At 46.4% G+C, this 72,089-nt stretch overlaps 1 protein-coding gene across 1 annotated transcript; it reads left to right on the plus strand.

Moving 5' to 3' along the window:
• Positions 1–8,835: 8,835 nt before the first annotated feature.
• LOC141172735 (nicotinamide N-methyltransferase-like) lies at positions 8,836–48,389 on the plus strand. Its single transcript, XM_073657206.1, has 3 exons — positions 8,836–9,055; positions 46,223–46,430; positions 47,174–48,389. Exons 1-3 carry the CDS (start codon positions 8,905–8,907, stop codon positions 47,595–47,597), a joined length of 783 nt encoding a protein of 260 aa, XP_073513307.1. The 5' UTR covers positions 8,836–8,904; the 3' UTR covers positions 47,598–48,389.
• Positions 48,390–72,089: the final 23,700 nt, after the last annotated feature.

The raw sequence follows: 72,089 nt of genomic DNA on the forward strand, positions 1-72,089 counted from the left end.
AAATTTGAGAAGTGCCTCTTCGAGCAGACCTCCCTTCCATTCCTGGGCTATAATATCTCTAAGACTGGTCTACGGATGGACCCCAAGAAGGTCTCTGCCGTCTTAAAGTGGCCCCGTCCGGAGGGGTTGAAGGCGAATTAGCGATTCCTGGGCTTCGCCAACTATTACCGACTCTTCATTCCACATTTCTCTTCCCGGACTGCTCCCATATCTGCGCTCCCAAGGGAGCAAATCCTAAGGAATGGCCGTCCGAAGTGGAGGAGGCCTTCCTTTCCTTAAAACAAGCCTTCTCTTCCACCCCTGTGCTGCACCGTCCAGATAGCAACAAACCGTTCTTTCTGGAGGTTGATGCTTCCTCTTCTGGAGCCGGAGTGGTGCTCACCCAGAAATCTCCTTCCAGGAGAATGGTAGCCTGCGGCTTCTTCTCCAAGCTCTTCTCCTCGTCTGAGCGCAACTACTCCAATTGAGACTGAGAACTGCTAGCCATCAAATTGGCGCTGGAGGAGTGGTGTTACCTGCTCGAGGGGACTCTGCACCCGGTGGTCATCTATACAGTAAGGTAGCGCTAGTCATCATATTGTGGGATACTCGCTGCATCAGGTCAATTAAAGCACACCAGCCACGTTTTTCCAGTTTTCACACTCCAGCAGTTTATTATGCATCATAACTGCAATAACCGAGTCCAACTCAGTGGCTCGCCGACATATTACATATAATGTCCAGGAGCCTTTCAAGTGGCAGACAGGCCCACTTGGCTCCAGTTGCAGCCCCCAGCAAAGTCACTTATAGAAATGTCCACATCAATCAGTGTTTTTACCTTCGCCGGGTTTTAGCTGCTTCAGACTTGTTCTGCCACCACTGTGGCTTTACGGCTTCCCAGATGGGGGTCTCCAGCCCTCATTCCTTCAAAGGCTACTGGTATGTGGTCTCACCTCACATCCAGCCTTTGCCTTCCAGGACTCTTGCCTTACAAGCCTCTGGCCCTCCAAGGCTACTGGGATCGCTTACACAGCTAAGGATCCAGCCTCTGCCTTTCAGGCTTCACCAGGCTTCAATAGGCCTCACTAGGCCTCACACTCTAGCGGTGTCACACACAGGAACAGGCCTCATGCCTTACACACCCTGTCTCAAGACTACCAGGGTTTATATATCCTGTAGTACACACACACAGGACCTGTGCTGATGTCACTGTCATGTGATCAGACATTCTGTGTGCATAGGATCTGTGCTATGTCACAGTCATGTGACCAGACCTGAGGGGGAGGTACATGGTCAGCCAAAACACATCCTGGACCATTACCGTAATGCCGCAAGTCGCTGCATTACAATACTGACCACAAAAATCTGGCCTATCTACACAATGCCCAAAGACTCAATCCGCATCAGGCCCGGTGGTCATTGTTCTTTGCCCACTTCAACTTTACCCTACATTACCGCCCGGCGGACAAGAACGTTAAAACCAATGCCTTGTCCCCATCCTTGCTGTTGTCCGATCAAGAGGAGGAGCCTATGCATATCATCGATCCCTCCAAAGTGATGAATGTGGCCCTCTTGGACCTTTCTCATCTCCCACCTGGTATGACGTTTGTACCGGTTCCGGATCGTAAGAAGGTTCTTCACTGGGGTCATTCATCCAAACTAGCCAGCCATGCTGGCCAGAAGAAGACCTTCCTGCTCATTACTCGTCATTACTGGTGGCCTACCCTGCGCCAGGATGTGGTAGACTTCATCACGGCCTGTTCGTCCTGTGCTCGCAATAAAGTTCCCAGACATCTTCCAGCCGGCCGTCTCCTGCCTCTTCCCGTACCTTCTGCCCCATGACAACACATTGCTATGGATTTTATTACTGATCTCCCTGTTTCTCCCGGTTGTACGGTCATTTGGGTGGTCGGTGACCGCTTTTCTAAAATGGCCCACTTCATCCCTCTGCCTGGTCTCCCGTCTGCATCAATGCTGGCTAAGGATTTCATCCATCACATCTTTCGTTTTCACGGCCTACCACTCCACATAGTATCTGATCGAGGGGTCCAGTTCATTTCGCGCTTCTGGAGAGCTACGTGTAAACTGCTGGATGTAACCCTGGATTTCTCCTCTGCTTACTATCCGCAGTCCAATGGCCAAGTGGAACGTATCAATCAGATCCTTACCAGCTACCTCCGACACTTCGTCACCGCTCACCATACCGATTGGGTGGAGCTCCTACCAAGGGCCGAGTTCTCCTACAACAACCATGAAAGCGAATCTTCTTCCAAGTCCCCGTTCTTTGTGGTCTACGGTCAACATCCCCGGATTCCGTTTCCCGTTTACGCTGCTGTGGACAACCCAGCCATTGAGTCTGTGGTCAGCAAATTTTCTACCATTTGGGAGGACACTAGTAGTGTTGAGCCACCCCCGTAGTGTTCGGGTTCGGTTTGGTTCGTCAAACACCGGGATGTTCGTGGAACTGTTCGTTGAACACCTTAGAACACCGTCGAACACCGTTAAAACCAATGGCAGGCAAACAAAAACACATAGAAAACACCTTCAAAGGTGTCCAAAAACTGACAAACTACTCAGAAGACACTCTCTTTAAAAAAGCCAGCTGGCAATTCAGCATCGGTACCCGACAATTTAGAACAGAAAGAATAGAGCATCACACATAGATTAGATGGATAGAAACATGTCAGTCACATATATAAGAAGTACAGTGACAGTGTTGGTTACTGTACTTGTCATTTAGTGTTAAAGGATTTATTAAAAAAAAATAATAGTGTTTTCATGCACCCGTCTCTTTAAAAAAGCCGGCCAGTAATTCAACATCGGTACCCGACAATTTAGAACAGAAAGAATAGAGTATCACACATAGATTAGATAGATAGAAACATGTCAGTCACATATACTAAGAAGTACAGTGATAGTGTTGATTACTGTACTTGTCATTTAGTGTTAAAATTAAAGATTTTTAAGAAAAAAAATTGGCGTGGGTTCCCCGTAATTTTAGTCTCTAGCGGAGGTTAAGCAGACGGCTGGGGAAGATGATTGAAGCCTGGGAAGGGGATAATACCCACGGAGCTTCCCAGGCTACTAATATCAGCCCCCAGATGAATACCTAGCCTTTACTAGCTATTAAAGTGGGGGACCCCCCCAAAAAATGAAGTGGGGCCCCCCCTATTTTAATAGCTAACAAAGGCTAGGCAGACAGCTGGGGCTGATATTAGTAGCCCAGGAAGTTTGCCATGAATATTGGCCCCCTCCCAGGCTAGAAACCCCAGCCGTCAGCCACCCCAGAAATGGTGCATCCACAGGATGCGCCAATTCTGGCACTTAGCCTCGCTCTTCCCACTGCCCTGTAGTGGTGGCAGTGGGGTAATAGGACTGGGGTTGATGTCAACTTATAATGCCAGCTGACATCAAGCCCAGGTTAGTAATGGAGAGGCGTCTATAAGACACCCCCATTACTAACCCCATAATCAAAGTTTAAAAAACACAAGCACCCAGAATAAAGTCATTTAATTGAAATAAAGACACATTCCTTTAATGTTCTAAATGAAACCCTACTTACCGTATTGCCCATTCCAGCTGAAGCCAATGTCTTCTGCAATAATAGTAAAATAATAAACCAACCTCATCCTTTCCCTTCCATGGTTCCCAGGACAGCTTCAGCTCTGCTACATTGACATGACAGGCTTTATCGTAGCAGAACCCTGCCATCCAGATTGCCATGCCGCAGACACTGAGAAGCTCCTCAGTGAAGCTCCTCAGTGTCTCGCTGTGACAGCATCCAGATGAGCCGAGTTCATGTCCAATAAACTCAGCTCACCTCATGCACATCACTGACAGCGTGGGAGAATTCTCCTGCGCTCAGCACTTGAGCAGGAGAATTCTCCCACGCTGCGATGGCATTGAGATGACAGGCTGGATCGCAGCTGAGCGCAGCCATCCAGCTTGTCATCCTTCATAGACACTTCAGAGCGCAGGCATGCTTGCGCTCTGCAGTGTCTCTGAAGCGCTACCTGCAGTGTCTCTGAAGCGCTACCTGCAGTGTCTCTGAAGCGCTGGATCGCAGCAGAGCGCTACCATCCAGCTTGTTATCCTTCAGAGACACTGCAGAACGCAGGCATGTTTGCGCTCTGCAGTGTCTATGAAGGATGACAAGCTGGATGGCAGCGCTAAGCTGCGATCCAGCCTGTCACCTCAATGCCATCCAGCTTGCCATGCCGCAGACACTGAGAAGCTCCTCAGTGAAGCTCCTCAGTGTCTCGCTGTGACGGCATCCAGATGACCCGAATTCATGTCCAATGAACTCAGCTCACCTCATGCACGTCACTGACAGCGTGGGAGAATTCTCCTGCGCATACGGTGAGTGTGAGAGAATTCTCCTGCGCTCACCGCATGCGCAGGAGAATTCTCACGTCACTGACAGCGTGGGAGAATTCTCCTGCGCTCACCGCATGCGCACGAGAATTCTCCCACGCTGTCAGTTACGTGCATAAGGTGAGCTGAGTTCATTGGACATGAACTCGGCTCATCTGGATGCTGTCACAGCGAGACACTGAGGAGCGCAAGCATGCCTGCGCTTCTTAGTGTCTGCGACATGGCAAGCTGGATGGCAGCTTTCTGCTGTGATCCAGCCTGTCATGTCAGTGTAGCAGAGCTGAAGCCAACCTGGGAACCATGGAAAGGTAAGGATGAGGTTGGTTTATTATTTTACTTTTATTGCAGAAGACATTGGCTTCAGCTGCAATGGGCGTGACGGTAAGTATGGTTTCGTTTAGAACATTAAAGGAATGTGTCTTTATTTCAAATAAAGGACTTTATTCTGGGTGTTTGTGTTTTTTTAACTTTGACTATGGGGTTAGTAATGGGGGTGTCTTATAGATGCCTCTCCATTACTAACCTGGGCTTGATGTCAGCTGGCATTATAAGCTGACATCAACCCCAGCCCTATTACCCCACTGCCACTGCTACAGGGCAGTGGGAAGAGCGAGTCTAAGTGCCAGAATTGGCGCATGCTATGGATGCACCATTTCTGGGGTGGCTGACGGCTGGTGTTTCTAGCCTGGGAGGGGGCCAATATTCATGGCACCCTTCCCGGGCTACTAATATCAGCCCCCAGCTATCTGCCCAGCCTTTGCTAGCTATTTAAATAGGGGGGACCCCACATCATTTTTTTTGGGGGTCCCCCATTTTAATAGCTAGTAAAGGCTAGGTATTAAGCTGGGGGCTGATATTAGTAGCATGGGAAGCTCCGTGGGTATTACCCCCTTCCCAGGCTTCAAACATCTGCCCCAGCCGTCTACTTAACATCCGCTAGAGACTAAAATTACGGGGAACCCCAGACCAATTTTTTTTTTTAATAAATCCTTTATTTTAACACTAAATGACAAGTACAGTAATCAACACTATCACTGTACTTATTATATATGTGACTGACATGTTTCTATCTATCTAATCTATGTGTGATGCTCTATTCTTTCTGTTCTAAATTGTCGGGTACCGCTGCTGAATTGCCGGCCGGCTTTTTTAAAGAGACGGTGCATGAAAACTCTATTATTTTTTTTTAATAAATCCTTTAACATTAAATGACAAGTACAGCAACCAACACTGTCACTGTACTTCTTATATATGTGACTAACATGTTTCTATCTATCTAATCTATGTGTGATGCTCTATTCTTCCTGTTCTAAATTGTCGGGTATGCCGCTGCTGAATTGCTGGCTTTTCATGTTTCACTGTGAGCACTGTTCCCATCGATTTGGGCAACCACTGTAATGCCACAACCACCATGGCTGAGGCATTACAGTGAGTGGCAGACAATCCCTGCATGATGTGAAAAAATCCAGTTACGCTTTTGGTGCATGAACAGTTATCGAACATAACCTCAAACAGTCAAATTTTTTGCAAATCGTTCGCGTTCATCGAACGACTCGAACACCGCCCAAAACAGCTCGAACTTGAGATTGGCGAACAGTTCTAGTCAAACACCGCTCATCTCGAGACAATAGGTCCGCACTTCTTCAATCCTCCGAGCGGATGAAGACACATGCTTATAAGAGACGTCTGGATTAACCCTCAATTTCGTCCGGGAGACAAGGTTTGGGTCTCCTCCAAACATGTTCGCCTCAAAATACCCTCCTATAAGTTGGGTCCACAGTTCATCATTTGAAGTCCTCCAGCGAATCAACCCAGTAGCTTACAAGGTAAAACTCCCGGCCACCTTACGGATTCCCAACTCCTTCCACTTATCTCTCCTCAAACCAGTTGTGCTTAATTATTTTTCCAACAATCCAGGTACCTACCCAGCTCCGGTCTCCGCTGAGGACGTGTATGAGGTAGAGAACATTCTGGCCACCAAGAGGGTAAGAGGAAAAACCATTTTTCTGGTGGATTGGAAGGGGTTTGGCCCAGAGGAGAGAACTTGGGAACCCAGGGAGAACATCCACGCCCCGCTTCTCCTTAAAAAAATTCTTTCAGGCCTAAAAAAAGAGGGGGCAAAGAGGGGGGGTACTGTAGTATGGGCATCTCTGCCCCCTGACAGGCAGAGACGGCGTCCCACTTACCGCCGCGCTCCCTGTCCGGCGTCCTCTGGCGCTCCTGCCTCTGATGCTGCCAGCACGTGCAGCTTCCCAGGCACTGTGCTTAGGGCGCGCGCGCTCCCTCCCTCTTAAAAGGGCCGCGCATGCCGTCCTAAGGAGTCCCCGGCCAATGGCCGGAGAACCTTTCATGTAAAAGGCACTTCCTCCAAAATGGAGGTGCCCATGCAAGGTTGTAGCTTCGTGTGTTATACTCTGCTTCAGCCCCCAGGTCCCGCTGCTAGCCTGACTACAAGTCCAGCCCGCCAGCCTGACTACCAGTCCGGCCCGCCAGCCTGACTACAAGTCCAGCCCGCCAGCCAGACTACAAGTCCAGTCCGCCAGCCTGACTACAAGTCCAGCCCACCAGCCTGTCTACAGTCCAGTCCGCCAGTCTGTCTATGGGCGCTACCTGCCTGCTTACCTGGAAGCACCTGCCCGTTACCTGCCGTGCCTGCCAGCCTGCTTACCTAGAAGCACCTGCTTGTTACCTGCCGTGCCTACCAGCCAGCCTACCTGGAGGCTCCTGCTTGTTACCTGCCGTGTCTGCCAGCCCGTCGGCCTGGATCACCCGTCAGCCTGGCTGCCGTGCTCATCTGCTGTACCTGTCAGTCCCTGCCTTCTGACCCGTGGGTGTCACCTGCTCTCATACAAGGTCTATCCCAGAGTAGCACCTGGTCCCTCTGCTCGGTCATTCCCTGGTCACGGAGTCGATTGAGCTGCCGTACGACCTTGGTCGGTTCGAGTTGATACCTAGTTACGCCCCTCTGGTCCCTCCTTACACCACAGCACAGAGGTTCCACCACCCGGATCCGTAACACCCTGCATGTTCATTGGCTCTCTAAAAAGAACCAAACATGCAGGGAGGGGACCCGAGCATCCGCCCGAGCAAGCTGGAAATACTCGCCGAGCTTGTCGAGCAGTGAGATGCTCGGGCGAGTACTGAGCAGTGATGAGCACGTTCGCTCATCACTAATGTTTACTGATTAGCACTGCCCTTGCAGCTCGTGCCCATAGGGCTATACAGTGAACACATAGGGGTATAGTATGCACATATAACCACGTGGTCTTAGTGAAGATCTAGAATAATGTCCACATAATTATAATGAGTCCCTAAAGTGCCATACTGAGGCCACCTATTGACTTTGGCATTATTGGTACCATTTTGTATTGTAGAGATTAGCGAATTAGTGAGGTTGCTCAAATTTGTCAGGGAAATTTGATTCACATTGAAGTTAATTATTGCGAATTGAATGCCCCTTATTATGGTCTGGAGTCTCTCCAGACTCCAAAGAATAATAAATGTAGAGTGTAAAAAACAAATGCAGTACTTACCTTGCCCCTGACCTGCCCAGCTGCCACAGCCCGCCGTCCATTCCTCTGCTCCACGTGTCCTCTTCTTTCCTCTTTCCATCATCTCCAGTCTTCCTCACTCTGCTCTTGTATCTTTCATTGTTTTTATTCCCATTTCCGGCCTTTTTTTAATTCAGCACAATGGTGACCATCAAGAAATGAATCACATTTAGATTTAGGAGAATCAGATGTTATTTTTTTTGCTAAATTCAATTCACCTTGAACAAAATACTTTTATGCCCAAAAATGAAAAAAAGTATTCTTGGAGTGATACCTATATTGGCTAACCAGAAAAAAAAAGTGTTTTTTTGTAAATTACCTGAAGAAGGAGCCCCTGTGCTCTGACGGTTGCAAATATATATGTGGCAATTAGCATCTGACTCATCGGGTTTTTGCCTTCCTCTGTATCAATGTGTTACGTCATAGGTTAAACACAATGGACTTGTGCCTGCTTTTATCCTTAATGTTATGAAATCAAATATATTTTGCTTTGTATATGTTTTGGTATGAGTTTACAAAAAGCGAAAAAAAGGAAAAAATAATAATTAGGGGTGAACTACACAAAATAAAAACATTACAGAATGATGTTTCTTATTGCTTGTCCCTTCAAACACGTTCCTAAAATGATATGTGTACAAACTAAACCCTGGAAAGCTATAAAGACCTCACAAAGCCGCAATGAGGCAAAATATAGTGTTTTGCAAATACTTCAATATCTAAAAGCAAACTCAAAAACGTTTGAGTTCTCCTGAAGACCCGTTCTGTAATGGGTTAAGCATTTTGTTTTTGTCTCAAGTGTTATATTTCTTTTTATATGTAAAGATCTTTCAATCACTAGGTCATTGTAGCATCCCATGACTCTCTATGAAAATAAGAACTCATGACCTGATCATTAATTCTTACTAACATGATTTGTAAATTGGTTCCTGGTGACAGCATAAAAAGAGTCAGCACCTCGTCTGTGATACCCCGTCTGTCATACACCGTCTGTGATTAGACAATGGATTCCAGCAACTATAAGCTCTACCATAAAGGTGGTTATGATTCCAGACAATGTCTGGAGCATTATTTTTCAGATAAACCTGACATGGTCTTTGCAGAGGATGCCTTGTCATTTCCAATTGAAAATCTTATAAAGACTTTTACAGAGGGTATGTATCTAAATTTTTCTTTGTCTTAATTAATTTTAAGTAGACACAAAATGGGCAAATTTGATTTTCATTGGTTTGGGTAATCAAAGGGGTTAATCAACCTGAGCAAAAGCACTGATTATTACATATGATAAAGAAGATAAAGCCTCTGAGATGATTAGTGTCAATGTTTTCCTTTGTTTACTCCAGAACCCAGGAAAACAAGTTAAAGATGATAAAATCATAATTTAAAATTTCAGTTGTTGGTACAATTACTTTTAGTTCTTTTGTGAAGGTACATTCATTTGTGTAAATTTACGGATGCAGGTTTTCATGAAGATTCTGTAAAAATCCACATTTAGATCTACAATAAAATTTGAAGAAGTAAGGGCTCATTCAGATTTCTGATTTTTTCATACAAGTGCTATTCATGGTTTTCAAGGATAGCACTTGTGCCTGAGATAGTCTATGGGGCTTTTCACTTGTCCGTGATTTTTCGCAGAACTTGAAGATATTGGAAAATTGCTGAGACATGTCCGATTTTGATGCAAGGGTCATATCAAAATCAACAATGCAAATCTTTGGTCCGTGAAATTCCAATTCCTTGTCAGAATGGAGAATGCAACCCAATTTTTTCTTCACATATGAGAAAAACTAATGCCACTAGGATCACACTCTGATCAAACTCTGATCAAAGTGTGATCCAAAATTTGGCCAGTTTTTCTCGTACATGGAAATATCGGACATCTGATTCAGCTGTTAGATTTGGATTTTGCTGTGGATTTTTTATACATATTTTCCATCAAATTTCCCCTACACTTTAAAATGGGTTAAATTCACTGTGAAAATCTACATGATGGGTTCATTTTCCCAATAGATTTTTTTATGCAGTATGTAAATGAGATTTCTTGAAAACTTACATTACACAAAATCCATATTGCTTGGAATGAGCATTTTGTGCATAAAGAAGTGCTCCAGTTGTTTTTTTCTTACATCCTAAAGCATAAGCTATTATTAAGGAATAATGCAGAGGCTCCTATGTATGCCCTGTGTATACCTGCTTTAATTGATGGCTATCGTCAATACCTCCCCTCATATATAGTCATTGCCTTCCCATCAGTCCCTCGCTTAAACTCTCTTCCAACATCCTAGCCATTGTTTCCCCAAGCACAGCTGCAGCCATCCTATTGAGGTTCACCCTATCCCCTGCCTAAAGGCAGTAGCCAATGGAGAAATTGACCTAGAGGCCCAGGAACCCCAACCCACATAATATTTCAGAGAAAACTACAGTTGAGATCCTTGCCTTAAACTTAAAACCTAAATCCCTGTAATCATTTTTAAGGACCTGCCACCTATGGCTAACTTGGTCACTGGTGCCAATGTGCACCATGACTGCTAGACTCTCACCAGCACCTGCCAGTAATTTTTAGATCAGATTTGCATATGTTTTAAATCTGAGCCAGGAAGACAACATACTGTCATTGGAGTAGCCCATCTGAACCAAGCTACACCACCTGTGTATCAAATAATAATTTTTACTGCATCTAGCCCAGTAAATCCTTTTGGGCCTGTAGCAGTGTCTGCTAGTCATTGGAGTAGCCCATCTGAACCAAGCTACACCACCTGTGTATCAAATAACATTTTTTTACTGCATTTAGCCCAGTAAATCCTTTTGGGCCTGTAGCAGTGTCTGTTAGGCACTGGAGTAGCCCATCTGAACCAAGCTACACCACCTGTGTATCTAATAAAACCGTTTTACTGCATCTAACCCAGCCAATCCTTTTGGGCTAGTACCACAGTTTGGTCACTCAGCTCTGCTCGGTTTCCATCCATCGCATTTTGTGCAGACAACTACAGAGTTGCCAATTAGTTAACCACCAAAATGAGTGGCAAAAGGTCTGCTGCTGGTGGAAAGGGGAATAGGCGTGTTGGAAAGGGAAAAAAAGGTTGTGTCCTTGGGGTAGGTGTTAAAGCAACAGTAACATCTGCAGAAGAAAGACCATCTTCCAGCCAAACTAAGATGTCTACTTCTTTTCGTGGACAATGTGATACGATCCCTTTCTTATGGACACGCCCATCACTTCAAATTCCAGATGAGACACAAAAACAGCAGGTGCTTCAACGGATATCAAGTGCTCCTTCAAGTGGGCTCTCCTCCACCTCAATTTCAGCATCACAAATACTCTGTTACGCACACGCCCGGACTGACTGGCGTGAGCGTGATTAGTGATCCCACTGGACCATGAACCGAGGAGTGCCTGGATGGTCGTAACTAAGTATCAACCCGGTCCGACCACAGTCACTCAATCGACTCCGTGAACCAGGGAGGAACCGAACAAAGTGACCACGTGCTACTACAGGCCAGACCCCGGACACGGCTGTTGACCCACACTGGGGAATGCAGGAACAGGCAGGTTAGGATGGCATACTGGCCAGCACGGCTGGTTTGCAGACAGGTGGGTACTGGCAAGCACGGCTGGAGTGCAGACAGGACAGACACGGATACTAGCAGGTTGGAGCGCAGGCTGGATAGGGACCAGTACTGACTGGGATACAGGAACAGAGTCACAGATGCAGTAGACAAGCAGAGCAGAGAGAAACCGCAGGTGCGGTGAGCAAGCAGAGAAGAGCGAAACCGTAGGTGCGGTGAGCAAGTGGAGCAGAGCGATACCGCTGGTGCTATGAGCAAGCAGGGCAGAGCAAAACCGCATGTGCGAAACCACAGAGCGAAACTGCTGGTGCGGTGAGCAAGCAGGGCAGAGTGAAACCGCAGGTGCGGTGAGCAAGCAGAGCAGAGTGAAACCACAGGTGCTGTGAGCAAGCAGAGCAGAGGGAAACCACTGGTGCGGTGAGCAAGCAGAGCAGAGCAATACAACTGTTGCGGTGAGAAAGCAGAGCAGAGCGATACAACTGTTGCGGTGAGAAAGCAGAGCAGAGCGAAACCGCTGGTGCAGTGAGCAAGCAGGGCAGAGCGAAACCGCAGGAGCGGTGGACAAGCTGAGCAGAAAGGAACTGCCGGAGTGGTAGACAAGCTGGGCAGAATGGAAGGTGAAGGAAGAGGGGACAGGGCTCTGTTCACATGGAACAGACTGGAAAATACAGGAAGATTGTTAGAACACAGGAGGTAGATACGGAGGAAGGGAAAAGAGACAAGCAGAACCAGATAAACACAAGGTACTTGCAATGAAGTAGCGAGTAGACACCAAACTTAGAAACAGAAGTATAGAGACATCGAGTTGGAGTTAGGCGCAGGTTCAGACTAGTGTTGAGCCACCCCCGTAGTGTTCGGGTTCGGTTCGGTTCGTCGAACACCGGGATGTTCGAGGAACTGTTCGTCGAACTGTTCGTCGAACACCTTAGAACACCGTCGAACACCGTTAAAACCAATGGCAGGCAAACAAAAACACATAGAAACACATAGAAAACACCTTCAAAGGTGTCCAAAAGCTGACAAATTACTCAGAAGACGCTCTCTTTAAAAAAGCCGGCCGGCAATTCAGCAGCGGCATACACCGGTACCCGACAATTTAGACAAGAAGGAATAGAGCATCACACATAGATTAGATAGATAGAAACATGTCAGTCACACATATAAGAAGTACAGTGACAGTGTTGCTTACTGTACTTGTCATTTAGTGTAAAGGATTTATTAAAAAAAATAATAGTGTTTTCATGCACCGTCTCTTTAAAAAAGCCGGCCAGCAATTCAGCAGCGGTACCCGACAATTTATAACAGAAAGAATAGAGCTTCACACATAGATAGATAGATATAAACATGCCAATCACATATATAATAAGTACTGTGACAGTGTTGGTTACTGTACTTGTCATTTAGTGTAAAGGATTTATTTAAAAAAATAATAGTGTTTTCATGCACCGTCTCTTTAAAAAAGCCGGCCAGCAATTCAGCATCTGTACCCGACAATTTAGAATAGAAGGAATAGAGAATCACACATAGATTGGATAGATATAAACATGTCAGTCACATATATATGAAGTACAGTGACAGTGTTGATTACTGTACTTGTCATTTAGTGTTAAAATAAAGGATTTATTAAAAAAAAAAATTGGCGTGGGAGCCCCCATAATTTTACTCTCTAGCGGAGGTTAAGCAGATGGCTGGGGAAGATGTTTGAAGCCTGGGAAGGGGGTAATACCCATGGAGCTTCCCAGGCTACTAATATCAGCCCCCAGCTGAATACCTAGCCTTTACTAGCTATTAAAATGGGGGACCCCCCCAAAAAAATGACGTGGGGTCCCCCCTATTTTAATAGCTAGCAAAGGCTAGGCAGACAGCTGGGGGCAGATATTAATAGCCCAGGAAGGGTACCATGAATATTGGCCCCCTCCCAGGCTAGAAACACCAGCCGTCAGCTGTACCAGAAATGGCGCATCCATAGGATGCGCCAATTCTGGCACTTAGCCTCGCTCTTCCCACTGCCCTGTAGCGGTGGCAGTGGGGTAATAGGGTTGGGGTTGATGTCAGCTTATAATGCCAGCTGACATCAAGCCCAGGTTAGTAATGGAGAGGCATCTATAAGACACCCCCATTACTAACCCCATAGTCAAAGTTAAAAAAAAACATAAACACCCAGAATAAAGTCCTTTAATTGAAATAAAGACACAATTCTTTATTGTTCTAAATTAAACCATACTTTCCGTCACGCCCATTCCAGCTGAAGCCAACGATCTCCTGTAATAAAAGAAAAATAATAAAGCAACATCATCCTTACCTTTCCATGGTTCCGACGACAGCTTCAGCTTTGCTACATCGAGATGACAGGCTGGACCGCAGCAGAAAGCTGCCATCCAGCCTGTCATCCCGCAGACACTGAGAAGCGCAGGCATGCTTGCGCTCCTCAGTGTCAGGCTGTGACGGCATCCAGATGAGCCGAGTTCATGTCCAATGAACTCGGCGCACCTCATGCACGTCACTGACAGCGTGGGAAAATTCTCCTGCACTCAGCGCTTCAGCGTGAGAATTTTCCCACGCTGTCAGTGACGTGCATGAGGTGAGCTCATGTCCAATGAACTCAGCTCACCTCATGTACGTCACTGACAGCGTGAGAGAATTCTCAGGCTGAAGCGCTGAGTGCAGGAGAATTTTCCCACGCTGTCAGTGACGTGCATGAGGCTGATATTTAAATTTGGCGCACAAATCGGTGATTGGTCGCGGGCAGCGTCCGTGACCAATCAGCACAGTAGTGTTTAACTTTGGTGGCAAGATCAGTGATTGGTCGCGGTCAAGACGGCGACCAATCACCGATTTGTGCGGCACATTTAAATAGCGGCCGCGACCAATTGGATGTCAGCGCCGCTCCCCGGTCCTCTCTTTACACCCTAGCCGCATGGATGTCAGCGGCGCTGCCTGTGCGGATACTTCCGCTGCGAGAACCCGGGACATGAGCGGGCGCTCGCAGCAGAAGTATCCCGACCCGCAGCGCCGCTCCCCGGTCCTCCCTTCACACCCTAGCCGCTGATGTCCCCACAGTATCCGCATGGTGTTACAAAGGTCCGGACATTTGTGTTAAAAATCGCTGATTGGTCGCTGGCGCTGCCTACGACCAATCACCGATTTGGGCGCCAAATTTAAATATCGGCCACGACCAATCACCTATCTTGGCTCCGCATTTAAACACCGCTGTACTGATTGGTCGCGGACGCTATTTAAATGTGGCGCCAAAATCGGTGATTGGTCGCGCCCTGCGTCGGCGACCAATCAGCACAGCGGTGTTTAAATGTGAAGCCAAGATCGGTGATTGGTTGCGGCCGATATTTAAATTTGGCGCCCAAATCAGTGATTGGTCGCGGGCAGCACCAGCGACCAATCAGCGATTTTTAACACAAATGTCCGGATCTTTGTAACACCATGCGGATACTGTGGGGACATCAGCGGCTAGGGTGTCAAGGGAGGACCGGGGAGCGGTGCTGCGGGTCGGGATACTTCTGCTGCGAGCAGTCGCTCATCTCCTGGCTTCTCGCAGTGGAAGTATCCGACCAGGCAGGCGCTCCCCGGCCCTCACCAATACGATTCGCTGATTGGTCGCGCTCTCCACACGCGACCAATCAGTGATCTTGGCGCTAAAGTTAAACACCGCTCTGCTGATTGGTCGCGGACGCTGCCCGCGACCAATCACCGATTTGGGCGCCACATTTAAATAGCGGCCGCGACCAATCAGCGAGCTTGGCGCCAAATTTAAACAACGCTCTGCTGATTGGTCGCGGACGCCAGACGTGTCCAATCAGTGAGATTGGAGCCAAATTTAAACAACGCTCTGCTGATTCGTCGCGGACTCCAGCCGCGAGCAATCAGCGAGATTGGCGCCAAATTTAAACCCCGCTCTGCTAATTGGTCACGGATGCCGGCCGCGACTAATCAGCATTATTGGCGCCAAATTTAAACACCGCTCTGCTGATTGATCGCGGTCGCCGTCCGCGACCAATCAGCAGTATTGGCGCCAAATTTAAACCCTGCTCGGCTGATTGGTAACGGTTGCCGGCCGAGACCAATCAGCGATTTTGGCGCCAAATTTAAACCCCGCTCTGCTGATTGGTCGCGACCGCCGGCCGCGACTAATCAAAATTGTTGCCGCCAAATTTAAACACCGCTCTGCTGAATGGTCGCGGTCGTGACCAATCACCATTATTGGCGCCAAATTTATACACCGCTTTGCTGATTGGTCGCGACCGCAACCAATCAGCATTATTGGCGCAAAATTTAAACACCGCTTTGCTGATTGGTCGTGACCGCGACCAATCAGCATTATTGGCGCAAAATTTAAACCCCGCTCTGCTGATTAGTCGCGACCGCCGGCCGTGACCAATCAGCGATATAGTCGCCAAATTTCAACACCGCTTTGCTGATTGGTCGCGGTTGCTGGCCACGACCAGTCAGCGATTTTGGCGCCAAATTTAAACACCGCTCTGCTGATTGCGCCGGGTCTGCCACATACATATTCTAGAATACCCGATGCGTTAGAATCGGGCCACCATCTAGTTTCATTAAATAATTTTAAAAAAAATTGACGTGGGGCTTCGCACTATATTTGTGTCTAGCCAGGTACAGCAGGCAGGAACGGGCTGCCCCCAACCACCAGCTGCCTATTTGTACCTGGCCGGACACAACAATATAGGAAAGCCCTTTTTTTCTTAATTATTTCATGAATTTCATGAAATAATTAAAAAAAAAAATACGTGGGGCTTTGCCCTATTTTTGTGTCCAGCCAGGTACAACTAGGCAGCTGGGGGCTGGAATCTGCAGCGCAGGGAGGCCCAAGCTTTCTGGGTCCCCCCTTCTGCAAATTGCAGTCCGCAGCCACCCCGGAAAATGGCGCGTTCATAGAAGCGCCATATTCTGACGCTGTACCCAACTCATCCAGGGCCCTGGTGCGGTGGCTCACTGGGTAATAAAGGGGTTAGGGCCAGCTTGGCATTATCAGCTGGCCCTAAGCCCGAAATTCATGGGGTCACGCCAATATTAGACATGACCGCCATGAATTTCTAGTAAAGTATTTAAAAAAAACACAACACCCAGAAAAAAGTCCTTTAATTGAAATTAACACACAATTCTTTATTGTTCTAAATTAAACCATACTTACCATCACGCCCATTCCAGCTGAAGCCAATGTCTTCTGCAATAAAAGTAAAATAATAAAGCAACCTCATCCTTAACTTTCCATGGTTCCCACAACAGCTTCAGCTCTGCTACATCGAGATGACAGGCTGGACCGCAGCAGAAAGCTGCCATCCAGCCTGTCATCCCGCAGACACTGAGAAGCGCAGGCATGCTTGCGCTCCTCAGTGTCTCGCTGTGACGGCATAAAGATGAGACGAGTTCATGTCCAATGAGCTCGGCGCACCTCATGCACGTCACTGACAGCGTGGGAAAATTCTCCTGCACTCAGCGCTTCAGCGTGAGAATTCTCCCACGCTGTCAGTGACGTACATGAGGTGAGCTGAGTTCATTGGATATGAGCTCACCTCATGCACGTCACTGACAGCGTAGGAAAATTCTCCTGCACTCAGCGCTTCAGCGTGAGAATTTTCCCACACTGTCAGTGACGTGCATGAGGTGAGCTCATATCCAATGAACTCAGCTCACCTCATGTACCTCACTGACAGCGTGGGAGAATTCTCACGCTGAAGCGCTGAGTGCAGGAGAATTTTCCCACGCTGTCAGTGACGTGCATGAGGTGCACCGAGTTCCATTGGACATGAACTCGTCTCATCTTTATGCCGTCACAGCGAGACACTGAGGAGCGCAAGCATGCCTTCGCTTCTCAGTGTCTGCGGCATGGCAAGCTGGATGGCAGCGTTCTGCTGCGGTCCAGCCTGTCATCTCTATGTAGCAGAGCTGGAGCTGTCCTGGGAACCATGGGAAGGTAAGGATGATGTTGCTTTATTATTTTACTTTTATTGCAGGAGATCGTTGGCTTCAGCTGGAATGGGCGTGACGATAAGTATGGTTTAATTTAGAACAATAAAGGAATGTGTCTTTATTTCTATTAAAGGACTTTATTCTGGGTGTTTGTGTTTTCTTTTAACTCTGACTATGGGGTTAGTAATGGGGGTGTCTTATAGACGCCTCTCCATTACTAACCTGGGCTTGATGTCAGCTGGCATTATAAGCTGACATCAACCCCAACCCTATTACCCCACTGCCACCGCTACAGGGCAGTGGGAAGAGCGAGGCTAAGTGCCATAATTGGCGCATCCTATGGATGCGCCATTTCTGGGGCGGCTGACGGCTGGTGTTTCTAGCCTGGGAGGGGGCCAATATTCATGGCACCTTTCCTGGGCTATTAATATCAGCCCCCAGCTGTCTGCCTAGCCTTTGCTAGCTATTAAAATAGGGGGGACCCCACGTCATTTTTTTGGGGGGGTCCCCCATTTTAATAGCTAGTAAAGGCTAGGTATTCCGCTGGGGGCTGATATTAGTAGCCTGGGAAGCTCCGTGGGTATTACCCCCTTCCCAGGCTTCAAACATCTGCCCCAGCCGTCTGCTTAACCTCCGCTAGAGCTTAAAATTATGGGGACCCCCACGCCAATTTTTTTTTAAATTAATCCTTTATTTTAACACTAAATGACAAGTACAGTAATCAACACTGTCACTGTACTTCATATATATGTGACTGACATGTTTCTATCTATCTAATCTATGTGTGATTCTCTATTCCTTCTATTCTAAATTGTCAGGTACAGATGCTGAATTGCCGGCCGGCTTTTTTAAAGAGACGGTTCATGAAAACACTATTATTTTTTTTAATAAATCCTTTACACTAAATGACAAGTACAGTAAGCAACACTGTCACTGTACTTCATATATATGTGACTGACATGTTTCTATCTATCTAATCTATGTGTGATTCTCTATTCTTTCTATTCTAAATTGTCGGGTACCGCTGCTGAATTGCCGGCCGGCTTTTTTAAAGAGACTGTGCATAAAAACACTATTATTTTTTTTGATAAATCCTTTACACTAAATGACAAGTACAGTAAGCAACACTGTCACTGTACTTCGTATATATGTGGCTGACATGTTTCTATCTATCTAATCTATGTGTGAAGCTCTATTCTTTCGGTTCTAAATTGTCGGGTACCGGTGTATGCCGCTGCTGAATTGACGGCTTTTCCTGTTTCACTGTTGGCACTGTTCCCATCGATTTGGGCAATCACTTTAATGCCACAACCACCATGGCTGTGGCATTACAGTGAGTGGCAGACAATCCTTGCATGATTGGTGCTCAAAATAGCACCAGACATGCAGGACACGCTTTTGGTGTACGAACAGTTATCGAACATAAACTCGAACAGCCGAATTTTTTGCAAATCATTCGGGTTCGTCGAACAACTCGAACACCGCCCAAACTGCTTGAATTTGAGATTGGCGAACAGTTCTAGTCGAACACCGCTCATCTCTAGTTCAGACACTGCAGGAAAAGGGAAGGTATGGACATAGAGACCAACAGGTAACAGGCTAGGAGACAGTTCAAACAGGAACTGACACTGGAACGAGATACAGGAACGAGCCTGGGTACTCAGCCCCCAGGAAGGCAGAAACAGACTAGAAGTCAGAGATAACAGACCTGTGTATGTAGCCCCCAGGTTGTCAGAAACAGACTAGAAGTCACAGATACAGGTAACAGGCCTGGGTATGCAGCCCCCAGGTAGGCAGAAGCAGACAAGATGCCGAACAAGACCTGGACACTCAGAGGCAAGGAGCACACTGATAGAAGTGTTGCTCAGGCACCTCCTACAGGGTGGAGGGGGTTTAAGTATCCAGTGACTCACAGCAATAGGCTGGGGATGCATTAGGAGTGTGCACACTGCAGGTATAAGAATCAGGAAGTCACCGGGCCACCGCCCTAAGCAATCAGACAAGAGACAAGCACACAGCATGTACTGGAGTAAAGCTTGCAACCTGGACTGATAGGTAAGATTGCGGTCTTGCATGGTGGGAGGTGGTAAGCCATGCAAGCACGCCGCCAGGGATGTTACAGTACCCCCCCTTACGCCCCCCTCTTCTTCAAGACTGCAAGGGTTTTCTGCAGAGAATTTGGAGGCCAATCCTTCTCTTCAAGAAGATTACCTCTTCTGTCCACTAGAGGGAACAAAACTGGACTCATCATCTTGGTTACTAGGATGGTTCCTCCCATCGAGCCATCCTCAGCAACAGATGAAGTGGGTGAAGTACCAGGAAGAGCACACTGGAAAGTCTATCTCCATCTGTAAATATCGGGTAGGACCCTAAAGGATTCACGGGATAACTGGAGATCCTCCACCGGGTTGGAGGGTAGAGATGAGCGTTGTTCTACTCGAACTGTTCGCCAATCTCAAATTCGAGCTGTTTTGGGCGGTGTTCGAGCCGTTCGGCGAACACGAACAATTTGATAAAAATTCGGCTGTTCGAGGTTATGTTCGATAACTGTTCGTGCACCAAAATCATAACTGGATTTTTTCTCAGTAATGATGAAAATTAATGTTAATACGCAGTTTGAGTGTACAGCGGGGTGGGGGGAGGGGCAGGGGATGGATCTCTGCAGGAACAATGAAGATCTCCATTTTTTTTTCTCTTTCCCGCATTTGCAGTGGGGAGGTGCAATCTGTCAGCCTATCAGCAGCGCACACACGGAGCGAAGTGCTTTTTTTCACACAAGCAAGGGCATGTGTCATTGGCAGTGTATGTCACATGTCCTTGCCCTATAAGACCAAGCCATTTTCCCCGTCGCCACCATTTTCTCACTGCTGCAGCTGCGTGTTAGACGGCACCGCTGTTGCTGTGTGCACTATACCTTGTTAATTTCAAGCCAATTTTCGCACAAATATACAGATAGCTTGGGAGTATGGAATAGTTGTGATTGCAGTCCTTTTAAGGACTAGGTTACAGCATTTCCTACGACTTTTATCAGGGAGGTCTGTGCTCTTAAATAGATAGGTTGTGGGAGTAAAGACTAATTGTAATTGGAGTCCTTTTCAGGACTAGGTAACATCAGTTCCTATCAGTTTTTGCCAGGCAGGTCTGTGCCAGTGCTGTGCAAGTTTTTTTCACAGCATTTGGCTGAATCTAGCAAAGCTAATCCTTTTTGGCCTATTGCAGAGTGTGTTAGTCAGTGGAGTAGCCTATCTGTGCTGCAAGATATACCACCTGTGTATAGAATACCAATTTTTTTACTGCACCTAGTGAAGTAAAATCTTTTGGGCAGAGCATCATTCTATTAGTCCATCTATACTGACCTCCATCAGGTTGCAAATTAAAACTAATTTTTATCTGCATCTACAGTACCTCTGAAAAAATATTTGGGCTTCTAGCTGTGTGTGGGACTTGTTGTATTAGTCCATCTATACTGACCTCCATCAGGTTGCAAACTGAATATATTTTTTTCTGCATCTACCTCTGAAAAAATATTTGGGCTTCTAGCTGTGTGTGGGTCTTGTTCTATTAATCCATCTATACTGACCTCCATCAGGTTGCAAACTGAATATAATTTTTTTCTGCATCTAGCTCTGAAAAAATATTTGGCCTTCTAGCAGTGTGTCGGACTTTCTCTATTAGTCCATCTATACTGACCTCCATCAGGTTGCAAATTAAAAATAATTTGTATCTGCATCTACAGTACCTCTGAAAAAATATTTGGGCTTCTAGCTGTGTGTGGGACTTGTTGTATTAGTCCATCTATACTGACCTCCATCAGGTTGCAAATTAAAAATAATTTTTATCTGCATCTACAGTACCTCTGAAAAAATATTTGGGCTTCTAGCTGTGTGTGGGACTTGTTCTATTAGTCCATCTATACTGACCTCCATCAGGTTGCAAACTGAATATATTTTTTTCTGCATCTAGCTCTGAAAAAATATTTGGCCTTCTAGCAGTGTGTCGGACTTTCTCTATTAGTCCATCTATACTGACCTCCATCAGGTTGCAAATTAAAAATAATTTTTATCTGCATCTACAGTACCTCGAAAAAATATTTGGGCTTCTAGCTGTGTGTGGGACTTGTTGTATTAGTCCATCTATACTGACCTCCATCAGGTTGCAAACTGAATATATTTTTTTCTGCATCTACCTCTGAAAAAATATTGGGCTTCTAGCTGTGTGTGGGTCTTGTTCTATTAATCCATCTATACTGACCTCCCTCAGGTTGCAAACTGAATATATTTTTTTCTGCATCTACCTCTGAAAAAATATTTGGGCTTCTAGCTGTGTGTGGGTCTTGTTCTATTAATCCATCTATACTGACCTCCATCAGGTTGCAAACTGAATATAATTTTTTTCTGCATCTAGCTCTGAAAAAATATTTGGCCTTCTAGCAGTGTGTCGGACTTTCTCTATTAGTCCATCTATACTGACCTCCATCAGGTTGCAAATTAAAAATAATTTTTATCTGCATCTACAGTACCTCTGAAAAAATATTTGGGCTTCTAGCTGTGTGTGGGACTTGTTGTATTAGTCCATCTATACTGACCTCCATCAGGTTGCAAACTGAATATATTTTTTTCTGCATCTACCTCTGAAAAAATATTGGGCTTCTAGCTGTGTGTGGGTCTTGTTCTATTAATCCATTTATACAGACCTCCATCAGGTTGCAAACTGAATATAATTTTTTTCTGCATCTACCTCTGAAAAAATATTTGGCCTTGTAGCAGTGTGTCGGACTTTCTCTATTAGTCCATCTATACTGACCTCCATCAGGTTGCAAACTGAATATATTTTTTTCTGCATCTAACCCAGCCAATAGTTTTGGCCTAATACCACAGTTTGGCCACTCAGCTCTGCTCGGTTACCATCCATTGTTTTTTTGTGCAAACAACTCCAGAGTTGTGAATTAGTTAACCACCAAAATGAGTGGAAAAAGGCCTGCTGCTGGTGGAAAGCGGAATAGGCGTGTTGGGAAGGGGAAAAAAGGTTGTGTCCGTGGGGTAGGTGTTAAAGCAACAGTAACATCTGCAGAAGAAAGACCATCTTCCAGCCAAACTAAAATGTCTACTTCTTTTAGCGGACAATGTGATAAGATCCCTTTCTTACGGCCACGCCAATCGCTACAAATTCCAGATGAGGCACAAAAACAGCAGGTGCTTCAACGGATATCAAGTGCTCCTTTAAGTGGGCTCTCCTCCACATCAACTTCAACATCACAAATACTCCAGTCCTCAAAGGTGTCACCCAAATTGCACTTGCTTCCTCACAGCTCCCAAATCTCCAGCTGCCCGTCTGAGTATGAGGTAGAACAGATGGTTGAGTCTGCAGAGCTGTTTACTCATACTATAGCCTGGGAATCAGAGGTCGACTCCAGCGCTTCTGTGAATCCAGACGAGGAAATGATCTGCACTGATGCCCAGAATCTTTATGAGTCGGATCCAGGACCAGACGCAGAAGGTTCTGACCATAATGTAGACCCTCATTCCCAAACTGTAACTCCTGTTGGTGGAGACAATGAGGAAGACGATGATAAGACTCAAATACCTGATTGGAGCGACAACTTTAGTTTTTTGTCAGGGCAGGAACAGGTTGGCTCTGAGGACGACGGGTGTGATAACACACAGGGTGATGATGATGAGGTTGGAGATCCCACTTACTGTCAACCCACAGTCAGCCAAGAGATGAGGTCAGCAGAGGAGGTGGAGGAAGATGCTAGTGACGACGAGGTCAGGTTGCGCCTTCCTGGACAGAGACGTAGTACTGGAAGCACGTCAACAACTGCATCCTCAAACACAACTCTGCCTCTCACCACAAGTCGTGGTGGCTCTTCAGGTCGCATGGGTGCTAAGCCTTGCATAGCCTGGGCATTTTTTCAGATCGATAAAGATGACCCAACTCGTGTTATCTGTAACATTTGTCAGCAAAAGCTAAGTAGAGGCCAAAAAATACATAGTTTGAGTACTTCATGCATGAACCGGCACATGGACATGAAGCATAAGTTGCAGTGGGAAGCTCAGTGTGCTACAATGCGGCCTAGCCGGCCGGGCCAACCACCATCTGCCATATCTTGTGCCTCCGCGGCCTCTTCATCCTCTGTGACTGGGGGGACAGCAGTCACACCTGTTTTGGGGCGCAGACCTGCCACCTCTTTACCCGCAACAGCCAGCGTGATTGGCAGGTCATCATTTTCTTTGGAGGTGGTAACACCAGCTGGTGTTGAGCGCTGTCCGACATCGATAGCACCACCTTTGGATCAAGGCAACCTAACATGTCCGCCTGCATCTTCCTCACAGACCGGCAGTTTGCTGGGGACACCCTTATCAACCCCGTCTAAGCACAATAGCCAGCCCTCGGTCCCTCAGATGTGGACAAGTAAAAGACCATTTCCTCCTAGCCATGAGAAAGCTAAGAGGTTGAATTTCACCATCTGCAAGCTCTTGGCTACAGAAATGCTGCCTTTCCGCCTGGTGGATACAGAGGATTTTCGAGACCTTATGTCCGTCGCAGTGCCCCAGTACCAGATGCCCAGTCGGCACTACTTCTCAAAGAAAGGTGTGCCTGCGCTCCACCAGCATGTCGCACACAACATCACCGCTTCTTTGAGAAACTCTGTGTGTGACAGGGTGCATTTCACCACAGACACTTGGATGAGTAGGCATGGACAGGGGCGTTACATGTCGCTGACTGGGCACTGGGTAACTATGGTGACAGCAGGACAAGGGGCTGCTGTCCAAGTCTTGCCGTCCCCACGAGTTGTGCGTCAATCCTCTTTATGTCAAAGTTCCTCCACTGCTTCTGCCTCCTCAACCTCCTCTCGGTCTTCCACCTGCACCCAAAGCCTGTCTGGTCATGCCACAAGCTTTCTAACTGCGCAGAAGGGATCCTGCACACCTCCTTACTATGCTGGCAGTAGGGCTCAATGTCATCAGGCGGTTTTTACATTGAAATGTCTGGGAAATGTGAGTCACACAGCTGAGGAGTTGTGGTCAGCTCTGGAGAACCAATTTCATGAATGGTTGTCTCCACTGGACCTGAAACCAGGGAAGGCCGTGTGCGACAATGCTGCACACCTGGGTGCGGCCCTTCGCCGGGGCAATGTCACACACGTGCCTTGTATGGCTCACGTGTTGAACCTGGTTGTCCAGCAATTTTTAGCCCACTATCCCAGACTAGATGGCCTTCTGCAGAGGGCACGGTCGCTGTGTGCTCAATTCCGCCGTTCGCATCCCGCACCTCAGCGACTTACATCTCTACAGAAGTCGTTGGGCCTGCCACTTCACCGGCTAAAATGCGATGTGCCTACCCGGTGGAATTCAACTCTGCACATGTTGCAGCGACTGTGGCAGCACCGACAAGCCCTGGTGCAATACGTTCTGACGTATAGCCTGGGCCAACGAGATTCAGAGGTGGGGCAAATCACGCTGGAGGAGTGGTCTCAGATCAGGGACCTATGCACCCTTCTGCACAGTTTTGAAATGGCGACGAAGATGTTTAGTGCTGACGATGCCATTATCAGCATGACTATTCCGGTGATTTACATGCTGGAGCACATGTTAAACAGAATTCGGAGTCAGGTGGTGGCACAAGAGGAGGTGGAGGAAGTAGAGGAGGAGGAGTTGTATGCGGAAGGGCTAACATCTGCAAGGTCCAGACGGTCGGCAGCACCAAGGCGGCAGGCATGTGAGGGTGGGGGAGATGGTTTTACCAGGGCGCATGGTAGCAGCCAAACTAGTGAGGAAGGTGCAGGAGCCCAGGAAGAAGTGGAGGACGAACTGATGGAAGACTCATCAGATGAGGGAGACCTTGATCACATTTCTGTTGTGCGAGGTTGGGGGGAGAGGACAGAGGAAGGAAGCATGATTGTTACCTCGCCACCAACACAACAGGGACTTGGTGCTCCTGGATGCGCAACACACATGAGTGCCTTCTTGCTGCACTACCTGCAACATGACCCTCGAATTGGGAGAATTAGAAATAATCCTGACTACTGGGTTGCCACACTGTTAGATCCCCGGTACAAAAGTAAATTTGCAGAAATTATTCCTGCCATAGAAAGGGATGCACGCATGCAGGAGTATCAGCAGAGACTGTTGCAGAATCTTACATGTGCTTTTCCACAAAATACCAGTGGTGCACGTAGTGAATCTCACAGTTCCAACTTGCCAACCGTGGGACCGTCAAGTGTTCAGCACTCAAACCGTAACAGAACCACAGTATCTGCTGGTAACATCAATTTTGCGGAATCATTTCACCACTTTTTTAGCCCATCCTTTGCAAGGCCACAGGAGACAAGAAGTCTGACACATAGTCAACGCCTAGAGTATCTCCAAGTAAACATTGAAGCCACGACTGTGTCACTGGACCCTTGCTCTTTTTGGGCTTCCAATCTGGATAAATGGCCGGAGCTAGCCACTTACGCCTTGGAGATCTTGTCATGCCCCGCAGCCAGCGTTCTGTCTGAACGTGTGTTCAGCGCTGCTGGTGGTGTGCTGACAGATAAGCGCACGCGGCTCTCCACTGATAATGTAGACAGACTCACGTTCATAAAGATGAACAAATCATGGATCCGAAACGACTTTTCTACCCCTGTGTCATCCTTGGGAGAGTAAAATCTTGATGATTGTTTAAAATCACCCTACCAACCGTTTTAAGCTTTCAAATTACTAATCATGTTTATCTGTATCTTGACTGGAAAATAATTTGGGCTTTGTAGCAGTGTGCAGCACTGATCCTATTAGGCCATCTATAATAAGCTCCACCAGATTTAAAATTAAAAATAATTTTTAGCTGCATCTAGCCCGGAAAATAATTTTGGGGCTCCGAGATGCGCAAGACACATAAGTGCCTTCTTGCTGCACTACCTGCAGCATGACCCTCATATTGTCAGAATTCGAAGTAATCATGACTACTGGGTTGCCACACTCTTAGATCCCCCAAACTTTTCGATTAACCTTTTCATTTTAATAAAGACCAAAAAAATGGTCATTTTTGAAATTATAAGCATTAGCAGGTTGTTAGAAACTGAAATCAAACAGTTTTCAACTCAAAACTTTATTCTAGGTGATGTTACATTTTCACATAGGACCCCTTGTTCGAAAGGAGCTTCTGAACTCTCTCATCCATTGAATTTGTCAGGTTTTGGATGGTTTCTGCTTCAATTGTTTTGCATGAGGACAGAATACCCTCCCAGAGCTGTTGCTTAGATGTGAACTGCCTCCCGCCATCATAGACACTCCTTTTAATGATGCTCCAAAGGTTCTGAATGGGGTAGAGGTCAGGGGAGCATGGGGGTCACACCATAAGTTTGTCCCCTTTTATGCCCATATCAGCCAGAGATGCAGATGTTTTATGTGCAGCATGAGATGGTGCATTATCATGCAGAAAAATGATCTTGCTGTGAAATACACGGTTCTTCTTCTTGAACCATGGCAGGAAGTGCTGTTTGAGAAAATCCACATACATTATGGAGTTCATCTTTAGCGCCTTCAGGGATCCTAAAGGGGCCGACAATCTCTCTCCCCATGATTCCAGCCCAAAACATTACTCCACCTCCTCCTTGTTGGCGCTGTAGCCGTGTTTGCGTGGGGTGTCCATCAACCAGCCATCCTCCACTCCATCCATCTGGACCATCGAGCGCTGCACGGCACTCATCCGTGAACAAAACAGTTTTGAAATCAGTCTTCATGTAATGTTTGGCCCACTGGAGCCGTTTCTGCTTGTGTGAAGTGGATAGAGGAGGTCGACAGGATGGCGTATGCACAGCTGCAAACCTCTGAAGGACCCTGCATCTTGTTGTTCGGGGGACGTTGGAGGCACAAGCAGCTTCAAAAACTTGTCTGCTGCTATGACAAGGCTTTTTTGCCGCTGCTCTTTCAACCTGACATAATTGCCTGTAGGAAAGAGTCCTCAATTTGCCCTTATCAGCACGCACACGTGTGTACTGTGAATCAGCTACATACTTCTTGATTGCCAAGACACTTCATCCTGATCATCGCACAATGTTGATTGTAGTCATGCCTTGACCTAAACACTCCACAATTTGTTGCTTCTCAGCAGCCGACACATCCTTTTTCTTTCCCATTTTGGCAGAAAATGTAGGCTGCTGAATAATGTGAGAGAGCCTTCTTAAGTAGTCTTGCCTTTCATTGGACACACCTGACAAACTAATTAGCACTGGTGTCTGCAATTGCTTACAGTGATATAAAGAGCCCTGACACACATCACCATCAATGAGTTTAACTGACAAACAAACAAATTCTTCCCTTATCACTCCTAAACACTTTTTGCATAATAATTTGGAACACAGTGTACATGTGCTTTTCCACAAAACACCAGTGGTTCACGTAGTGAATCTTACAGTTCTAACTTGCCAACCGTGGTCTGTATGGAGTTGTTCAATAAAGGGCCCAAAATTAAGATAACATAGATGGGAGAGGTCTCTATGAATAGGAATTCCTAAGTATTTGATACCCTGTGAGGGCCAGGCAAAGGGAAAGTTGGACTGGATGGAATCCTATATGGATTTGGGGAGGGAGACATCGAGGGCCTCAGACTTCGCTGCATTGATTTTAAAATTTGACCATGTAACAAAGTGATCTATTTCAGCCATAACAGCATGGATGGATATATGTGATTGAGTGATATATACTAGGACATCATCAGCAAATAGAGAGCACTTGTACTCGGTGCCTCCCACCTCAATCCACCTAATATTGGGGTTATGGCGAATTGATGAGAGCAGGTGCTCCGTCACTAGGATGTATAAGAGAGGGGACAGAGAACATCCCTGCCTTGTCCCACTGGTGATTGTGAAAGGTGATGAAAATGTTCTGACGCGCCCCCTGGGCCTTGGGACACCCGGAGCCGGACCCTTTTTGGTGGATGCTGGTGGTTGTAGTCTCCGTGGCGGCAACCCGGTCCCGTGGCTCAGGGCGGTCAAACCAGTGGCGGAACTATTTATGTGGTTTTGATGTTTAAATGTCCGACTACGCCAAACGTGGATTGCGGTCAGAGTGAACCGCCGCTCCAGGGCAGACCGCTGAGACTGGTGTTGTGGGTGCAGCAGAGCGTAGCATAACTCCCCACGGGAGGAGTATAGCCTCAGGGCAGTGTATGCGGAGGATGGGGGTGATGGTGCAGGGCAGCAGCAGTAATGACACGGAGTCAGTGATGCAGTCCAGGGCCTTTACTCACAGTTCTTATTATCCAGACCACGTCTGCAGGTAACGGCTGCCCACGTCGTACTGTGCTCACCAGGTGAGGGGCTCAGACAACTCCCAGATAACTTTGGAGCGCTTCACAGGACCCCCTTTGTGTGTCCTTTGTCTGGCCTTTCTTACCAACCCTTCTGTCCGGCTGCCTCGGACCTCCTCTTGGTAAACTTGGCGCCAGTTTCCCTGACCCTATGTGGTGCCTTCCTAGCGGGTGTAGCGAGGGGCTGCGCCACATAAAATGTCACAGCCTCCTGTTTCTAGCTGAGGGTCGTTTCCTGCCTCCACTAGTTTCGGGGACCGGTCTCCCCCTTTGGCCTGACCCCTCCACGCAGGTGGATTCTGGCGTGCGGTGGCGACTCGCCCGTCCGCACCCCTGAGATCCCTTCTTTCCTCGTTCCTGGAGCCTTCTCCGTTCCTCTTCCTTCCTTCTCCCTCTTCCAGGCCTGGGCCTCTGTTACTAGGCCCGCCTCCGGAGCAGAGCTCATGCAGAGCCCCTGCTCCCTGCCACTTCTGCTCAGACTTCTCTGCACTGAACTAAGATGGTGCCCACCTTTTATACTCCCTTCTCAATGCACCCAGGAACTGCTTCCTCCCTGCTCCTGCACTACAGGGTTCCCCTTCCTCAGTGTTCCCTCCCCCCACTCCAGCCAGGGACAGGGACTGTCGTGCCCATCTCAGGGGCATATTGGTCGCCCTGCCCCACGGCAATGTGGTGTAATGCATGCAGGTGTCGGGTCCTGATCCACACTACATCCTTACCTGAGAGTGAGATATCACACCTCTGGGTGAGGTGCAATACCTCTGTAGCAACCGAGCCCTCAGGGTGCTACAGTTCCATTTATCTTCAGCCTAGGTGACGTATTGCGATACAGGGCCGTGATTTTGGCAATAAAAGGGTCCCCTCGACCCCTACCCCAAGCTTTTTAAGAGAATCATATATGGCGTGCCAGGAGACTCTATGGAATGCTTTCTCAGCATCCAACGAGAGTATCTAATTACAAATTTTTAACTGCATCTAGCCCAGGAAATACTTTGTGCCTAGTAGCAGGGTCTGCTAGTCAGCGGATTATCCCGGCTGTTAAGCAAGCTACACCACCTGTAGTTTGGACACTTCATTTTTTCAAAGGAAATGCTTCGGGACCACGGGATACTCAGTGAAGAGCATCAGGAGGCACCCCAAGGCATAGGGGCTGGGACTGGCAGTAGGATGCCTTGCGGTGGACAGCCGAGCTCAATCCTTATAAAAGCTTTTTAACTGCAGCAGCTTTAGTGGACGCTACTGGAGCTGGAATTACGCGGCTGCTGGCATGAGACTTGCCCTCCAATAGATCCTTGTAAATGGATTTAAAGTGTATTCATTCAAATTAGAGAGACAATTTAAATTAAAAAGCTTAGAGCTGCCTCCACCACAGGGGGGCTCGCTCGACCCACCAGCGGACAGGCACCAGTATTGGGAGAGGGGGGCTGGCCATCAGGGTTCACCGCGGCTCTGGCACAAACCCGGCGACACGGAGGTGGCACGGGCAGGAGCGGACTGGCCGTGTCGGCTTCTCACTTTTTGGATTTTAGAAGGGCATGACATGCCTATATCTGTGTCTCCCCCTCATTTTACTCCTCCACCTCTTTTATTTTCGCATGACTATATGTACTTGTCACTTTTCCATGTGTTAGTTATGTCTTCTGAGCAGTTTGTCAGCTTTTGGACACCTTTGAAGGTGTTTTCTATGTGTTTCTATGTGTTTTTGTTTGCCTGCCATTGGTTTTAACGGCGTTTGAAGGTGTTCGACGAACAGTTCGACGAACAGTTCGGCGAACACACGGGTGTTCGACGAACCGAACCGAACTCGAACACTACGGGGGTGGCTCAACACTATTGGAGGGGTGCAGATACTCGGGGCTAACCACCGCTTCGACGTACACTATGCCATTTTTACTGGATGAAGTGGGCGAAGTATCAGGTACAGGGTGTAGGAAAGTCTCTCTCAATTTGTTATCAGGTAGCACCCCGAAGTATTCAGGAGACAACTGGAGGTCCTCCGCCTGGTTGGAGGGGTGCAGAGACTTGGGAGTAACCACCACTTCGACGTACACTTTGCCAAGCTTACTGGATGAAGTGGGCGAAGAGCCAGGTACAGGGTGTAGGAAAGTCTCTCTCCATTTGTTATCAGGTAGCACCCCGAAGTATTCAGGAGACAACTGGAGGTCCTCCGCCTGGTTGGAGGGGTGGAGAGACTTGTAGGTAGCCACCGGCTTGATGGACATAATGCCGGATTTATTAGAGATGGAGGGTCCTAGCTTTGGGACCATCTTCAGTCTGGTTTCTGAGATGACACGTGTGCGAGGCGGGTTGGTACCTGAAGCCAGATCATTGTTTCAATCGTCGAGACTGTGTGGGGACATTTCCTCCGCTTCTCTTCCTTCGGAGACTTCAGCGCACAGCGAGTCAGCGACTAGCAGATCTGGTGAAGAAGAAGAGGAAACTGCTGACTGTCCTGAAGATATGGGGACTGGACACCCCTTGTAGCACAGGAAACACCATGCAGGATCTCCTGACCAGAGTGGGCACTAGATCTCTTGGCTCTGGACGACCTGTGGGTAAACCAGTCAGCACCTGGAATGTGAACCTCTTCATGTGTAGTGCTCCAATCTGGAGCTTAATTTGTACAGACATATTTTGACTGTTTATGAGTAGGGCTCGTCCTTCCGCTGACAATGCCCAAACCAGCTTCTGGAGTTTTCGGACAGGAATCAAACACTGACTCTTCAAGGCTTTAAGCCCGAAATTTCCGGTTAATCCAAGGCCTTCACTTGCCACAAAGACAGTCATGGTCATCTGTGGAGAGGAAACACTAATGCCAAGGGCAGCCTCTCCTACAGGCCTAATGTCTTGGGATACTCCAACCTTCACTGGACAAAGACCATCAGGGGGTCCCAAACAACTGCACCGGGACCGCAATCCGAATTTGTGACTGAGTTCATGCCTCTGCTTTGTCTGATGGACATAGTCATCCTTCATGGATTCAGTGTGGATAGCTGCCTCTACAGGCTGGGGAACAGGAGGTCTTTGGGAGGACAGAACCTGGCATGATGGTTTACCTCTACGCCTTGCACGTCTGGACTTCCTCTTGAGGTTGTGAAGAGAAATATTCTGTGGAGCAAAGTCATCCTGTGTGGATTCTGTGTGGGCAGCAGTCTCTTCAGCCTGGAGAACTGGTAGGCTTCCTACACACATTACCCATTGGGGCTGCTCCGGAATATTGGGAAGGGAAGCTTTAGCAGAGGCTTCAGGATTAGGGTTATTGAAGACCATTAGAAAGGCTACCAGGAAGGCCTGCAGGTCAGAGACGATAGGACCCCATGCTTCCCATAGGGGGGTGATCCATTTCATGGCATCACCCGCTAGGTAGGACATCATAAATGCTACTTTAACCCGATCAGTAGGAAAATAGTAAGCATAGAATTTGAAATGCAGCATGCATTGCTTCACAAACACACAGTTTCTTTTTGGATCCCCATAATACCGTGGCGGATCCGCAGGAACGAGTGCTGATAGCTCCATTTGGGCCGGTGCGTAAATCGCCTGTACCTCAGCTTGCGAAAAAAAATTTTTTCTTAGTGCACGTATTCGCTAGACAAGGTTTTCAAATGTCTGCGAGAGCGAAGGTCCGTGGGGCTCAACGGGAACCATGGCCTGAGCAAACTGTTACGCACACGCCCGGACTAACTGGCATGAGCATGATTAGTGATCCCACTGGACCATGAACCGAGGAGTGCCTGGAGGGGTGTAACTAAGTATCAACCCGGTCCGACCAAAGTCGCGCGGTGGCTCAACCGACTCCGTGAACCAGGGAGGAACCGAGCAGAGGGATCAGGTGCTACTCCAGGTCAGACCCCGGACACGGCTGTTGATCCACACCGGGGAATGCAGGAAGATGCAGGTTAGGCTAGCATACAGACAGGTGGGTATTGGCAGGCACGGCTGGTATGCAGACAGGTGGGTACTGGTAAGCACGGCTGGTATGCAGACAGGTGGGTACTGGCAAGCACGGCTGGTATTCAGACAGGTGGGTACTGGCAAGCACGGCTGGTATGCAGACAGGTGAGTACTGGCAAGCACAGCTGGAGTGCAGACAGGGGGGTACTGGCAGGCACGGCTGCATGCAGGCATGAGGATACTAGCTGGTTGGAGCGCAGGCTGGATAGGGACCAGTACTTACTGGGATACAGGAACAGAGCCGCAGATGCGGTAGACCAGCAGAGCAGAGTGAAACCGCTAGTGCGGTGAGCAAGCAGGGCAGAGCGAAACCGCAGGTGCGGTGAGCAAGAGGAGCAGAGCGAAACCGCTGGTGCGGTGAGCAAGCAGGGCAGAGCAAAACCGCATGTGCTGTGAGCAAGCAGGGCATAGTGAAACCGCAGCTGCGGTGAGCAAGAAAAGCAGAGCAAAACCGCAGGTGCGGTGAGCAAGCAGAGCAGAGCGAAACCGCAGGAGCGGTGGACAGGCTGGGCAGAGTGGAAAGTGCAGGCAGAGGGGACAGGGCTCTGTTCACATGGAACAGACTGGAAAATACAGGAAGATGGTTAGAACACAGGAGGTAGAATCATAGAATCATAGAATCATAGAATGGTAGAGTTGGAAGGGACCTCCTGGGTCATCTGGTCCAACCCCCTGCTCAAAGCAGGATTCACTAGATCATCTCAGACAGATGTCTGTCCAGCCTCTGTTTGAAGACGTCCATTGAAGGGGAACTCACCACCTCTCGTGGCAGCCTGTTCCACTCATTAATCACTCTAACTGTCAAAAAGTTTTTTCTAATATCTAATCTGTGTCTCCTCCCATTTAGTTTCATCCCATTGCTTCTAGTCTTTCCTTGTGCAAATGAGAATAAAGATGATCCTTCTACAATGTGACAGCCCTTGACATATTTGTAGACAGCTATTAAGTCTCCTCTCAGTCTTCTTTTTTGCAAGCTAAACATTCCCAAATCCTGCAACCGTTCCTCATAGGACATGGTTTGCAGACCAGTCACCATTCTGGTCGCTCTTCTCTGAACTTGCTCCAGTTTGTCTATGTCTTTTTTAAAATGTGGTGCCCAAAACTGTACACAGTATTCCAGATGAGGTCTGACCAAAGAGGAGTAAAGACCGATAATGACTTCACGTGATCTAGACTGTATGCTTCTGTTAATACATCCCAGAATTGTTTTTGCCTTTTTTGATGCTGCATCACACTGTTGACTCATGTTCAGTCTATGATCTATTAGTATACCTAAGTCTTTTTCACATGTACTGTTGCTTAGCTCTATTCCTCCCATTCTGTATATGCTTTTTTCATTTTTATTGCCCAGATGTAGTACTTTGCATTTTTCCCTGTTAAAAACCATTCTGTTGGTTGCTGCCCATTGCTCCAGTTTATTTAGGTCTTTTTGAATCCTCTCTCTCTCTTCTCTAGTATTAGCTATCCCTCTTAGCTTTGTATCATCAGGTAGACACAAAGGAAGGGAAAAGAGACAAGCAGAACCAGATACACACAAGGTACTTGCAATGAAGTAGCGAGTGGACACCAAACTCACAAACAGAAGTACAGAGACAACAAGTTGGAGTTAGGCGCAGGTTCAGACACTGCAGGAAAAGGGAAGGTATGGACATAGAGACCAACAGGTAACAGGCTAGGAGACAGTTCAGACAGGAACTGACACTGGAACGAGATACAGGAACGAGCCTGGGTACTGAGCCCCCAGGAAGGCGGAAACAGACTAGAAGTCACAGATACAGGTTACAGGCCTGGGTATGCAACCCCCAGTTAGGAAGAAACAGACAAGATGCAGAACAAGACCTGGCAACTCAGAAGCAAGGAGCACACTGATAGAAGTGTTGCTCAGGCACCTCCTACAGGGTGGAGGGGGCTTAAGTATCCAGTGACTCACAGCAATAGGGTGGGGATGCATTAGAAGTGCACATACTGCAGGTATAAGAATCAGGAAGTCATCGGGCCGCCACCCTAAGCAATCAGAAAAGAGACAAGCACACAGCATGTACTGGAGAAAACATGCAACCTGGACTGATAGGTAAGATTGCGGTCTTACATGGTGGAAGGTGGTAAGCCATGCAAGCACGCCGCCAGGGATGTTACATATTCCAATCCGCAGAGGTGTCACCCCAATCGCACTTGCTTCCTCACAGCTCCCAAGTCTACAGCTGCCCGTCTGAGTATGAAGTAACACAGATGGTTGAGTCTGCAGAGCTGTTTACTCATACTATAGCCTGGGAATCAGAGGTTTGCTCCAGAGCTTCTGTGAATCCAGATGAGGAAATGATCTGCACTGATGCCCAGAATGTTTATGAGTCGGATCCAGGCCCAGATGAAGAAGGTTCTGAGCATAATGTAGACCCTCGTTCCAAAACTGTAACTCCTGTTGGTGGAGACAATGAGGAAGATGATGATGAGACTCAGGTACCTGATTGGAGCGACAACTTGACTTTTCGGTCAGGGCAGGAAGACGTTGGCTCTGAGGATGACGGGTATGAGAACACACAGGGTGATGATGACGAGGTTGGAGATCCCACTTACTGTCAACCCACAGTCAGCCAGTCGATGAGGTCAGCAGAGGAGGTGGAGGAGGATGCTATTGATGACGAGGTTAGGTTGCGCCTTCCTGGACAGAGACGGAGTACTGGAAGCACGTCAACAACTGCATCCTCAACCACAACTCTGCCTCTGACCACAAGTCGTGGTGGCTCTTCACGTCGCATGGGCTCTAAGCCTTGCATAACCTGGGCATTTTTTGAGATCAATAAGGATGGCCCAGCTAATGTTATCTGTAACATTTGTCACCAAAAGCTAAGTAGATGCCAAAAAATCCATAGTTTGAGTACTTCATGCATGAACCGTCACATGGATATGAAGCATAAGTTGCAGTGGGAAGCTCACTGTGCTACAATGCGGCCTAGCGGGCCGGGCCAACCACCGTCTGCCCCATCTTGTGCAACCGCAGCCTCTTCATCCTCTTTGACTGGGGGGACAGCAGTCACACATGTTTTTGGACACAGACCTGCCACATCTTTACCTGCAACAGCCTGTGTGATTGGCAGGTCATCAGTTCATTTGGAAGTGGAAACACCAGCTGGTGTTGAGCACTCTCTGATATCGAGAGCACCACCTTTCGATCAAGGCAACCTATCATGTCCGCCTGCATCTTCCTCACAGACCAGCAGTTTGCCGGGTACACCCTACTTAACCCCGTCTAAGCACAACAGCCAGCCCTCAGTCACTCAGATGAGGACAAGTTAAAGACCATTTCATCTACTTCTCAAAGAAAGGTGTGCCTGCGCTACACCAGCATGTCGCACACAACATCACCGCTTCTTTGAGAAACTCTGTATGTGACAGGGTGCATTTCACCACAGACACTTGGACCAGTAGGCATGGACAGGGGCGTTACATGTCGCTGACTGGGCACTGAGTAACTATGGTGACAGCAGGTCAAGGGGCTGCTGTCCAAGTCTTGCTGTCCCCACGAGTTGTGTGTCAATCCTTTTTATCTCAAAGTTCCTCCACTGCTTCTGCCTCCTCAACCTCCTCTCGGTCCTCCACCTGCAACCAAAGCCTGTCTGGTCATGCCACAAGCTTTCAAACTGCGCAGAAGGGATCCTGCACACCTCCTTACTATGTTGGCAGCAGGGCTCAAGGCATCAGTGTTTACTTTGAAATGTCTGGGAAATGTGAGTCACCCAGCTGAGGAGTTGTGGTCAGCTCTGGAGACTGAGTTTCATGAATGGTTGTCTCCACTGGACCTGCAGTCAGAGAAGGCCATGTGCGACAATGCTGCAAACCTGGGTGCGGCCCTTCGCCGGGGCAATGTCACACACATGCCTTGTATGGCTCACGTGTTGAACCTGGCTGTCCAGCAAATTTTAGCCCACTATCCCGGACTTGATGGCCTTCTGCAGAGGGCACGGTCGTGGTGTGCTCACTTCCGCCGTTCGCATCCTGCATCTCAACGACTTACATCTCAACAGGAGTCGTTGGGCTTGCCAGTTCACTGGCTAAAATGCGATGTGCCGACACGGTGGAATTCAACTCAGCACATGTTGCAGCAACTGTGGCAGCACCGACGAGCCTTGGTGCTATACGTTCTGAAGTATAGCCTGGGCCAACGAGATCCAGAGGTGGGGAAAATCATGCTGCAGGAGTTGTCTCAGATCAGGGACCTATGCACCCTTCTGCACAGTTTTGAAATGGCGATGAAGATGTTTTGTGCTGACGATGCCATTATCAGCATGACTATTCCGGTGATTTACATGCTGGAGCACACGTTAAAGAGAATTCAGAGTCAGGTGGTGGGACAAGAGGAGGGGAGGAAGTAGAGGAGGAGCCATATGCAGAAGGGATAACATCTCCAAGGTCCAGACGGTCGGCAGCACCAAGGCGGCAGGCATGGGAGGGTGGGGGAGAGGGATTAACGAGGGCGCATGGTAGCAGCCAAACTGTTGAGGAAAGTTCAGTAGCCGAGGAAGAAGTGGAGGACGAACTGGCGATGGGCATGGAAGACTCATCAGATAAGGGAGACCTTGATCACATTTCTGTTGGGGGGAGAGGGCAGAAGAAGGAAGCATGATTCTTACCTCGCCACTAACACAACAAGGACTTAGTCCTCCTTGATGCGCAAGACACATGAGTGCCTTCTTTCTGCACTACCTGCGACATGACCCTCGGATTGTCAGAATTCAAAGTAATCCCGACTACTGGGTTGCCATACTCTTAGATCCCCGGTACAAAAGTAAATTTGCCAAAATAATTCCTGCCATAGAAAGGGATTCACGCATGCAGTAGTATCAGCAGAGGCTGTTACAGAATCTTACATGAGCTTTTCCACAAAACACCAGTGGTGCATGTAGTGAATCTCCCAGTTCTAACTTGCCAACCTTGGGACTGTCGAGTCTTCATCACTCAAACCATAATAGTAACACCGTACCTGCTGGTAACAGCAATTTTGTGGAATTGTTTCACCAATTTTTTAGACCATCCTTTGCAAGGCCACAAGAGACAAGAAGTCTGACACATAGTCATAGCCTAGAGAGGATGGTACAGGAGTATCTCCAAGTGAACATCAAAGCCATGACTGTGTCACTGGACCCTTGCTCATTTTGGGCTTCCAATCTGGAAAAATGGCCTGAGCTCACTACTCACGCCTTGGAGTTCTTGCCGTACCCAGCAGCCAGCGTTCTCTCTGAACGTGTGTTCAGCGCTGCTGGTGGTGTGCTGACAGATAAGCGCACGCGGCTGTCCACTGACAATGTAGACAGACTCACGTCCATAAAGATGAACAAATCATGGATCCGCAAGGACTTTCCTACCCCTGTGTCATCCTGGGGAGACTAAAAGCTTGAGGATTTGGGAAAATCACCTCACCAACCATTTTAAGCAACTCTGGGGCAATTGATGCCACTTAAGTGGTGTCTGTGCCACAATTTTTGGAAAAAATGGCGACTCTTTTTGGAGTCCCCTTGCTGTGTTTTACGTGACATTGGCATCATAAATTCCAGGTGGGTCGGGTCGCTCCCCCCCCTTTTAACCGTAAGAAACTACATACATACACTATGGCTTGGGGTAACACAGATGGTTGAGTCTGAAGAGCTGTTTACTCATACTATAGCCTGGGAATCAGAGGTCTGCTCCAAAGCTTCAGTATCTGCTAGTCAGCGTAGTAGCCCAGCTGTGAAGCAAGCTACACCGCCTGTGTATCTAATAATTTTTTACTGCATCTAACGCAGCCAATAATTTTGGGCTAGTAGCAGTGTCTCGTAGTCAGCGGAGTAGCCCATCTGAAGGAAGCTAAACTGCCTTTGCATCTAATAACAATTTTTAACTGCATCTAGCCCAGGTAATACTTTGGGCCTAGTAGCTGTGTCTGCTAGTCAGCGGAGTAGCCCAGTGGTTTTACAAGCTACACCACCTATAGATCTAATTACAATTAACAATTTTTAACTGCATCTAGCCAGGCAATACTTTGGGCCTAGTAGCTGTGTCTGCTAGTCAGCGGAGTAGCCCAGCTGTTAAGCAAGCTACACCACCTGTAGTTTGGACACCTAATTTTTTCAAAGGAAACGCTTCGGGCCCCCGTGTCACTTAGTCATGAGCATCAGGGAGGTGCCCCAAGGCAAAGAGGCTGAGACTGGCGGTAGCACGCCTTGCGGAGGACCGCCAAGCTCGAGCCTTATAAAAGCTTTTTAACTGCAACAGCTTTAGTGGACGCTACTGGAGCTGGCACCAGACTTGCCCTCCAACAGATCCTTGTCAATAGATTTAAAATGTGCTCATTCAAATTACAGAGCCAGCGGACAGGTATCAGTATTGGGAGAGGGGGTTGACCATCAGGGAACACCGCGGCTCTGGCACAAACCCGGCGATACGGAGGTTACATGGGCAGGAACGGCCTGGCCGTGTCGGCTTTGCACTCCAGCGTAGTCCGTCAGCCCACTCGCGCCCATAACCTCAAAGGGATGCCCAAGTGGCTTTTCTTCCCAGCGCTGTTCCCCGCCCAGCAGGAATGTGGGGGAGCTCACGTCGGCCTTCCACCTTAGTCCCTTACCTCCCTCATCCTCTTTCTTTCTTTCATTCTCCATCTAACCCCTTGGCTCTGTGGTGTCCGCTCTCCCTCCAGCTCTCTCCTTCTCACAGGTAGACTACCGCATGTATTCACACTGTGGCGAATCTTTTGGGCCCAGGCATAAGAAGTTGTCGAGGTAATGGATAATATGTGCCCCCTTAGAAACATCCATGATGACCAATTCTAGGAAGCAACTAAATGCTTCAAATAGTGAGCAGGATATGGAGCACCCCATGGGCAAACAGCGATCTATATAGTATGCTCCTTCCCAGAAGCAGCCCAATAGGTGGACACTATTCGGAGGCACAGGTAGTAAGCAACCGAAACACCCCCTCAATGTCTGTTTTGGCCATTACGGTGACCCTTCCCAACTTCTTGATCCGCCTGATTGCCTTGTTAAAGGATGTACAGTATATACTACTGTACTTGGTTCCGTGTCGATGTTGTCGTTTACTGACCTGCCCTTTGGGTATGACAAATGTTGGATTAGTCCTAATGTATTGGGTTCCGTTTTTGGCACAACTCCCAATGGGGATACCACTACGTCTTGTAAGGAAATTGTTCTGAATGGAATCTCCATTCTACCTAAATATATTTATTTTTTAAATTTTCTTGTCACGACGTCTGGGTGTTGGTAGGCTGATTTTAGATTTTTACTCTAGCCTTTCTTGATTTTAGAAGGGCATGACATGCAAATATATCTGTGTCTCCTCCTCCTTTTACTCCTCCACCTCTTTTCTTATCGCATGACTATATGTACTTGTCACTTTTCCATGTGTTAGTTGTGTCTTCTGAGCAGTATGTCAGCTTTTGGACACCTTTTGGATACCTTTTGAAGGTGTTTTCTATGTGTTTTCTATGTGTTTCTATGTGTTTTTGTTTGCCTGCCATTGGTTTTAACGATGTTCGACGGTGTTCGACAAACAGTTCCACGAACAGTTTGGCGAACATACTGGTGTTCGACGAACCGAACCGAGCCCGAACACTACGGGGGTGGCTCAACACTATTGTTGACACGAGTTCGCTGTTAAACTAGTTTTCAGAAAATACTGCCATTTCTGACCTCCATTTAAAATTTGTTTCAGTGTGCCAGTGAAGCAATTGCAAAAAGAACTTCGGCACTCCATACATGAAAATATAAGAAATATTGTATCTAGACTAATGTCACTTTGAAAAATGAAGGTTTTTTGCGCATAATTTGGCCAATTTACGTGTGCCCATCAACCACGACAAGGTCACCTTCGTATGATGGGAAACTACGCTACGCTACCACTGGATATGCCACTCTTGGGCTGTAAGCCTGTATGGACAATATGTCTTTGCTTGGGCTTTTAACCTACAATGTATGGGCTGGTAGAGCTAGTTAAAACCACCTGTGACTGAATGGGAGGGACACATGGTCAGAAAAAAGGCTGTCAAACTTCTAATAGTGTGAACACGTGCCTGCTGCAATGCTCCAGGAGCGGGATCCCAAAAATGATTAATAGAAAAAAGAGAGGGGTCGCTCACTGGTCTATTCGGGTGCTCTGAAGAAAAGAGTAATCTCAATTGCAAAAAGAAAAGTTTTAACTAGCTCTACCAGCCCATACATTGTAGGTTAAAAGCCCAAGCAAAGACATATTGTCCATACAGGCTTACAGCCCAAGAGTGGCATATCCAGTGGTAGCGTAGTGTAGTTTCCCATCATACGAAGGTGACCTTGTCGTGGTTGATGGGCACACATAAATTGGCCAAATTATGCGCAAAAAAACCTTCATTTTTCAAAGTGACCTTAGTCTAGATACAATATTTCTTATATTTTCATGTATGGAGTGCCGAAGGTCTTTTTGCAATTGAGCAAAGACATATTGTCCATACAGGCTTACAGCCCAAGAGTGGCATATCCAGTGGTAGCGTAGCGTAGTTTCCCATCATACGAAGGTGACCTTGTCGTGGTTGATGGGCACACATAAATTGGCCAAATTATGCGCAAAAAACCTTCATTTTTCAAAGTGACATTAGTCTAGATACAATATTTCTTATATTTTCATGTATGGAGTGCCGAAGTTCTTTTTGCAATTGAGATTACTCTTTTCTTCAGAGCACCCGAATAGACCAGTGAGCGACCCCTCTCTTTTTTCTATTAATCATTTTTGGGATCCCGCTCCTGGAGCATTGCAGCAGGTACGTGTTCACACTATTAGAAGTTTGACAGCCTTTTTTCTGACCATGTGTCCCTCCCATTCAGTCACAGGTGGTTTTAACTAGCTCTACCAGCCCATACATTGTAGGTTAAAAGCCCAAGCAAAGACATATTGTCCATACAGGCTTACAGCCCAAGAGTGGCATATCCAGTGGTAGCGTAGCGTAGTTTCCCATCATACGAAGGTGACCTTGTCATGGTTGATGGGCACACATAAATTGGCCAAATTATGCACAAAAAAACTTCATTTTTCAAAGTGACATTAGTCTAGATACAATATTTCTTATATTTTCATGTATGGAGTGCCGAAGTTCTTTTTGCAATTGAGATTACTCTTTTCTTCAGAGCACCCGAATAGACCAGTGAGCGACCCCTCTCTTTTTTCCAGTGAAGCAATTGACACCACTTTGCTGTTAAAAATAGTTACCTACAGGCCAGGTATTTAAAACTGTGTTTACTCCGTCACACGGATCACATATTCGCTTTCAGAATATACTGACATTTCTGACATTCATTAAAAATTTGTTTCAGTGTGTCAGTGAAGCAATTGACACCAGTTTGCTGTTCAAAAAAGTTACCTACAGGCCAGGTATTTAAAACTATGATTTGTCCGTCACACGGATCACAGATAAGTTTGCTCCAAATTCAGTCATTTGTAGTGAGCGTGGAAGATATGGTCCTCCATTTAAAATGGGCAAGGCACGTGGCAAAGGGACGGGGAACTAGACGTGATGGTGTTGGTACATGCAGAGGCCGAGGCCATGGGCAAGCTGAAATCGTGCCACAGCAAACACCCACATCTTCTCGCTCGACCTTCCTGTCCCAATTCCTAGGGTACCGCAGAACAACACTATTGAACACAGAGCAGTGTGAAAAGGTTATTGGTTGGATAGCAGATAATGCTTCCAGTCACTTAGCCACAACCACCACCTTGTCTTCCACACAGTGAAGTATCAGTAGCTTTGAGTCTGGCCCGCATATTCCTCACCCTGAACCTCCTTGCTCCCACCATGCCGAGTGCCCGAAGACAACTGATCCCACACTTGGACACTCCAAAGAGCTGCTCACTTTTCTATTTATAGATTCGGGCCTCTCGCCCGGTCGACTTGAAGCGGGGCAAGAGGAGATTGCATGTAGCAATGCCCAAATATTTGAGCAGCCACGGTCACACAAAGGCGATGGTGGGAAAGTGTTACAAGATGGGGACAATGATGAGACACAATTGCCAGAAAGTCAAGAGGAGGACCAGAGTGCGGAAGTGGAAGATGGGGAGGTGGATGATATAGTAACTGACCCAACCTGGCAGTAGGACATGCAGAGCGAGGACAGCAGTACACAGGGGGAGGGAGGCAGAGCACCTCAACAGGGAGGAGGAAGCAGTGTGGTATCCACAGAAAGAAGGCAGGCAACCGTTCCCAGTAACACCAACACGAAGGAAGTTGCCAGTACAACTGTTAGGTCTTCCCGAGTATGTTTTTTATTTTAAAGATTCTGCCGATAACTCCAAAAAGACCATTTGCACCACTTGCCAGGCCAGCATCATCAGGGGTGGCAAAACGACCAGCCTGACCACCACCAACATGATCAGGCACGTAGCAGCAAAGCACCCGAGTTTGTGTGCCGAACCCCAGGGTCCAGGAACAGTGTCTGCGAATGGCACCATTGCTTCTTCCGCTGTCCATGGTGCATGCAAAGATGCCTCCTGCCCTGCACCTGTCATTGCACACTCTCAGGTAGCAGCATCAGGAAGCAGGTCCACGTTCTTGTATCATGTATCTTGTGTATTCAAGCTGGATACAAGCAACGAACTGGCTTTCTATGCCTTGGAGGTCCTGGCCTGCCCTGCCACAAGCATTTTATCAGAGCAGGTTTTTAGTGCCGCTGGTGGAATTATAACTGATAAGCGCATTGGCCTGTCAACTGAGAATGCTGACAGGCTGACTCTTATAAAAATGAACAAGGGCTAGATTGGGACAGACTTCTCAACACCACCGAATCATAGCAGCATAATATAAACTCAAATCCAGTGTCTGCTTTTGGGAGGTGTATTCCCATGCACCTTTTCATACCCACACATAGGTATACGCTTCCTGATTTGGGCTATTTGCTCTTGTCCTCCTCCTTCTCCTTCTCCTCATCCTCCACCACCATATCACCAGGGTAACCATGGTCCGCGATGCAACATCCACATAATTTTTTTAAAGGGTGTTTATGATGCCCGTAAAAAATTTTTTATACAGTATGTTCATGTATACCCCCCAGGGGTAAATGTTTGTCAGCCCATACAATTAGTGCATGGGCATTACAAGTATAGGAGACCTGCACCTTTCTAATGGGAACATTTTTTTATGAGGCCCTCCTCCACCTTTCTTCCAAGGGGCATTGGAGTGCCTCCCAATTTTTGGCAGCCCTTGCATTCACTGCATAGGCCAACACTATGAGAGACCCACATCCTAATAATGGGAACATTTTTTTTCAGGAGGCCCTCCTCTACGTCTCTTCCAAGGGGCATTGGAGTAGGTCCAAATTTTTGGTAGCCCATGCATTCACTGCATAGGCCAACACTATGGAAGACCCACTTCCTAATAATGGGAAAATTGTTTTCAGGAGGCCCTCTGACCTCCACGTCTCTTTCAAGGGGCATTGGAGTGCCTCCCAATTTTTGAAACCCTTTTTAGCAACCCTTGAATTCACTGCATAGGCAAACACAATGGGAAACCCACTTCCTAATATTGGGAACATTGTTTTCAGGAGGCCCTCTGACCTCCACGTTTCTTCCAAGGGGCATTGCAGTGCCTCCAAATTTTTGGCAACCCTTGAATTCACTGCATAGACCAAAAATATGGGAGTCCCACTTCCTAATAATGGGAACATTGTTTTCAAGAGGCTCTCTGACCTCCAAGTCTCTTTTAAGGGTCATTGGAGTGCCTCTCAATTTTTGGAAACTCTTGCATTCACTGCATAGGCAAACACAATGGGAAACCCACTTCATAATAATGGGAACATTGTTTTCAGGAGGCCCTCTGACCTCTACATCTCTTCAAAGGGGCATTGGAGTGCCTCCAAATTTTTGGCAACCCTTGCATTCACTGCATAGACCAAAAATATGGGAGTCTCACTTCCTAATAATGGGAACATTGTTTTCAGGAGGCTCTCTGACCTCCACGTCTCTTTCAAGGGTCATTGGAGTGCTTCCCAATTTTTGGAAACCCTTGTATTCACTGCATAGGCAAACACAATGGGAAACCCACTTCCTAATAATACGAACATGGTTTTCATGAGGCCCTCCTCTAAGTCTCTTCAAAGGGGTATTTGGGTGCATCCAAATTTTCAAAGGGTTATTGGGGTGCATCCAAATTTTGGGCAGCCCTGCCACTCACTGCATATGCAATAACAGTATAGGAGACCCACTCTTTAGTAATGGAAACAACAAAGCATAGCCACCTAATGGCTCTCTAAGAATAGTGAGGGCCAACTTCTGGCCTTTTAAGAATAGTAAAGGCCGCCTCATGGCCCTATAAAAATAGGTTTTGTGACTTTCAGAGTCCCTCCTTCATAAATGAAACAGGATGTGTCTGATCATGTTTCACACACCACATGGCCAGATAAGGTTGTAAAATGTTAAAATGACAGAGTGAATGCATTTGTCACAGTTGAAATCAGTGCAAAAGTGCAAAAATGCATCAAAAACGCTACTTGTGAACTTAGCCCAAGGTGTGGTGGAGTTTTTTTCATTTTGGTTATTTATTTTGCATTATATACGAGTCATTACCCTGGAAAGGATGTCCTTTAACATATTTCTCAGGAAATTCCATTTAGGTTTCGTTTTTGCATGTTTTATTGTAAATCCATAAAAGTGGCGTAATACCTCTAACACCATTGTTGACAGCAGTGACCTGGGAGTCAGAAATGCTTCCATGGGTCTTCCTCATGCTGTTCCCATGTCATTTTAGCACTGTTCCCATTGACTTGGGCAATTTTTAGGCCCTCTGCACATCGCCGAGGGGAGCCGCCTGAAAAATGCTTGAGTTTCCCATAGACTTACAGTACCTCTTGAGGTTCATCAAGAGAATGCCAAGAGTGTGCAAAGCAGTCATCAAAGCAAAAGTTGGCAACTTTGAAGAACCTAGAATATAAGACATATTTTCAGTTGTTTCACACTTTTTTGTTAAGTATATAATTCCACATGTGTTAATTCATAGTTTTGATGCCTTCAGTGTGAATGTACAATTTTCATAATCATGAAAATGCAGAAAAATCTTTAAATGAGAAGGTGTTTCCAAACTTTTGGTCTGTACTGTACATTGGGCTCGTTGCTTTGGTTGAACACCCGAGTATTACAATGTGCTTGACCCGAGCAACGAGTACCCGAGCATTTTAGTGATCGCCCATGAATAGTGACCATGTATCCCATCCCTGTGTGGGCACCAATATACCAGTACACATTTTTTTTTATTTTTACATGTTATAGCTCTAACATGATTTATTTGTTGACGTGGCCATATGGGATCGCATATGTAGGCCAGACCCCAAGATCTTGCAAAATACATATCACAGATCATCGACTGATCATTGGAATATTTGAAGAGAAAAATTTAAAAAAAAAGCCCTTTTGCTTAAGTTACAAGAAAGATGAATATATATCTTTATTTTTGGATATTTGATAAAAGAAAAAAACACTGTGATACCACCTATATTTGCTTGATTGTGACTTTTTTTACCTGCATATATTCATGTTGTTTCAGTATTCGGTATTTTTTTTTTCTCCAGGTCATATTAAAGGAGACATCTTGATTGACCTCAGTATTGGTTCCTTGCTTCATCATTTGTTTGCAGCCTGTGAGTTTTTCAAGCATGTCATCGTGCTGAAGGCCAATGAGAGATGCATCTTGGAGCTGAAGAGATGGGTGGACGAACGTACAGGAGCATTTAGTTGGAGCCATGTTGCAAAACTTCATGGTGATATTGGAGACAGCAGGTATTTTTTCAAAACATTGTAAGAATCCCATAGTTGTTGTTTCTACAGAACCAAAATATGTCTGCAGTCTTAGTATAATATCGTGTATCGTATGTCTATCTTATGTTACAATGATAGTCTATTGACAATTAAATTTTGAACTTCGGTAGAAAAGTCTTCATTTGTCCACTCAGACCAAACTTCTCAGTCTTCGTAGCTGTATAATAATAATGGAAGGGCACAATAAGGCAAACATTTGGGTCAGAGGTATAAATTTGGATTATCTGAACCACAGCTCTGATGAATTTGTGCACCATATTTAACAGTTTGGTCATTTAATGGGAAATTCGCTTCATTGTCCAAAGTGCAAAAAAAGAGTAGACCAATATATAAATTTTTTGCAGTGGCCCGCTGTACAGGAGAACACTAATTGTTGCACTTTCCTATTTAGAAACAAAAGTTTTCCCAACCTATAATACTTTAATAGGCAACAATATGACAATATTTTTCTCTCAACTAGATGAATAGGGAAGTGCGGCTATCTTTACTTTACTTCATGGGAAAGAAACATGTAACTCCAAACACAGTGGAAAAATTACATTAGCTTATAAACTTAAAACTTAGTTCATCAGTCTTGGTTGAATTCAATTGTTTCCCCCAATATTATAAGCCGATGATCCAACTCTAACCACTGTGCTCTAATGCCGTCCTACTCAATGTTGACTGTGGGACAATCACTTTAATCACTTTCCCATTTCTTTCAGTGATCTGTTACAGGATAAAGAAGGAAAAGTGCGATCAGCCCTTCAACATGTTTTGAAATTTGACCTCGAGAAAGAAAATATGTTGGATCCAATTGAACTCCCTCTTGCAGATTGTATCATCTGTGCTTGGCTCCTAGATTATATCTGCAAAGATCAAGATGATTTCATGAGAAACCTCAGGAAGTTTTCAAAGTTGCTGAAACCTGAAGGACACATTATAATAATTGGGTGTTTAGGTGTAACATATTACACAATCGGGAAAGACAAGTTCCATGCTTTTAATTATAATGAGGAAATTGCTAGGAACGCTCTAGTTGGAGAAGGTTTTATCATTGACCGCTGTGAAATTAAACAGAGAACGGCTGTGAGTGACCTTACTGACTATAAAGAGGTCTTATTCATTGCAGCTCACAAACAGAAGTAGCTCTGAGATGACACAATAGTAGTGTCCTCCTCATCAAATGTTATAGGTCAAGCTAAATCCTATTAATATCCTTGAAGAAAATCTATCACCAGGTCAAAAGTGACCAGATTTTGCATTTATTTTATTCCCACTGTTCTCCGTCCGTAGCATGGTGATTATGATCTTTTAAAATCCACCATACGATTCCAGATATATAGAACTTTTTATTCAATGGTAATTTTTATGCTCCATTAAGGGGTTTCGCTCACAGGTTCCTCTGGGGTTGTGTCTTAAGGTTGCTGAACAATATTAACCAGTATGCACCGCGCCTTTGTTAAAGTCCAGAAAATTTAGTCCTAAATATTAGTGCCCAAATCTATGGAACCTAGTGACAGATTAAAAACCAAATTACATGTTCAGAGGAACAGTGGGAATAAAATAAGACCATAGATAGGTCCTCGTTAATTATTGTCTAGTGCAGGAAACAAGTGTATAAAAATATATTTCCTCTGGCTTTATTACGGTTTTGTGCACTATGAATTAGAGGGAGAATAAACTTTTTTGGTGAATAAAACTGATGATGATCCATTCACACTTGTATCTTCCATTCAGGCGTTGGATGTTTAGTATTATAGGTGCAAACATTAAAGTCATTGTAAGCCGACAAATGTCCTATATATCATTTTGTGTCCTTTATTACAACAGAATTTTTCATAGTTACTTGCTCTTAAGTTTTACAAAAATTGATTTAGGAGCAATGATTGTATTGAATTTAATGTACCACATATTAAATACAAGCAGTAACCAAAATCAGATCAGTTCAAATGGATATTTGACAGATATCTACTTTCAAATGCTGCCAATCAACTGTAAGAGATGGTGAAAACTGGTGATCTTTTTTAAACCACTTTAAGTAAATCTAAAAAAAAGTTAAACTGTATAGCTACAATATTAACCTGTTACACACCTGTCCCACGTCTGGGCTCTGCTCCCTTCACCCCGCTCCTCTAAACTCTCTTCTGCTACACGTTGGGTTTTGCTAGTGACCTGGCGTGCTTCAATGTGATCATCGACCTAAGCCTATAAAAAGCCCACCAAGACACACACCTGTGTCTTGTTATTAAGACTCTTAATCTCCTGCGTGCCTCCACTGCCTGCTCCTCCGATGCCCATGGCTCATGTGCCCACCCAGACCTCTAGTTTTGACGTTCTACCTCACCAAGTAAGCCTAACATAACCATTGGTAACAACGTGCACATATACGGTAACTGTGGCCATATATGCATGGCTTAACCTTTGAAATGAGCGAACGCATTGAGCCTATGGTCTGGCTTTAAAAACCTAGGGTTGGCTTTAGAAGCTGCTTTAATCCATATCTTCCACATATACAACATGATAGTGTGATACTTCAGAGACATCAACATGGTAAGCTTTCACATAGTAATACTCGAACAGCGGATCGCTGCAAAAATAGGAGTGGAAAAATTCAGGATTTTACATAGTGACAATATCTGTGCACAATAACATCTTCCATAGAATAGGTGCAGAATAATACAAGGAAAACAACCATGCCTGGAGGAATGAACATGTGCAAAAGAAGGAACTATTGGATAAGACCTACCTAGTGTAATAAGTAAACTTGTTCCTATGTATCCAAACACACTGGTATAGTTATTGATAACAAGGGTGGATCACAAAATACAGCTATGTGCAAATGGCACTGGTGGTAACTGACTATTGGTAGAGGTGCGATGTGTTTCTCCTGTCACAGATGATGAGTGCTGGAATTAGTCCAATCTTTATTGGTAGTGAATCCAGACAGGGCTGATATAATGGAATAAGATCCTCCGAGTAGCTAATCTCTCACCAGGACAATGTTACAAAGTTACATGTAAACTGAGGGTATATATAGATAAATATACTATAGTGTACAAATGTATATACCCATGCAAAAATATCTAGATCGAAGTACCAACTAATATATCTCACACATAGAAAGTCATATAGTGAAAGCATGAATATGCAGTAATATAAAGCTCACCCACCAAACACCCAACGCGCGTTTCAGAAATGCTTCATCAGGGGTATTGGTGGGGAGGTGAGCAAGGTATTTAAAGAGCAGATAGCCAATGAGGCAAGTGCAACATAATAAAATAAGTGAGACCAAAATTGACATTAAACACATTGCAATGGACAGACCTGGCGCCATGTGCCAGTTAGCAAGATGTCAGTCATATAAGTGGCCCATAACGTCAGGACATGTGTATTAATGCATACACATGTAGTCAAATGATCGATATGGTGACGCAGTGGTCAAATGAAAATCACGTCAGAAAATTACGTTTCCTGCCAAAGGTTTTGATGTGCGCCTGTATTCATTGGACATAGCAGCTCTACTTCACTAATCTATTACTAGAAGCTATTAGGAGCAAGAGCAATGTGATAAAACTTTGGCATCATGGAAAAGAGTAGAGTTTCTGTTAGTTCATAGATCCAAATTCAAAATCTTCCATAGGGCCCCCCGCTTTCGAGGGTCTTTGATATTATTGGTCTTCTCATATTGAATTTTGAGCACTCCAAAGTGCCAGGGCCCATGTGCAACTGCTTTTAATGAGTGCTTGATCCTACCTGCCCTTTTAAAAGGAAACTGTCACCATTTTTTTCACAAGTATTGTACAAGGACATGTAGTTGAAGGAAATCCCTAAAAATTAAACTTCATTATTTACCAAATTAAAAACATTGTATTGAAACCAAGTGTAGTGTAAATGCCACATACAGTATAGGCTCAAAAAACAGTGAGAGGCCAAACACCCACGAGCAGATCAAATTGAACAAAAAATGCAGAGGGGGAAAAAGTAAGGTTGTGAGTCGATATGGTGCCCTCGCTCAATGTGCTACCCCTTAATGACCCTATTATGGCCTTATGTTCAAAAAACCACCACCATCGCCCAATAAAGTGCTGAAATGCATTAAAATAAGTATACTGTTGTCTAGTTATACCAAGCCCTAATCAAATTACATTAGCATTATTAAAACTGAACCATAAACCTATTATAGGATGAGGTCAAAATGTTGTGCAAGACCTATAGAAAGAATCTAAAGACCAAAGGCACAATAAAGGCACAATACACAGCCGTATATATCAGGTCATAGGAAATTATCTTATTGTAAGCATCCTTATCCTTAACCCTTAGGAAAGGGGCTAATGATACTTGCAGTAAGATAAGTTACCCTTTTTTCCTGTGACCTGATGTATACGGCTGTTTATTGTGCCTTGGGTCTTTAGATTCTTTCTAGAGGACATGCACAACACTTTGATCTCATGGCTTATGGTTTAGCTGAATGTGATTATTTTGGTTCTTCTTTAATTGCCTGGGTTATATAAAATGATATATGCTGTGATTTGATTAAGGCTTGGTATAACGAGACAACAGTATCCTTATTTAATGTATTTCAGCACTTTATTGGGTAATGGTGGCTTTTTTTTTTAAAGGGAGGCCACGATAGGGTCATTTAGGGCTAGCCCACATTGAGCGAGGGCACCATATCGACTCACAACCTTTGAAGTTAGGCAGGGATCAATTTTTTGATCAATATGATCTGTTCATGGCTGTTTGGCCTCCCACTATTTTTTGACCCTATACTGTACACGGCAATTGGCCGATAAATGAAAACAGATGGTTTAAACTGATCTTTTACTAAAACACTTCCAGTAAACATCAAAATTTTAGATTCCGTATATTAGCTACCTATCTTCAATATTATCAATCGTAATTATATGTAAAACTGTAAAAGAGCATGTCACTTGGGATTGTGATCTGGCTTTAGAATTTAGCAGATGCACTGAACCTGAATGAGCCATCTTAATCCCCAATGTTTCTCCTTGCCTTATCCTTCATTGCCAGTTACTGATAATTACAAAAATATGTGCCATTGCTTCTTTAAGATCCTTACTGTCCTTCTGCTGCTGGGAAGGAACCCAACACTGCAAAGGATAATAATAACATCCAACCTCAATCTGCTTCTCATAAAAGAATCATTTTTAGATGACGACAAGAAGCCATTGCTTCCTTACATTCCATACAGTCCTGCTACTGGAAGAAATTAACAAAATCATGTACCCTAACAGTATGCAGGATATTGCTGTCAATAAAAGCAAAAAAATCATAGATATAAAGAAGCCAATTGTTACGCACATGCCCGGGCTGACTGGTGTGTGAGTTATTTAGTGATTCCACTGTGCCATGAACCGGAGAGTGCCTGGAGGGGTGTAACTAAGTATCTACCCGATCCGACCAAGATCGTACGACGGCTAACGACGCCGTGCACCAGGGAGGAACCGAGCAGAGGGACCAGGTGCTACTCCAGGCCAGACCCCGGACACGGCTGTTTACCCACACCGGGGAATACAGGAACAGGCAGGTTAGGCTGGCACACAGGCAGGTGGGTATTGGCAGGCACGGCTGGCATGCAGACCGGTGGGCACTGGCAGGCACGGCTGGAGTGCCGACAGGAGGATACTGGCAGGCACGGCTGGTATGCAGACAGGAGGGTACTGACAAGTACGGCTGGCGTGCAGACGGAGAGGTACTAGCAGGTTGGAACACAGGCTGGATAGGGTCCAGTACAGACAGGGATTCAGTAACAGAACCGCTGATGCGGTAGACAAGCAGAGCAGAGAGGAACCGCCAGAGCGGTGGGCAAGGCGGAGCAGAGAAGTACCGCCGGAGTGGTGACTAAGCAGAGCAGGCAGGAACTGCCGGAGCGGTGAGCAAGACAGAGCAGGCTGGAACCGCCGGAGCGGTGAGCAAGGCAGAGCGGGCAGAAACCACCAGAGTGGTGAGCAAGGCAGAGCAGAGATAAACCGCCGGAGTGGTGAGCAAGGCTGAGCGGGCAGAAACCGCCGGAGCGGTGAGCAAGGCAGAGCAGAGGGGACAGGGCTGGAACAGACTGGAAGGGAAAGGCAGAACCCGATACACACAAGATACTTGCAATGAAGTAGCGAGTGGACTCTAAACTCACAAACGGAAGTACAGCGACAACGAGTCGGAGTTAGGTGCAGGTTCAGACTCTGCAGAAAATGGGAAGGTACGGACATAGAGAAAAACAGGTAACAGGCTAGGAGAGTGTTCAGACAGGAACTGAGTGTTCAGACAGGAACTGACACTGCAGCGAGATACAGGAGCGAGTCTGGATATACGGCCCCCAGAAGGCGGGACGAACAGGCTAGGAGCGTGTTCAGACTGGCCTGGAAATACAGCCTCCAGGAAGGCGGACAGGCAGGAGAAACAGAACAGGACTTGGCACATTCAGAGTCAAGAAGCACACTGAATGATAGAGTTGCTCAGGCCCCAGCTTCCAGGTGAAGCTAGTTTAAATATCCAGTGACAGACAGCAATAGGCTGAGGATGCATTAGGGGTGTGCCCACAGCATCTATAAGGAACAGGAAGTAACCGGGCCGCCGCCCTAAGCAGTCAGAACAGAGACAAACAGACAGCATGAATAGAAGCCAGGCTAGCAGACTGGACTGAAGATCAAGTTTGCGATCTTGCATAGTGAGAGATGGTGCACCATGCAAGCCCGCCACCAGGTATGTTACACCAATGCTACAATTGCCACAATAATTCAGCCATCTTCTGCCTCTCAATTACTTTCCATGTTTTGCTGTTGCTCTTACTGCAGCCATTGATGCCACCACTGTCCCTCTACAGCAGCACATCTACCTGTATATCATGTTCCATACTGTATTGCTGTCACTACCATTGTCTCTACAGCCAGACATCTCCTCACTGTTCAATAGGTTAAAGTTGAACTGTGTGTAGAAGATTGGCAACTCTCAACATGGTTTCCACAGGCTGATTTTGCTCTAGCCACTCCACTTTCCTGAGTAACCCTGGCTGTCACCCTGTAATGTTCCATGATTTAGGTATCATCATTGTATTGTTGTTATGCTGCCTTGCAATAGGATTTGCCCCTTTTAGAGATTACCCTCCCTATTTCCATGTGAATCTGATGTAGCTCTGATGTCAGTTCTGTTTCCTCATTCTGTGTGTCAGCCATGTTAAGAAGCACATGGTTCAGAATAAGTTCTTTTTACCTATTGTAAATGTGCATGACTACAAGAATTCAGCTGGAAAATAAACCTTCTTCTGGAATCTTCATACGTGCCTCCGGCAGTCGAGTTCAAGCTATCTGATGAAATTGCTTTGTGTATACTGGTACACAGAGAAACACAGAAATGGTCTCTCAAGTGCTGCACACACTCAGCCTATTTATGAAGTCAGAATACACCCTTTATGTTATGTATCGGAAACTAAACCAACTCAGGTCAGCTGGAATAAATCCACAGAATCGCTGGTGGCTGGTGGAGCAAGCTGATAGAGTAGGGTCAACAAGCAAGGTTAATAGCAGATGAGGGAACACTGGACAAAATCTGGAGACAGGCATGATGTCAGAATATAGCAGTCGTCAAAATAATGAAGGAGTAGGTAGGCAAACAGTTACATAAGACCACTTTGCTGCTACCACTGCTGCTACAAAGCTGGACATCTCCTGCTTGTTCATTATGTGCTATACTTGTTGCTGTTGCTGTTTCCGCTACCACTATACCTTTTATCCTTATTACAATGTGGTCTTCCATTCAGTAAGCCAAACATCAAAACGTCGTTGTCGTATATTGTGCTGCATGCCGTCACATAAGAGAGGTTGCATGGTACTAACGTTCTTCATGTCTCACATGACCAGTATATTGTGAAAATAAACCAGGACCTGATTTCGATTATCAGATCTACCTTTATTTACAATGAGTATTAGGTATTTGTTACCTGCCCAATTATTTCATTGCTATCTCCTGCCAGTCCGCCATGTTCCATATTGTATTGCTGCTGCCGCCACTGCCAGTGCTACTGCCTCCGCATAGCCAATTATCGCCTGCCTGTTCATAATATTCCATATCACACTACTGTTGCTGCTCCTTCCATTGCTTCCTCCATGACCACTACACAGACATCTCTTGCCATTCCATAATGTTCAATACAGTATTTTGCTGCAGCCACCACTGCTAATACAAAGCTTCTTGTCCATTACATTGTATACTTGTTGCTGCAGCTGCTACCAATAAACAGTTGAACATCTCCTCTTGTCCATCATGTTCCTTATTGTTCTGTTTTCACTGGGAAGGAATTCTACATAGTACAAAGTAAAAATAAAAAGAAGCCTTTCTTCCAGAAGAAAAAAAATGATCAATATATAATTTTTTGATGACTAAAAGAAGCCATTGCAGGGTGTCACCCAAACCGGACCCCTTTACAGTTAGTGGTAAGTGAGAAGTGCAAGAGATCTATCTTTTGGCAAAAAGAATTACTAAGAAGGTAAAACATTTTATTCCCTTCATCAGGGGACAAGTCGCTTTGAAGTGAATATTGCGCATTCAGCCTGGTCTACATAATTCTTATAGTTTGTATAATAGCAAAGATACTATTGATGAACATTAGACAAGGCCAGACCACGGTAATAACCATCATACCATTCTGGCCAAAGAGGTTATAAAATTCACATTTCACTCAGATTAGCTGAGTTTTTTTCTGGAGTATTCCCCCATTGCAGAATACATGTATTAAGGCACGCAGTTCTGCCAAGACTTGAAGAGCTTCAACCTGACACACTGAAGGTCAAACATCCCCTGCTATAATTTAGTAGGCGTTCTGATGAATTAAAAACGTCCTTGTCAAAGTCCTGGTTTGAACTCACTAAGTAGGAAATATTTTTAAATGATCTGATTTTATAGCCTCTGAGGGTCCACATTCCAGCCCCTTCCAGTTTTTGGGTAGATCTTTCTCTAGAGCACTTCGTATAAGTTTTTTTAATGTCATGAAGCTATCTTGACTTCAGAGTCCGGCTCTGCTTCATTTTCCTTAGCCTGCTGCCCTTTGCTGTGTTCCATTTGGGTATCACTACTTGCCTGATATACATCACTAATGGGGTTGAGCGAGTATGTTCTGTCCGAGTATACTTGGGCCGAGCTCCGAGGATTTACAGCTGCTCGTTGATAAGGTTAAATCGCTCCCGTGTGCATGATTTGCAACTGTTTGACAGCTTTATTACATGTAATAAAGCTGTCAAGCAGTTGTAAATCATGCACACAGGAGCGATTTAACCATATCACCGAGCAGCTGTAAATACTTGGAGCTCGGCCCGAGCATACTCGGCGAAAGGGTTAATAGAACATACTCGCTTAGCACTATTCACTAATACGTCATTAATATCAACATCTAAGACTTTTTAAGATTGACTTAGGCGCACTTTCATGGCAGAGTATTTAGTCATGTAGGTGTGTCTGACTTTTCAGTCCTGTAGTATTCAGTTGCTGTTTGTATGGTGTTTGTCACTTTCCAGTTTCTTCTTCTGTACTATTCTCAATCTCTACAAACTTCTATCATTCCTGCTATTTGCATCTACTGCTTTGCAAACCTATTGGATAACTTATCAACTTCTGTAAGCATTATGAACTGCTATATAGAAACTTTTCACGTTATGCTAAAATCTTCTCTGCAAACTATTATGCTTCTAAGACCTGTTGGTTAACCCGTCGACTACTGTGAGCATTATAAACTTCTATCTAGAGACTGTTTGCTGTAATCATCTATGAAAATTTCTCTTCCATTTGCAATTTGCGTCTATTGTAACCTGTTGTTTAACCATCTGCCTGCTCATGCATAATGAATGGTTAGCTAGAGACTGTTCACGTAACGCTTCAATTATCTCAGCAAAACTCTAGCTGTCTGGACAATTTTTATCTACATCCTGGTTTAGGCCTGATGTCTTCACCTGCTCCCTCATAACTAGTGTTGAGCCACCCCCGTAGTCTTCGAGTTCGGTTCGGTTCGTCGAACACCCGTGTGTTTGCCGAACTGTTCGTCGAACTGTTCGTCGAACACCATTAAAACCAATGGCAGGCAAACAAAAACACATAGAAACACATAGAAAACACCTTCAAAGGTGTCTAAAAGCTGACAAACTGCTCAGAAGACATAACTAATACATGGAAAAGTGACAAGTACATATAGTCATGCGAAAAGAAAAGAGATGGAGGAGTAAAAGAAGGGGGAGACACAGATATAGGCATGTCATGCCTTTCTAAAACCCAAAAAGTGAGAAGCCGACACGGCCAGTCCGTTCCTGCCCGTGCGACCTCCGTGTCGCCGGGTTTGTGCCAGAGCCGTGGTGGACCCTGACGGCCAGCCCCCCTCTCCCAATACTGGTGCCTATCCGCTGGTGGGTCGAGTGAGCCCCCCTGTGGTGGAGGCAGGTCTAAGATTTTTAATTTAAATTGTCTCTCTAATTTGAATGAATACACTTTAAATCCTTTTACAAGGATCTATTGGAGGGCAAGTCTCATGCCAGCAGCCGCATAATTCCAGCTCCAGTAGCGTCCACTAAAGCTGCTGCAGTTAAAAAGCTTTTATAAGGATCGAGCTCGGCGGTCCACTGTAAGGCGTCCTACCGCCAGTCCCAGCCCCTATGCCTTGGGGTGCCTCCTGAAGCTCTTCACTGAGTATCCCGGTGGCCCGAACCATTTCCTTTGAAAAAATTAAGTATCCAAACTACAGGTGTTGTAGCTTGCTTAACAGCCGGGATAATCCGCTGACTAGCAGACACTGCTACTAGGCACAAAGTATTTCCTTGGCTAAATGCAGTTAAAAATTTGTAATTAGATACTCTCGTTGGATGCTGAGAAAGCATTCCATAGAGTCTCCTGGCACGCCATATATTATTCTCTTAAAATGCTTGGGGTAGGGGTCTAGGGGACCCTTTTATAGCCAAAATCACGGCCCTGTATCGCAATACGTCACCAAGGCTGAAGATAAATGGAACTGTAGCACCCGAGGGCTCGGTTGCTACAGAGGTATTGCACCTCACCCAGAGGTGTGATATCTCACTCTCAGGTAAGGATGGAGTGTGGATCAGGACCCCGACACCTGCATGCATTACACCACATTGCCGTGGGGCAGGGCGACCAATATGCCCCTGAGATGGGCACGACAGTCCCTGACCCTGGCTGGAGTGGGGGGAGGGAACACCGAGGAAGGGGAACCCTGTAGTGCAGGAGCAGGGAGGGAGCAGTTCCTGGGTGCATTGAGAAGGGAGTATAAAAGGTGGGCACCATCTTAGTTCAGTGCAGAGAAGTCTGAGCCGAAGTGACAGGGAGAAGGGGCTCTGCATGAGCTCTGCTCCGGAGGCGGGCCTAGTAACAGAGGCCCAGGCCTGGAAGAGGGAGAAGGAAGGAAGAGGAGCGGAGAAGGCTCCAGGAACGAGGAACGAAGGGATCACAGGGGTGCGGACGGACGAGTCGCCACCGCACGCCCGAATCCACATGCGTGGAGGGGTCAGGCCAAAGGGGGAGACCGGTCCCCGAAACTAGTGGAGGCGGGAAATGACCCTCAGCTAGAAACCGGAGGCTGTGACATTTTATGTGGCGCAGCCCCTCGCTACACCCGCTAGGAAGGCACCACATAGGGTCAGGGAAACTGGCGCCAAGTTTACCAAGAGGAGGCCCGAGGCAGCCGGACAGAAGCGTTGGTAAGAAAGGCCAGACAAAGGACACACAAAGGGGGTCCTGTGAAGCTCTCCAAAGTTATCTGGGTCACCTGGTGAGCACAGTATGACGTGGGCAGCCGTTACCTGCAGAAGTGGTCTGAATAATAAGAACTGTGAGTAAAGGCACTGGACTGCATCACTGACTCCGTGGCATTACTGCTGCTGCCCTGCACCATCAACCCCATCCTCTGCATACACTGCCCTGAGGCTATACTCCTCCCGTGGGGAGTTATACTACGCTCTGCTGCACCCACAACACCAGCCTCAGCGGTCTGCCCTGCAGCGGCGGTTCACTCTGACCGCAATCCACGGGTGGCGTAGTCGGACATTTAAACATCAAAACCACATAAATAGTTCCGCCACTGGTTTGACCGCCCTGAGCCATGGAACCGGGTCGCCGCCACGGAGACTACAACCACCAGCATCCACCAAAAGGGTACGGCTCCGGGTGTCCCAAGGCCCAGGGGGCGCGTCAGAACATTTTCATCACCTTTCATAATCACCAATGGGACAAGGCAGGGATGTCCTCTGTCCCCTCTCTTATACATCTTAGTGACGGAGTACCTGCTCTCATCAATTCGCCATAACCCCAATATTAGGTGGATTGAGGTGGGAGGCCTAGTATATATCACTCAATCACATATATCCATCCCTGCTGTTATGGCTGAAATAGATCACTTTGTTACATGGTCAAATTTTAAAATCAATGCAGCGAAGTCTGAGGCCCTCGATGTATCCCTCCCCAAAATCCATACAGGATTCCATCCAGTCCAACTTTCCCTTTGCCTGGCCCTCACAGGGTATCAAATACTTAGGAATTCCTATTCATAGAGACCTCTCCCGTCTATGTTATCTTAATTTTGGGCCCTTTATTGAACAACTCCATACAGACTATGGTTGGCAAGTTAGAACTGTAAGATTCACTACGTGAACCACTGGTGTTTTGTGGAAAGCACATGTACACTGTGTTCCAAATTATTATGCAAAAAGTGTTTAGGAGTGATAAGGTAAGATTTTTTTTGTTTGTCAGTTAAACTCATTGATGGTGATGTGTGTCAGGGCTCTTTATATCACTGTAAGCAATTGCAGACACATGTGCTAATTAGTTTGGCAGGTGTGTCCAATGAAAGGCAAGACTACTTAAGAAGGCTGTCCCACATTATTAAGCAGCCTACATTTTCTGCCAAAATGGGAAAGAAAAAGGATGTGTCGGCTGCTGAGAAGCAACAAATTGTGGAGTGTTTAGGTCAAGGCATGACTACAATCAACATTGTGTGATGATTTGGATGAAGTGTCTTCGCAATCAAGAATTATGTAGCTGATTCACAGTACATATGTGAGCGTGCTGATAAGGGAAAATTGAGGACTCATTCCTACAGGCAATTATGTCAGGTTAAAAGAGCAGCGGCAAAAAAGTCTTGTCATAGCAGCAGACAAGTTTTTGAAGCTGCTGGTGCCTGCAACGTCCCCCGAACAACAAGATGCAGGGTCCTTCAGAGGTTTGCAGCTGTGCGTAAGCCATCCTGTCGACCTCCTCTATCCACTGCACACAAGCAGAAACGGCTCCAGTGGGCCAAACAATACATGAAGACTGACTTCAAAACTGTTTTGTTCACGGATGAGTGCCGTGCAACACTCGATGGTCCAGATGGATGGAGTGGAGGATGGCTGGTTGATGGACACCCCACACAAACACGGCTACAGCGCCAACAAGGAGGAGGTGGAGTAATGTTTTGGGCTGGAATCATGGGGAGAGAGATTGTCAGCCCCATTAGGATCCCTGAAGGGGTAAAGATGAACTCCATAATGTATGTGGAGATTCTCAAACAGCACTTCCTGCCATGGTTCAAGAAGAAGAACCGTGTATTCCACAGCAAGATCAATTTCATGCATGATAATGTACCGTCTCATGCTGCACATAACATATCTGCATCTCTGGCTGATATGGGCATAAAAGGGGACAAACTTATGGTGTGACCCCGAAGCTCCCCTGACCTCTACCCCATTCAGAACCTCTGGAGCATCATCAAAAGGAGTGTCTATGATGGCGGGAAGCAGTTCACATCTAAGCAACAGCTCTGGGAGGGTATTCTGTCCTCATGCAAAACAATTGAAGAAGAAACCATCCAAAACCTGCCAAATTCAATGGACGAGACAGTACAGAAGCTCCTTTCGAACAAGGGGTCCTATGTGCAATTGTAACATCACCTAGAATAAAGTTTTGAGTTGAAAACTGTTTCTAATAACCTGCTAATGCTTATAATTTCAAAAATGACCATTTTTTTGTTCTTTATTAAAATGAAAAGGTTGATCGAAGAGTGTGGGGGATCTAAGAGTGTGGCAACCCAGTAGTCAGGATTACTTAAAATTCTGAGAATCTGAGGGTCATGTTGCAGGTAGTGCAGCAAGAAGGCACTCATATGTCTTGCACATCTAGGAGCCCCAAAAGTATTTTCCGGGCTTGATGCAGCTAAAAATTATTATTAATTTTAAATCTGGTGGAGCTTAGTATAGATGGCATAATAGTATCAGTGCTGCACACTGCTACAAAGCCCAAATTATTTTCCAGCCAAGATACAGATAAACATGATTAGTAATTTGGCAAACCAATAAAGAATCCACTGAAAGTGGAGTCTAGCCCGATTTCATAAACTAAACCAAAAAAGGGGGGGGACAAAGTCCTCTGATCTACAATATATAATCACAGTAATTGAACCCTAAAAGAATTTATAAGATATTATAACGATATTAAAGTTTAGCTAAAGGTTCAGATAGATATCAAAAGAGTAAAAAATAAATCAGAGAGCTCTTTGTCAGAAATAACCGCGGGATCGGTTTTAGCACAAAGTCAATTTTATTAGAGAAATATATTCATACACATAGAAAATCCACATATGATGAGAAAAGACAAATTGATAAAATATTTGCAGCAGTTGTGTGTAATAAGGACCCATGGGAACACAGAGGATTCCCAGCCCTCAATCAGAGTTGGCAGAAATTCACCCCCCACAAACAGGCATAACAGCCTCCGAGACAGCAAGGATTTGAAATATTAAATGGGAGTCAAAATGCGCTTGACAATAAGCACTAAAGAGATAGAGCACGGCATAGTAAGATATCAGTAAAGGAATGCTGTACCTGGAGACATATTAGCGTTGTGAGGGGAGGGCTGGAGATCCACACAAGCGCCTCGACGCGCGTTTCTCCTTCCGGCTTCGTCAGGAGGCGTAGCACAGATTAAGAATGGACACTATAAATATCGCAGGGTCCGGGTGGCTGGCGAATCAGCGCATTGCTCGTCATATTGCTCCTCCCCTAGGGGGCGCGGCCAGCCGACGCGTGCCGGGGAAGACGGGAAGGAGGAAAACATCATCGCTCCCGTCATCCCGGCAACGCGTCCAGCCGGCGGCGCCACAGGGGACGAACAGCGCATGAGCGGGATGCGTCTGCAACATTGAGGTAAAGAAGCAATCAAGGTTTGATAATTATGGAAATTAAAGGGGTCAAGTTGTGCGGTTAAATACTGAGGATATAATATCCTCAAGGGGTGAAATATACGGCTGACATGAGCACAATATCCTAAAATCAGCAGACAGATAAGTCTACTGTTTCCGGTGCTAACAATAACCCCCAAAAGCCAGACTTATTAAGAGCAGATAGTATAAATCGGCCCAAAAATGTTATTATAAGAAATTACAAGTGATACATTATAATAGGGCTGTATAGTGGACATGTACATCAGGATAGGGCTGTATGGTAAACATATATATTGCCTCTTAAATACCACAAATACAGCCCTATAGATTTTTTATATAATAACAGGTCACAGTGTAGGTTTCAGCCTGGGGAGACCATAAATATAGCCCACCGTATTTAAAGAATGGCCTCCTGTCACTACTGACAAAGTAGTTCCATAAATAATGATTAATCAATAGGAGGACAATACAGTTAAAATACATAGTCAAGTATACAGACATCAAGGTTATACTTCAATGTTGACAATCTTGACAGTCCTCCTTGAAGATGTTCACAAGAAGTATATAATAGTCAGCCAATCAGCATGCTGCTTCAGTGGTAGAGAGCTCCGTCAGATCAGTGCAATCATTCCGCAATCCCGTAATAGAGAATGAGTGGTAGCGCCTCTCCTCACCGCCCAAGGCCAAACAAAAATGAAGCACAAAAGTACCTCAAAACTACAAAATATAAGAGAATATAAATGTAAGTAAACATAACAACAATAAAAACACAAAAGATAGTGTCCAAGGTTAAAAACAAAGATATTAAAGAAAAGGCTTGAAACGGATGGTCTCATTAAGACCATTAGGGGATAGCGTATCCAAAATGACCATCCAGCGAGTTTCTTTCTGGAGTAACTTTTGTTTCAAATTCCCCCCTATAATGCCCATATATACGTGATCAATACCACAGACAGTCAGGCCCTTTGGATTGCAGTTATGACATTCAAAAAAATGTCTAGGGATGGTCTTTAGCAGGTATGGATCGGGGCAATTAGCTGCATTGATTATATCCCGCACATGTTCTTGTGTCCTTATTTTTAGCGCTCTGGTTGTCATGCCTGTGTAAATACGTCCACAAGGGCATTTAGCAAGGTATATGACCGCTGTGGTGTTGCATGTGATATGGTGAACAATTTTAAAAGTTTTTTTATTATTTGCATTGCTAAATGTTTTTGTTCTAACTATGTACTTACAGGCCGAGCAGTCTCCACAGGGGAAGCAGCCCCAAGGGGGGCCCGAGCCACCAAAGAGGTATTGATTCTTGGGGGGAACATAATGGCTATTACAAAGTAAATCGCCAAGTGTACGTGATTTGCGCCAAGTCACAGATGGATGTTTTGGTAGTTGGTATTGTAAATCCTTATCTGAACGTAATATTGGCCAGTGTTTAGACAAGATTTTTTGAATCCCGTCCCAATTGGCATTAAAGGTGGTGATAAATCTCGGAGGTTGATCAGCAGGGGAGAATTTCTTAGGTTTTGGATTCCCTGTCAATAAGGTTTGTCTATTAGTGCTCTTGGCACGATTAAAACCTTTTCTAATGTCCTGGTGATTGTATCCCCTGCTCAAGAACCTGCAAGATAGATCATCTGCCTGGGTATTAAAGCTCATATTGTCAGAGCAAATGCGATGGGCTCTTAAGAATTGGCCTATGGGGATTGACTTTTTCAGTTTGGGAGGGTGAGATGATTGAAAATGCAGGAGCGAATTAGTAGATGTTTTTTTCCTAAAGATGTCCGTATTGATAGTCCCAACGGGGGACCTGGTAATAAGCAAGTCCAAAAAGTCAATCTGACATTGGCTGTATTTCCATGTAAGCTTAATATTAAGATTGTTACTATTAAGTAGATTTAAGAAGGAGTCTAGTTGCGACGAGGATCCCTGCCAGATGAAAACAATATCGTCGATATATCTCGAACACGAGACCACGTGCTCGTGTCCGGGAGTGTCCAGGACCGTATCCCTCTCCCACAGCCCCAGGAAAAGATTGGCATAAGAGGGGGCACAAGATGCCCCCATTGCCGTGCCCTGAAGCTGTAGGAAGGGGCGGTCCTTGAACACAAAGAAATTGTGTGTTAGGATGAATTGTAACAATGACAGAATGAACAAGGTGAGATCTGACTCAAGGTTAGTCATGTTCAAGAAGACCCGCACAGCACTGATCCCGTGGTCGTGACGTATCGACGTGTACAGGGACTCCACGTCGCAAGTGACAAGCCACATGTCCTCCTCCAAAACGACCCCGTCCAGTCTCCTCAGAACATCAGAAGTGTCCTTGACCTAGGAAGGGAGGGTTTCGACACATTTCTTCAAATAAAAATCAATAAACTGACATGCTGGTTCACAAAGACCCCCTATGCCAGAGACAATGGGTCTCCCCGGGGGGCAGAGGGGGTCATTGTGAACTTTAGGAAGCAGATAAAAAGTGGGTATGATAGGATGTTCTGGCAATAAGGCTTCCCCAATTTTTGTCGGAATAGTGGAAGCCATCAGACCGTCATTAATTAGTTCCGTCAGTTCTTGTTTAAATTTAAGCAATGGAATAGAATCCAATCTCTTGTACCAATCTTTCCTATTTAATTGCTTAAAAACCTCAGTCTCATACATGTCCACCGGCCAGACAACCACATTGCTTCCCTTATCCGCCCTTTTCAGGACGACATCCTTCATATTCATCAGTTCTTTAAGGGCTAGTCTGTGTGATCGAGAAAGATTGTCCTTAATTGATTTGTTGTTAAGTTTAGCAAAATCCTCCTTCACCATGTCAACGAAAATTTCCACCGGTGGGCAAGAGGAAAGAGATGGAAACGTCTGTGAGCGTGGATATAAATTGGGGGGGAAGAGAGGGTCACTATGTGAAATATTCTCAGCTTCCAATGACTCCAGGTCCCGAAGTGCCCGGAGCTCAGTGGCTGTCGTGAATGATGATAGGTCCGGACTAGTGTTGAGCCACCCCCGTAGTGTTCGAGTTCGGTTCGGTTCGTCGAACACCCGTGTGTTCGCCGAACTGTTCGTCGAACTGTTCGTCGAACACCTTCGAACACCGTTAAAACCAATGGCAGGCAAACAAAAACACATAGAAACACATAGAAAACACCTTCAAAGGTGTCCAAAAGCTGACAAACTGCTCAGAAGACACAACTAACACATGGAAAAGTGACAAGTACATATAGTCATGAGAAAAGAAAAGAGGTGGAGGAGTAAAAGGAGGGGGGAGACACAGATATAGGCATGTCATGCCCTTCTAAAATCCAAAAAGTGAGAAGCCGACACGTTCAGTCCGCTCCTGCCCGTGCCACCTCCGTGTCGCCGGGTTTGTGCCAGAGCCGCGGTGAACCCTGACGGCCAGCCCCCCTCTCCCAATACTGGTGCCTGTCCGCTGGTGGGTCGAGCGAGCCCCCCTGTGGTGGAGGCAGCTCTAAGCTTTTTAATTTAAATTGTCTCTCTAATTTGAATGAATACACTTTAAATCCATTTACAAGGATCTATTGGAGGGCAAGTCTCATGCCAGCAGCCACGTAATTCCAGCTCCAGTAGCGTCCACTAAAGCTGCTGCAGTTAAAAAGCTTTTATAAGGATCGAGCTCGGCTGTCCACCGCAAGGCATCCTACTGCCAGTCCCAGCCCCTATGCCTTGGGGTGCCTCCTGATGCTCTTCACTGAGTATCCCGTGGTCCCGAAGCATTTCCTTTGAAAAAATTAAGTGTCCAAACTACAGGTGGTGTAGCTTGCTTAACAGCCGGGATAATCCGATGACTAGCAGACACTGCTACTAGGCACAAAGTATTTCCTGGGCTAGATGCAGCTAAAAATTTGTAATTAGATACTCTCGTTGGATGCTGAGAAAGCATTCCATACAGTCTCCTGGCACGCCATATAGGATTCTCTTAAAAAGCTTGGGGTAGGGGTCTAGGGGACCCTTTTATAGCCAAAATCACGGCCCTGTATCGCAATACGTCACCTAGGCTGAAGATAAATGGAACTGTAGCACCCTGAGGGCTCGGTTGCTACAGAGGTATTGCACCTCACCCAGAGGTGTGATATCTCACTCTCAGGTAAGGATGGAGTGTGGATCAGGATCCAACACCTGCATGCATTACACCACATTGCCATGGGGCAGGGCGACCAATATGCCCCTGAGATGGGCACGACAGTCCCTGTCCCTGGCTGGAGTGGGGGGAGGGAACACTGAGAAAGGGGAACCCTGTAGTGCAGGAGCAGGGAGGAAGTAGTTCCTGGGTGCATTGAGAAGGGAGTATAAAAGGTGGGCACCATCTTAGTTCAGTGCAGAGAAGTCTGAGCAGAAGTGGCAGGGAGCAGGGGCTCTGCATGAGCTCTGCTCCGGAGGCGGGCCTAGTAACAGAGGCCCAGGCCTGGAAGAGGAAGAAGGAAGGAAGAGGAGCAGAGAAGGCTCCAGGAATGAGGAATGAAGGGATCCCAAGGGGTGCGGACGGTCGAGTCGCCACCGCACGCCCGAATCCACCTGCATGGAGGGGTCAGGCCAAAGGGGGAGACCGGTCCCCGAAACTAGTGGAGGCAGGAAACGACCCTCAGCTAGAAACCGGAGGCTGTGACATTTTATGTGGCGCAGCCCCTCCCTACACCCGCTAGGAGGGCAGCACATAGGGTCAGGGAAACTGGCGCAAAGTTTACCAAGAGGAGGCCCGAGGCAGCCGGACAGAAGGGTTGGTAAGAAAGACCAGACAAAGGACACACAAAGGGGGTCCTGTGAAGCGCTCCAAAGTTATCTGGGAGTTGTCTGAGCCCCTCACCTGGTGAGCACAGTACGACGTGGGCAGCCGTTACCTACAGACGTGGTCTGGATAATAAGAGCTGTGAGTAAAGGCCCTGGACTGCATCACTGACTCCGTGTTGTTACTGCTGCTGCCCTGCACCATCACCCCCATCCTCCGCATACACTGCCCTGAGGCTATACTCCTCCCGTGGGGAGTTATGCTACTCTCTGCTGCACCCACAACACCAGCCTCAGCGGTTTGCCCTGCAGCAGCGGTTCACTCTGACCGCAATCCACGGGTGGTGTAGTCGGACATTTAAACATCAAAACCACATAAATAGTTCCGCCACTGGTTTGACCACCCTGAGCCACGGAACCGGGTCGCCGCCACGAAGACTACAACCACCAGCATCCACCAAAAAGGGTGTGGCTCCGGGTGTCCCAAGGCCCAGGGGGTGCATCAGAACATTTTCATCACCTTTCACAATCACCAATGGGACAAGGCAGGGATGTCCTCTGTCCCCTCTCTTATACATCTTAGTGACGGAGCACCTGCTTTCATCAATTCGCCATAACCCCAATATTAGGTGGATTGAGGTGGGAGGCACCGAGAACAAGTGCTCTCTATTTGCTGATGATGTACTAGTATATATCACTCAATCACATATATCCATCCATGCTGTTATGGCTGAAATAGATCACTTTGTTACATGGTCAAATTTGAAAATCAATGCAGCAAAGTCTGAGGCCCTCGATGTCTCCCTCCCCAAATCCATATAGGATTCCATCCAGTCCAACTTTCCCTTTGCCTGGCCCTCACAGGGTATCAAAAACTTAGGAATTCCTATTCATAGAGACCTCTCCCATCTATGTTTTCTTAATTTTGGGCCCTTTATTGAACAACTCCATACAGACCACGGTTGGCAACTTAGAACTTTAAGATTCACTACGTGAACCACTGGTGTTTTGTGGAAAAGCACATGTACACTGTGTTCCAAATTATTATGCAAAAAGTGTTTAGGAGTGATAAGGGAAGAATTTGTTTGTTTGTCAGTTAAACTCATTGATGGTGATGTGTGTCAGGGCTCTTTATATCACTGTAAGCAATTGCAGACACCTGTGCTAAATAGTTTGGCAGGTGTGTCCAATGAAAGGCAAGACTACTTAAGAAGGCTGTCTCACATTATTAAGCAGCCTACATTTTCTGCCAAAATGGGAAAGAAAAAGGATGTGTCGGCTGCTGAGAAGCAACAAATTGTGGAGTGTTTGGGTCAAGGCATGACTACAATCAACATTGTGCGATGATCAGGATGAAGTGTCTTGGCAATCAAGAAGTATGTAGCTGATTCACAGTACACACGTGTGCGGGCTGATAAGGGCAAATTGAGGACTCTTTCCTACAGGCAATTACGTCAGGTTAAAAGAGCAGCGGCAAAAAAGCCTTGTCATAGCAGCAGACAAGTTTTTGAAGCTGCTGGTGCCTCCAACGTCCCCCGAACAACAAGATGCAGGGTCCTTCAGAGCTTTGCAGCTGTGAATATGCCATCCTGTCGACCTTCTCTATCCACTTCACACAAGCAGAAACGGCTCCAGTGGGCCAAACATTACATGAAGACTGATTTCAAAACTGTTTTGTTCACGGATGAGTGCCGTGCAGCGCTCGATGGTCCAGATGGATGGAGTGGAGCATGGCTGGTTGATGGACACCCCATGCAAACACGGCTACAGCGCCAACAAGGAGGAGGTGGAGTAATGTTTTGGGCTGGAATCATGGGGAGAGAGATTGTCGGCCCCTTTAGGATCCCTGAAGTCGCTAAAGATGAACCCCATAATGTATGTGGATTTTCTCAAACAGCACTTCCTGCCATGGTTCAAGAAGAAGAACCATGTATTTCACAGCAAGATCATTTTTTTGCATGATAATGCACCATCTCATGCTGCACATAAAACATGTGCATCTCTGGCTGATATGGGCATAAAAGGGGACAAACTTATGGTGTGACCCCCATGCTCCCCTGACCTCTACCCCATTCAGAACCTCTGGAGCATCATCAAAAGGAGTGTCTATGATGGCGGGAGGCAGTTCACATCTAAGCAACAGCTCTGGGAGGGTATTCTGTCCTCATGCAAAACAATTGAAGCAGAAACCATCCAAAACCTGACAAATTCAATGGACGAGAGAGTTCAGAAGCTCCTTTCGAACACGGGGTCCTATGTGAAAATGTAACATCACCTAGAATAAAGTTTTGAGTTGAAAACTGTTTGATTTCAGTTTCTAATAACCTGCTAATGTTTATAATTTAAAAAATGACCATTTTTTTGGTCTTTATTAAAATGAAAAGGTTGATCGAAAAGTTTGGGGATCTAAGAGTGTGGCAACCCAGTAGTCATGATTACTTCGAATTCTGAGAATATGAGGGTCATGTTGCAGGTAGTGCAGCAAGAAGGCACTTATGTGTCTTGCGCATCTCGGAGCCCAAAATTATTTTCTGGGCTAGAAGCAGCTAAAAATTATTTTTAATTTTAAATCTGGTGAAGCTTTAGTATAGATGGCCTAATAGGATCAGTGATGCACACTGCTACAAAGCCCAAATTATTTCCCAGTCAAGATACAGATAAACATGATTAGTAATTTGAAAGCTTAAAACGGTTGGTAGGGTGATTTTAACCAATCATCAAGCTTTTACTCTCCCCAGGATGACACAGGGGTAGAAGAGTCGTTTCGGATCCATGATTTGTTCATCTTTATGAACGTGAGTCTGTCTACATTATCAGTGGAGAGCCGCGTGCGCTTATCTGTCAGCACACCACCAGCAGCGCTGAACACACGTTCAGACAGAACGCTGGCTGCGGGGCATGACAAGATCTCCAAGGCGTAAGTGGCTAGCTCCGGCCATTTATCCAGATTGGAAGCCCAAAAAGAGCAAGGGTCCAGTGACACAGTCGTGGCTTCAATGTTTACTTGGAGATAATCCTGTACCATCGTCTCTAGGCGTTGACTATGTGTCAGATTTCTTGTCTCCTGTGGCCTTGCAAAGGATGGGCTAAAAAAGTGGTGAAATGATTCCGCAAAATTGATGTTTCCAGCAGATACTGTGGTTCTGTTACGGTTTGAGTGCTGAACACTTGACGGTCCCACGGTTGGCAAGTTGGAACTGTGAGATTCACTACGTGCACCACTGGTATTTTGTGGAAAAGCACATGTAAGATTGTGCAACAGTCTCTGCTGATACTCCTGCATGCGTGCATCCCTTTCTATGGCAGGAATAATTTCTGCAAATTTACTTTTGTACCGGGGATCTAACAGTGTGGCAACCCAGTAGTCAGGATTATTTCTAATTCTCACAATTCGAGGGTCATGTTGCAGGTAGTGCAGCAAGAAGGCACTCATGTGTGTTGCGCATCCAGGAGCACCAAGTCCCTGTTGTGTTGGTGGCGAGGTAACAATCATGCTTCCTTCCTCTGTCCTCTCCCCCCAACCTCGCACAACAGAAATGTGATCAAGGTCTCCCTCATCTGATGAGTCTTCCATCAGTTCGTCCTCCACTTCTTCCTGGGCTCCTGCACCTTCCTCACTAGTTTGGCTGCTACTATGCTCCCTGGTAAAACCATCTCCCCCACCCTCACATGCCTGCCGCCTTGGTGCTGCCGACCGTCTGGACCTTGCAGATGTTAGCCCTTCCGCATACAACTCCTCCTCCTCTACTTCCTCCACCTCCTCTTGTGCCACCACCTGACTCCGAATTCTGTTTAACATGTGCTCCAGCATGTAAATCACCGGAATAGTCATGCTGATAATGGCATCGTCAGCACTAAACATCTTCGTCGCCATTTCAAAACTGTGCAGAAGGGTGCATAGGTCCCTGATCTGAGACCACTCCTCCAGCGTGATTTGCCCCACCTCTGAATCTCGTTGGCCCAGGCTATACGTCAGAACGTATTGCACCAGGGTTTGTCGGTGCTGCCACAGTCGCTGCAACATGTGCAGAGTTGAATTCCACCGGGTAGGCACATCGCATTTTAGCCGGTGAAGTGGCAGGCCCAACGACTTCTGTAGAGATGTAAGTCGCTGAGCTGCGGGATGCGAACGGCGGAAGTGAGCACACAGCGACCGTGCCCTCTGCAGAAGGCCATCTAGTCTGGGATAGTGGGCTAAAAATTGCTGGACAACCAGGTTCAACACGTGAGCCATACAAGGCACGTGTGTGACATTGCCCCGGCGAAGGGCCGCACCCAGGTTTGCAGCATTGTCGCACACGGCCTTCCCTGGTTTCAGGACCAGTGGAGACAACCATTCATGAAATTGGTTCTCCAGAGCTGACCACAACTCCTCAGCTGTGTGACTCACATTTCCCAGACATTTCAATGTAAAAACCACCTGATGACGTTGAGCCCTACTGCCAGCATAGTAAGGAGGTGTGCAGGATCCCGTCAGCGCAGTTAGAAAGCTTGTGGCATGACCAGACAGGCTTTGGGTGCAGTTGGAAGACCGAGAGGAGGTTGAGGAGGCAGAAGCAGTGCAGGAACTTTGACATAAAGAGGATTGACGCACAACTCGTGGGGACGGCAAGACTTGGACAGCAGCCCCTTGTCCTGCTGTCACCATAGTTACCCAGTGCCCAGTCAGCGACATGTAACGCCCCTGTCCATGCCTACTCGTCCAAGTGTCTGTGGTGAAATGCACCCTGTCACACACAGAGTTTCTCAAAGAAGCGGTGATGTGTGCGACATGCTGGTGGAGCGCAGGCACACCTTTCTTTGAGAAATAGTGCCGACTGGGCATCTGGTACTGGGGCACTGCGACGGACATAAGGTCTCAAAAATCCTCTGTGTCCACCAGGCGGAAAGGCAGCATTTCTGTAGCCAAGAGCTTGCAGATGGTGAAATTCAACCTCTTAGCTTTCTCATGGCTAGGAGGAAATGGTCTTTTACTTGTCCACATCTGAGGGACCGAGGGCTGGCTATCATGCTTAGACGGGGTTGATAAGGGTGTCCCCGGCAAACTGCCGGTCTGTGAGGAAGATGCAGGCGGACATGTTAGGTTGCCTTGATCCAAAGGTGGTGCTATCGATGTCGGACAGCGCTCAACACCAGCTGGTGTTACCACCTCCAAAGAAAATGATGACCTGCCAATCACGCTGGCTGTTGCGGGTAAAGAGGTGGCAGGTCTGCGCCCCAAAACAGGTGTGACTGCTGTCCCCCCAGTCACAGAGGATGAAGAGGCCGCGGATGCACAAGATATGGCAGACGGTGGTTGGCCCGGCCGGCTAGGCCGCATTGTAGCACACTGAGCTTCCCACTGCAACTTATGCTTCATGTCCATGTGCCGGTTCATGCATGAAGTACTCAAACTATGTATTTTTTGGCCTCTACTTAGCTTTTGCTGACAAATGTTACAGATAACACGAGTTAGGTCATCTTTATCGATCTGAAAAAATGCCCAGGCTATGCAAGGCTTAGCACCCATGCGACCTGAAGAGCCACCACGACTTGTGGTGAGAGGCAGAGTTGTGTTTGAGGATGCAGTTGTTTACGTGCTTCCGGTACTACGTCTCTGTCCAGGAAGGCGCAACCTGACCTCGTCGTCACTAGCATCTTCCTCCACCTCCTCTGCTGACCTCATCTCTTGGCTGACTGTGGGTTGACAGTAAGTGGGATCTCCA

The sequence above is a fragment of the Phyllobates terribilis genome, unplaced genomic scaffold (assembly GCF_046119375.1).
Source record: "Phyllobates terribilis strain yellow unplaced genomic scaffold, ASM4611937v1 Scaffold_12__6_contigs__length_324123572, whole genome shotgun sequence".
Taxonomy (NCBI): domain Eukaryota; kingdom Metazoa; phylum Chordata; class Amphibia; order Anura; family Dendrobatidae; genus Phyllobates; species Phyllobates terribilis.

Excerpts from the sequence above, each read along its gene's own strand:
- LOC141172735 (XM_073657206.1), top strand. The coding sequence starts at position 8,905 with ATGGATTCCAGCAACTATAAGCTCTACCATAAAGGTGGTTATGATTCC. Across the intron at positions 9,056-46,222 it reads TATAAAGACTTTTACAGAGG|GTCATATTAAAGGAGACATC; the intron begins GTATGTATCTAA and ends TTTTTTCTCCAG. Across the intron at positions 46,431-47,173 it reads GGTGATATTGGAGACAGCAG|TGATCTGTTACAGGATAAAG; the intron begins GTATTTTTTCAA and ends CATTTCTTTCAG.